This window comes from Phyllobates terribilis, unplaced genomic scaffold, assembly GCF_046119375.1.
Source record: "Phyllobates terribilis strain yellow unplaced genomic scaffold, ASM4611937v1 Scaffold_7__3_contigs__length_470593459, whole genome shotgun sequence".
Taxonomy (NCBI): Eukaryota; Metazoa; Chordata; class Amphibia; order Anura; family Dendrobatidae; genus Phyllobates; species Phyllobates terribilis.
In genome coordinates, this window is record NW_027362767.1 from 207,705,924 (window position 1) to 207,776,888 (window position 70,965).

Genomic DNA, 70,965 nt, shown 5'->3' on the forward strand with positions numbered 1-70,965 from the left:
TTGCCATTTGGCGAGGAACTTGCTCTCGACGGTAGGGATCAGCACCAAAACACGGTCCCCGGGCTGGAACTGTCTTAGTCTCGCCGACCGGTTAAAGACCCTCGCCTGGGCTTCCTGCGCCTGGAGGAGATGTTCCTTCACGATGGGCATCACCTTTGACATTCTCTCCTGTAACTGGGCGACATGTTCAATGATACTCCGGTGTGGCGTGACTTCAGCCTCCCAAGTTTCCTTGGCGATGTCTAGGAGACCTCTTGGATGCCGCCCATATAGGAGCTCAAATGGAGAGAAGCCAGTGGAGGCTTGAGGAACTTCTCTGACCGAGAAAAGCAGAAATGGGAGCAGGTAGTCCCAGTCTCGCCCATCCTTTTCAACGACCTTCTTGAGCATCGCCTTTAAGGTCTTGTTGAAGCGTTCTACTAGGCCGTCCGTCTGTGGATGATAAACCGAGGTCCAAAGCTGAGTTATCTGAAGGACTCTGCAAAGCTCCTTCATCACCTTGCTCATGAAGGGGGTTCCTTGGTCTGTCAGAATCTCTTTTGGTAGACCTGTCCGAGCAAAAATATGGACCAGCTCTCGGGCTATACTTTTACTGGACATGTTCCTTAGGGGAACCGCTTCTGGATACCGAGTCGCGTAGTCCATGACGACCAGGATATATTGGTGGCCCCCAGCTGATTTAACTAAGGGGCCCACGAGGTCCATGGCCATCCTCTCAAAGGGAACCTCTATCACAGGTAGTGGGACTAAGGGGCTACGGAAGTGGGAGGAGGGAGCGGTTATTTGGCAGGTGCGGCAGGACCTACAATAGTTTTGAACTTCTCGATAACACCCTGGCCAATAAAACCTTCTCAATTTCCTCTCCTGAGTTTTCTCGACCCCTAGGTGTCCCCCCAGAACATGTGAATGGGCCATATCTAGCACCCGCCGTCTGTATGGCCCCGGCACTAACAGCTGTTCCACTATCTCACCGCCCCTCAGTTTGGCCACCCGATATAGCAACTCCCCCTGCACTGCAAAGTGGGGGGAATCTGGTGTCGGCCCCCGGCTCTTGGGCAACCCCATTACATACAGTAACCTGGTCGAACGCCCCTTTTAAGGTCAGGTCTCGAACTTGAGCAGTCCCAAAGTTCTCTCTGGACATATCTAACGCAGGGAGGTCGGCCTCCTCGGTCACCGTCTCACCCTCGTTACCGACAAGGACGCACAGTGGGAACTCCTCCATCTGCGACTTCGTCGGGGGTTCTTCTTCAAGGACCTGGCTTTTCCCCATGCTACTTAGTCCAGTTCCCTTCCCCCACAAGTCCCAGAATAAGGAAAAATCACGGCCCAATATGACGGGATGTATCAGGTCCTTTACTACCCCGACTTCATGGGACTGAGCACCACAGTCTGTCCCCACTGTTACTGTGGCCACGGGATAGTCCTTGGCGTCACCATGGATGCATCGAACGCCCAGGGTTTTGGAAGGGATCAACTGGTGGGGAAGGGATGCTCTGATCAAGGTCACCAGACTCCCGGAGTCCAACAGCCCAAGCACTTTTACTCCATTAATGGACACTGCACACGCCTGCGGCCCCTCACCGGGTCGACAGTCCACGCTACAGGCTGGATAGGCATAATAGGAGACCCGTCTGCCTAGGCTGCAGTCCATGGGCTCAGGGGATATTTGACACCTGGCGGCTACATGTCCAGGGTTGTGACACCGCCAGCAAACTATATCTTTACCAACTGTTCTAACGGCACCTTCAGTGGGAGTGGGATGCCCCCCAGTGGTGGCTCTAGACCCCTTCCGTGGTGAACCCGCCCCCCTTTGGGTATCCCAGTAGGGAGAAGTGACTGCATCCGGTTTTCCAAGAGATCTCTCGACTACCTGGTACCTCTCTACCAGGCCGATGAAGTCATCTGCATTCTGGGGATCACCCTGGGCAACCCAGGTCTGTACTGGCTTGGGAAGGGAATGCATGAATCTGTCAATCACCACCCGCTCAACCATCTGGGCTGGAGTGGAGGACTCTGGTTGTAGCCACTTCTGAACCAGATGCAGGAGGTCAAACATCTGCGAGCGAGGGGGTTTGTCGCTAGCATACGTCCAGTGATGAACTCGTTGGGCTCTCACAGCCATATTTACTCCCAGACGTGCTAAGATCTCTGTCTTTAGTTTGGGATATTCCTTAGCATCTTGCAGCGCCAAGTCAAAATACGCCTTCTGGGGTTCACCCGATAAATATGGGGCCAGAAACTCTGCCCACTGTGCTGGTGGAAGTCTCTCCCGATCAGCCACCCTCTCAAAAACAGTCAGAAATGCTTCTACATCATCCCCAGGGGTCATCTTCTGCATGGCCCGCCTTACCGCCTTCCTGACGTGAGAATAATCAGTCGGTCCTGGGGGTGGGGCGGCCGCCCTGCTCTGGATGGCGTCCGCCAAAAGCTGCATCTGCTGTTGCGCCTTTTGCTGCAACTGGATTTGCTGAAGCAACAATTTGGTCGTCTCCTGGTGCTGCTGCTGTATGCTCTGCTGGGCCTGGACCAGGTGCTTAACGAGTTCCTCCATGCTGCTGGACTTCTCTGGCAGGCTGGCAGCCTTCACCCAGGACATCCACCGGTCTTTGTGGCAGGTACACGTGTTCCTGGAATCCTGCACGCACTCTCACACCAACTGTGGCAAGACGACTCGCTCGGCTCTCCCGGAGGTAGACTCAGGACACACGTTCTCAGGTTACGTTCCTGCTGGTTTATTATCTGGCATAAAACCAGCAGGGTTTCGCAGGAAAAAAAAACAATACACAAAGTCTAGCTCACTCCATAGATGAGCGGGTTCCGCCCGCTCTCGGTAGCATAAACTGCACAGTCCAAGTAACAAGCTCAGCAGCTTCCACAATACTGTCTGGAGACTTCCCTCTCCAGACCACACTCCAGAGATAAAAAAAACAGGACTGAGCTTTTACACATTGCTCAGCCACACCCTGAGGGGAGGTAGGGGGAATGGCGTCCCGCCCTCTTTGCCATTCCCATAAAACCGCACACTCTTTAAAAGAGTAAATCTACCAGCATATAACACGCTGGCAGAAAAATAAAGTAGATCTTAGTTCACACAGGAGAGCATCCTGAGTGACACATACCTCCCCTCACATATAAAACCAGTGACACTGTCACACTGGTTTACACACAACAGTATCACTGTGCTTGATTGGCAGCAAACTCGCCTGACCTTAACCCCATAGAGAAACTATTATAGAGAATCTATGGGGTATTGTCAAGAGGAAGATGAGAGACCCCAGACCCAACAATGCAGATGAGCTGAAGGCTGCCATCAAAGCCACCTGGGCTTCCATAACCCCTCAGCAGGGCTACAGGCTGATCGGCTCCATGCCACATTGCCTCTTTGATGCAGTAATTGATGCAAAAGGAGCCGGACCAAGTATTGAGGGCATTTACTGAACAGACATTTCAGTAGGACATTTCGGATTTTAAAATAATTTTTCAAGCTGTTGTTATAAAGTATTCTAATTTACTGAGATAATGACTTTAGTGTTTTCATTGGCTGTAAGCCATAATCATCAACATTAACAGAAATAACCACGTGAAATAGATCCCTCTGTGTGTAATGACTCTATATAATAGATCCCTCTGTGTGTAATGACTCTATATAATAGATCACTCTGTGTGTAATGACTCTATATAATAGACCCCTCTGTGTGTAATGACTCTATATAATAGATCCCTCTGCGTGTAATGACTCTATATAATAGATCACTCTGTGTGTAATGACTCTATATAATAGATCCCTCTGTGTGTAATGACTCTATATAATAGATCACTCTGTGTGTAATGACTCTATATAATAGACCCCTCTGTGTGTAATGACTCTATATAATATAGGAGTTTCACTTTTTGGATTGAAGAACTGAAATAAATTAACTTTTGATGATATTCTAATTTAGTGAGATGCACCTGTACAGTACATGCTCGAGCTCACACACTGAGTTCAGAGCATGTAATGTGCTTGAAACGCATCTAGTGTGCTGCGTTTTCCTACCCCCCACACCTCCCTCAGTGGTTGTACCCTTGTTTTTGCTTTTTTAGTGGACTAAATAAAGTAAGAAGATTTTATACCGTGGACGCTGGATTTTCCTTTCTTTCCGCTGTGTGCTGTGTCTGGCAGGGACACTATCCGTGCTTCATACCATGAACCTGGGACTCCAATTAAGGGTGAGCTGATTACTCCTTCATGTTTAAACATTATATTACCACATTAGAAAGCATTACTGTGGCTTCATTTGAACTACACAGTTCACTTCTACAGTCATGGCCAAAAGTTTTGAGAATGACACCAAAATTATATTTTCACATGATCTGCTGGCCTCTGGTTTTTATTAGTGTTTGTCTGATGTTTATATCACATACAGAAATATAATTGCAATCATATTATGAGTACCAATAGGTTATATTGACAGTTAGAATGAGTTAATGCAGCAAGTCAATATTTGCAGTGTTGCCCCTTCTTCTTCAAGACCTCTGTAATTCTCCCTGGCATGCTCTCAATCAACTTTTGGACCAAATCCTGACTGATAGCAGTCCATTCTTGCATAATCAATGCTTGCATTTTGCCAGAATATGTTGTTTTTTTTTTGTCCACCCGTCTCTTGATGATTGACCACAAGTTCTCAATGGGATTAAGATCTGGGGAGTTTCCAGGCCATGGACCCAAAATCTCTATGTTTTGTTCAATGAGCCATTTAGTTATCACCTTTGCTTTATGGCAAGGTGCTCCATCATGCTGGAAAAGGTATTGTTGGGCGCCAAACTGCTCTTGGACGGTTGGGAGAAGTTGCTCTTGGAGGACATTCTGGTACCATTCTTTATTCATGGCTGTGTTTTTAGGCAAGACTGTGAGTGAGCCGATTCCCTTGGCTGAGAAGCAACCCCACACATGAATGGTTTCAGGATGCTTTACAGTTGGCATGAGACAAGACTGGTAGTAGCGCTCACCTCTTCTTCTCCGAATAAGCTGTTTTCCAGATGTCCCAAACAATCGAAAAGGGGATTCATCAGAGAAAATGACTTTGCCCCAGTCCTCAGCAGTCCACTCCCTGTACCTTTTGCAGAATATCAGTCAGTCCCTGATGTTTTTTCTGGAGAGAAGTGGCTTCTTTGCTGCCCTCCTTGAAACCAGCCCTTGCTCAAAGAGTCTCCGCCTCACAGTGCGTGCAGAAGCACTCACACCAGCCTGCTGCCATTCCTGAGCAAGCTCGGCACTGCTGGTAGTCCCATCCCGCAGCTGAAACAGTTTTAAGATACGGTCCTGGCGCTTGCTGGTCTTTCTTGGGCGCCCTGGAGCCTTTTTGACAACAATGGAAGCTCTCTCCTTGAAGTTCTTGATGATGCGATAGATTGTTGACTGAGGTGCAATCTTTGTAGCTGCGATACTCTTCCCTGTTAGGCCATTTTTGTGCAGTGCAATGATGGCTGCACGTGTTTCTTTAGAGATAACCATGGTTAACTGAAGAGAAACAATGATACCAAGAACCAACCTCCTTTTAAAGTGTCCAGTGATGTCATTCTTACTTAATCATGACTGATTGATCGCCAGCCCTGTCCTCATCAACACCCACACCTGTGTTAATGGATCAATCACTAAAACGATGTTAGCTGCTCCTTTTAAGGCAGGACTGCAATGATGTTGAAATGTGTTTTGGGGGTTAAAGTTCATTTTCTGGGCAAATATTGACTTTGCAAGTACAGTAATTGCTGTTAAGCTGATCACTCTTTGACATTCAGGAGTATATGCAAATTGCCATTACAAAAAATGAAGCAGTAAACTTTGGAAAAATTACTATTTGTCTCATTCTCAATACTTTTGGCCATGACTGTATAGACAGAGCTCAGTGTAAGTGAGTACACCCCTGTATTATCAGTACATTATATATACAGCGCTCAGTGTAAGTGAGTACACCCCTGTATTGTCAGTACATTATATATACAGGGCTCAGTATAAGTGAGTACATCCCTGTATTATCAGTACATTATACATACAGCGGTCAGCAAAAGTGAGTACACCCCCTGTATTATCAGTACATTATATAAACAGCGCTCAGTGTAAGTGAGTACACCCCTGTATTGTCAGTACATTATATATACAGCGCTCAGCAAAAGTGAGTACACCCCCTGTATTATCAGTACATTATATATACAGCGCTCAGTGTAAGTGAGTACACCCCTGTATTGTCAGTACATTATATATACAGGGCTCAGTATAAGTGAGTACATCCCTTTATTATCAGTACATTATACATACAGCGGTCAGCAAAAGTGAGTACACCCCCCTATATTATCAGTACATTATATATACAGCGCGCAGTATAAGTGAGTACACCCCTGTATTATCAGTACATTATATATACAGCGCTCAGTATAAGTGAGTACACCCCTGTATTATCAGTACATTATATATACAGGGCTCAGTACAAGTGAGTACACCCCTGTATTATCAGTACATTATATATACAGTGCTCAGTATAAGTGAGTACACCCCCCTGTATTATCAGTACATTATATATACAGGGCTCAGTATAAGTGAGTACACCTCTGTATTATCAGTACAATATATACAGTCATGGCCAAAAGTTTTGAGAATGACACCAAAATTATCTTTTCCCATGATCTGCTGGCCTCTGGTTTTTATTAGTGTTTGTCTGATGTTTATATCACATACAGAAATATAATTGCAATCATATTATGAGTACCAATAGGTTATATTGACAGTTAGAATGAGTTAATGCAGCAAGTCAATATTTGCAGTGTTGCCCCTTCTTCTTCAAGACCTCTGTAATTCTCCCTGGCATGCTCTCAATCAACTTTTGGACCAAATCCTGACTGATAGCAGTCCATTCTTGCATAATCAATGCTTGCATTTTGCCAGAATTTGTTGGTTTTTGTTTGTCCACCCGTCTCTTGATGATTGACCACAAGTTCTCAATGGATTAAGATCCGGGGAGTTTCCAGGCCATGGACCCAAAATCTCTATGTTTTGTTCCATGAGCCATTTAGTTATCACCTTTGCTTTATGGCAAGGTGCTCCATCATGCTGGAAAAGGCATTGTTGGGCGCCAAACTGCTCTTGGACGGTTGGGAGAAGTTGCTCTTGGAGGACATTCTGGTACCATTCTTTATTCATGGCTGTGTTTTTAGGCAAGACTGTGAGTGAGCCGATTCCCTTGGCTGAGAAGCAACCCCACACATGAATGGTTTCAGGATGCTTTACAGTTGACATGAGACAAGACTGGTGGTAGCGCTCACCTCTTCTTCTCCGAATAAGCTGTTTTCCAGATGTCCCAAACAATCGAAAAGGGGATTCATCAGAGAAAATGACTTTGCCCCAGTCCTCAGCAGTCCACTCCCTGTACCTTTTGCAGACTATCAGTCGGTCCCTGATGTTTTTTCTGGAGAGAAGTGGCTTCTTTGCTGCCCTCCTTGAAACCAGCCCTTGCTCAAAGAGTCTCCGCCTCACAGTGCGTGCAGAAGCACTCACACCAGCCTGCTGCCATTCCTGAGCAAGCTCGGCACTGCTGGTAGTCCGATCCCGCAGCTGAAACAGTTTTAAGATACGGTCCTGGCGCTTGCTGGTCTTTCTTGGGCGCCCTGGAGCCTTTTTGACAACAATGGAAGCTCTCTCCTTGAAGTTCTTGATGATGCGATAGATTGTTGACTGAGGTGCAATCTTTGTAGCTGCGATACTCTTCCCTGTTAGGCCATTTTTGTGCAGTGCAATGATGGCTGCACGTGTTTCTTTAGAGATAACCATGGTTAGCTGAAGAGAAACAATGATACCAAGAACCAGCCTCCTTTTAAAGTGTCCAGTGATGTCATTCTTACTTAATCATGACTGATTGATCGCCAGCCCGGTCCTCATCAACACCCACACCTGTGTTAATGGATCAATCACTAAAACGATATTAGCTGCTCCTTTTAAGGCAGGACTGCAATGATGTTGAAATGTGTTTTGGGGGTTAAAGTTCATTTTCTGGGCAAATATTGACTTTGCAAGTACAGTAATTGCTGTTAAGCTGATCACTCTTTGACATTCAGGAGTATATGCAAATTGCCATTACAAAAAATGAAGCAGTAAACTTTGGAAAAATTACTATTTGTCTCATTCTCAATACTTTTGGCCATGACTGTAGACTCCTTTTAGCAGGAAGGATGCCCCACTGTTGGAAAAGGTAGGAAGAAGATCAACTAAACTAGTAAGGGAGTGAAGGCCACGTTCACACGTTCAGTATTTGGTCAGTATTTTACCTCAGTATGTGTAAGCCAAAACCAGGAGTGGGTGATAAATACAGAAGTGGTGAAGAGTTTCTATTACACTTTTCCACTGATTGTTCCTCTCCTGATTTTGGTTTACAAATACTGATGTAAAATACTGACCGAATGCTGATTGTGTGAACGTGGCCTTAAGGTGACCATTACATTCAAATGATTTGTGCAGCCCTGGTCTAGCATCTAGTCTGGTCTTCCATGGCAGCCGAACCAGGGCAGCCTTCACTTTTGCTCCAAGCCCAGTATCCTGAGCACCCCTTAGAGATCTTTACTTACTAGACCCCACAATGTCATGGCATTAGGTGAGGCCTCGTCACTAGGTCTCACATAGTGTCATGATGTTTCTGGGCTTAGTAAGAGTAAGAGGCACCCAAGATGCCAGGCCAAGGATTCCGGGTGCAGATGTGACGACCACCCTAATTTGGCTGCTATAGAGGATCAGACTGGATGCTAGACCAGGGCAGAATTTTTTTGCTCATTTATAGAGGCCTATTGTGTGAGTAGTAAATGGCCAAAGTGTGAACACGCTCTTACACATTGCACATATACCAGCTTATGCAGCGGCTCATTTGTTTGGTTTTACTGTAGTTTCTTGTACTTTGTAGAAACGAGTGTGGCTCCCCCTTTTTAGGCTAGGCATTTCATTTATTTAGCTTCTCATGGACAGGTGTCTGACCGGTCCTGTCTGCCCTTATCTACATTGAGATCAGCTGACACAAAGTGAGGTTTTAATACTAGTGATAGGATCATCCCGCTTGGGTACACCTTGTCGTGGTGGGATGGATGGATACGTCCCCTATGTAATTTACATGTACTATTTACTTACTGCAGGGTATATGCTCATTTTGTTTTTTTTCTTGGGTTTTGTCTGTGAAATGACCACAGAGTGATTGATGCTCCAGCTCATTTTTTTTTTTGTTTTATTGGCCAAACCCATTAAAATGGGTTTTCCCTTTCATCTTGGTCATGATAATATTGGGTGTCACCCTCTCAAGATCCAGGTCTCTGTCTCCATCACTGCTCTGGTAAGTGGCTGCAGCATTGATGTCACAGCGCTGCAGCCAATCACTAGGCTTAGCAGTTTGTGCTATCTACCTCTGATTGACTATAGTGCTGTTGAACATGATGTCACCACTGCAGCCTGTATGTAGTCATTGTATAAGTGTCGGAGACGCAGCATTGGACCTGGGGAGAGTACAAGCTGATTTTATCACAGATACACAGGTAACCAGCACTCCAGGTGGCAAGAGGGGAAAATACTTTACGTCCCTTGGTGGGAATAAAAAAAATTATGAAAGATTATATATATAAAAAAAAAAAATTTGCTCTGATTGCCTTCCACAGTGGGTGAGTATCTGACAGACAGTTTGAAGCTCATTTCTTTTCTTCTGAGCTCTTTTCAGCTGATTCAGGTCATAAATCTAAGAAAAGGGAAGACGAAAAAGTTACAAACTCTGCAGTCAGAAGGAGCTCACTGACAAGTTTCTCAGTTATCTTATTCTGCAGCCAGCAATGTGCAGGGAAACAAAAAGCCAGGGAAAGCCATATTCACAAATCATTTTTAGCCTAAAATATATGAATTTAAATAATAATAATAATAATAAAAAGTCTCCAAACGTATACATATCCTTTAATTTGTCCTCTTTAACCCAATAACATACAACCACTTTATTATTCCCTATAAAGTTAAGGACATACAATGTACACTGCTTGGAAACTTACATGTGAGGAACCAAAGGGAAAAAAATGATTAGACCTGGTGTGTCCATTAGGCTAGTTCTACAGATTGACAGCTATGAGTAAAATCAGTCCACAGGCAGCAAAACCACAAAAATAAAGAAATAATCCTATAAGGAGTGTAACTATAATAGGCGCAGGGGTTGCAATCGCACCCAGGGCCTGGAAAAAAAACCTTTGGCCCATATGAAAAGACCATTAATATTAATGGCTTGCAATAATTAGGGGTTCCATAGGACCTTTTGCATTGGGCCCCACAAAATTCAAGTTATGCCACTGCTTGGACTTCACCATAATACAAAGAGCTGGACACACAGGGTCCCCTTGGTTGAGTCTGTGGAGAGGCTGATGGCCAGTGAAGAAGGCCGACAGAGGATGTCAGCAACAAGAGGTCAGGATAGGAGCAGTCATCAGCCAGTATAATAGTCACAACACAGCGGAGGTAACAGGAAGCTGAGCAGGATCTCAGGAACAGGAGTGTACTGTACCAGGGCAAGTAGCACTTATAACTGGCACTGGAAGCAGGGAGGTAAGGGCTTCAAGAGAACCTGACAGCGGATACATGCTGTCCGAACCATGGGCAGCATGCATCATGCATTGACTGTGTGATCTCAGACAGGTATGTCTGACTCTGAAACATTGTGGCATTTCAGAGAAAAACACACTTTAAAAACCACCAAGGACAGAGTTGCACAAATGACTAGTCTACTCCAATGTTGAAACAGGAGACACAATGGAGTGGTGCTGAAGGAAAAGAGACACACTGGAGTGGCACTGAAGGAAGAGAGACACACTGGAGTGGTGCTGAAGGAAGAGAGACACTGGAGTGGTGCTGAAGGAAGAGAGACACTGGAGTGGTGCTGAAGGAAGAGACACACTGGAGTGGTGCTGAAGGAAGAGACACACACTGGAGTGGCGCTGAAGTAAGAGAGACACACTGGAGTGGCGCTGAAGGAAGAGAGACACACTGGAGTGGCACTGAAGTAAGAGAGACACACTGAAGGGGCGCTGAAGGAAGAGAGACACACTGGAGTGGCGCTGAAGGAAGAGAGACACACTGGAGTGGCGCTGAAGGAAGAGAGACACACTGGAGTGGCGCTGAAGGAAGAGAGACACACTGGAGTGGCGCTGAAGGAAGAGAGACACACTGGAGTGGCGCTGAAGGAAGAGAGACACACTGGAGTGTCCAGTACTTTTAAAAATATGCCAATGTGTTTTAATAATAGAAGCTTCTTTCTAATTACCTCCTGGTGCAGTTTCTGCCTGTGAGTGGCGCAATCGGTGGCCGCTCACAGGCAGCATGTGACCCCCCGCTGACATCACGTGAGGCGTGACTCATGCGCTGGGGTCCCTGCGGTGGCTGCTGTGTTGTCGGCGGGGTTACCCCACCGTATCACATCCTGCATCCACCGCGTCACACCCTGAATCCACAATGCGCTTTCCCAATGAATGGGGAGAGGCAGAGCGCGCGGTGGATGCTGGGTGTGACGCGGTGGATGCAGGGTGTGACGCGGTGGATGCAGGGTGTGACGCAGGGGAATAACCCCGCCCACAACCCAGCAGCCACCGCGGGCACCGCGTCACTGATGTCACGACTCACTTGATAGCGCCACTCACAGGCAGTAACTGCAAAGCAAGGTAATTACAAATATACTTATTTTCAACATAAAAATCGATTGGCCTATTATTACTAGTAGTGGACAACCCCTTTAAGGCTATGTGCCCACGATGCAGAAATGAAGCAGAAAATTTCTGCAGCATTTCTGCATCTCCCTGGCAGAAAAAACGCATGCAGATTGTGCATGCGTTTTTCCTGCAGAATACATGCGGATCCACATGCGTTTCCGCATGCAGATTGACAAGTGCTTTCCAGGCGATAGCATCACTTGGAAAGTGCTTGACAACTAGGTCACACTATATAAATCCATGCAAACAGCATATATAGTGTGACCGTAAAACAATGCTTAAAATAAAGCTATACTCACCCCCGATTCCCCGGCGAGTGCTGCAGCGCTCGTTCCTGTCTGGTTCCCGGCTGCCGGCATATCGCGAGACAGAGCGGTGAAGGGCCTGCAGTCACATGACTGTGACGTCACCGCAGGTCCTCAAGCGATGCCGGCAATCAGAGAAAAGCCTTCGGAAAGGTGAGTATAAACTTTATTTCTTATTTTATTCTTTTTTTACAGGTACAATGGTACCCAGGTCTGGATGAGAGTCTCCTCTCCTCCAGAACTGGGTACCATCCGCAGATAGAGACGCATAGAAGCCGCTTGTACAAATGTACAGTCGCGGTTTCTATGCGTTTCAATGCAAGTCAATGGCGGGAGTTCCGCTGCGCTTCCGCAAAATTAAATGACATGCTGCGGATTTTTGTACGCAGCATAAACGCTGCGGAAAAATCCGCAGCATGTGCATAGAACATGCGGAATCCCCTTGGGGACCATGGGGTGCGGATTACCTAGCGTTTCACAAGCGTTTCCGAAGCGGAAATTCCGCAGCATAAACGCTTGAAAAACGCTACCTGGGCACCCAGCCTAAGGGTCTAAGAAATGCCCTAGTGGCCAGCTCAGAGTCTCCCAGACGTGTGTGGATGACTGACGCTGTACAGAGCTGTGCTGCCGAGGAACAGCGCGCAGCACAGTCCTGTACACGGCGGTGATCTGAGCGGCTGCTCTCCGTGCTTCCTCTTCTGTATTCTCTTTCCTGTTCGCCAGTTGTTGAAAATTCGGCAGTAAATTTTCTGCACTGTAATAATCCCCCGCGGTGTGACTGGGCCCCAGCTCTGAGGCTATGTGCCCATGTAGCAGATTTGATGCAGAGCGTTTTTGCCTCTGGCAGAAAAAAACACATGCAGATTTACATGCAGATTTACATACGTTTTTTCTGCCAGAGAGAAGCGTTTTCCCATGCGTTTTTTCAAGCAGTTTTCCAAGCGATTTTAGCATCACTTGAAAAAGTGCTTGACAACTGGGTCACACAATATAAATCCATGCAACCGGCATATAGTGTGACCAAGTAAGAGTTAAAAAAAAAGAATAAGAATGGTAAAAAATAAAAATAAAGTTTATACTCCCCTTCCGATGTCTTCCCGGTGTTTTGTCCACGCCGTCCGGTCTCTTGCACTGCTCGCACTGTTATGAAGGACCTGCGGTGATGTCATTGATCCATGTGATGGGTCACATGACTCAGTGACGTCATGGCAGGTCCTTCACAACAGTGCGAGCAGTGCAAGAGACCGGACGGCGTGGACAAAACACCGGGAAGACATCGGAAGGGGAGTATAAACTTTATTTTTTATCTTATTCTTGTTTTACAGCTTTTTCGGTACCTGGGTGTGGAAGAGAGTCTCCTCTCCTCTCCTGTCCTCCACACCCGGGCACCATCCGCACATTAGAACGCGCCAATTACACAAGCACAGATGCAGTCTTGCGGTATTGGCGCGTTCTAATGCAAGTCAATGGCGGCGATTATGCCGCACTTCAGCAAAATTAATGGACATGCGGATTTTTGAGCGAAGCATAAACGCTGCGGAAAAATACACAGAATGGGCATTGAAAGTGCGGAATTGCATTGGAGACAATGGGGGGCGGATTACCAAGCGTTTCCGCTGCGGAAATTCCACAGCATAAACGAACACTTGAAAAACGCATCGTGGGCACACAGCCTGACTGTGGAGATAGTCACCTCATACGCGGCCGGTAATGGCGCCATCTCCTGTCCCTTTAGCACATATATTAGCGCACTATTCACACGTGCCGACTTTAAACGCAGTACACGGCGCAGCACACCTGGAAGAGGCGGGGCAGAGCGCGCGCCCGTAAGAGGCGGGACCGTGCAGGGGGCGCGCTCGAAAGAGGCGGAGCCAGGCTCGGCCCTCCCTTCTCTATATCACGCTGCCGCGCCTGCGCCTCGTCCTCAGTCACCGCGTGGAGAAGGGCAGAGAGCAGACATGGCGGACGAGGCGGGTAAGCGCGGTATACCAGGGGATAATGCCACATCGCTGGTGGTCTGTACGGCGGCTTATGTCTTGTTCTGTCATTTCAGGGTCCAGGAAGTCCAAGAAACGCAAGAGTCAGACGCAGGGGGAGATCGCGGTGAGTGTGAGCAGGGCCGGCCCGCGAGCGGTTTTTTTTTTTGCTTATATATATTTTTTTAACCCTTGTTTTGCTGGCAGAGCGTTTTCCGGTCGGTTTCCCGCCGCAGCTGTGTCCGGTGTGTGGCCTGTGGCGGGAGGATCGGCGGCGCCTGTGCCCTCCACGTGCCAGCGCTGCACGTGTGCTCCAGTACACAGCGGCCGGGCAGGGTGCTGATAATGGCGTCCTCCCCGGGGGCCGGGCACAGGCACAGACACTCCTAATAAGTCACACAAAACTAGATTTATTTTGTGTTTTTAGATGTAGAGCCCATGTTCTTCTGCCTTTAAAGGGTCGTAGCTCCTCAGGAAACATCTGGCCTCCTGTAAAATGAAAAAGCAATCTCTACCTGTGTGTGCAGTGTAATGTCACCCCCCCTGCCTGTGTGTGTGTGTGTGTGCAGTGTAATGTCACCCCCCCTGCCTGTGTGTGTGTGTGTGTGTGTGTGTGTGCAGTGTAATGTCACCCCCCTGCCTGTGTGTGTGTGCAGTGTAATGTCACCCCCCTGCCTGTGTGTGTGTGCAGTGTAATGTCACCCCCCTGCCTGTGTGTGTGTGCAGTGTAATGTCACCCCCCTGCCTGTGTGTGTGTGTGTGCAGTGTAATGTCACCCCCCTGCCTGTGTGTGTGTGTGTGCAGTGTAATGTCACCCCCCTGCCTGTGTGTGTGTGTGTGCAGTGTAATGTCACCCCCCTGCCTGTGTGTGTGTGTGTGCAGTGTAATGTCACCCCCCTGCCTGTGTGTGTGTGTGTGCAGTGTAATGTCACCCCCCTGCCTGTGTGTGTGTGTGTGCAGTGTAATGTCACCCCCCTGCCTGTGTGTGTGTGTGCAGTGTAATGTCACCCCCTGCCTGTGTGTGTGTGTGTGCAGTGTAATGTCACCCCCTGCCTGTGTGTGTGTGCAGTGTAATGTCACCCCCCTGCCTGTGTGTGTGCAGTGTAATGTCACCCCCCTGCCTGTGTGTGTGTGTGCAGTGTAATTTCACCCCCCTGCCTGTGTGTGTGTGTGCAGTGTAATGTCACCCCCCTGCCTGTGTGTGTGTGTGCAGTGTAATGTCACCCCCCTGCCTGTGTGTGTGCAGTGTAATGTCACCCCCTGCCTGTGTGTGTGTGCAGTGTAATGTCACCCCCCTGCCTGTGTGTGTGCAGTGTAATGTCACCCCCCTGCCTGTGTGTGTGTGTGCAGTGTAATTTCACCCCCCTGCCTGTGTGTGTGTGCAGTGTAATGTCACCCCCCTGCCTGTGTGTGTGCAGTGTAATGTCACCCCCCTGCCTGTGTGTGTGCAGTGTAATGTCACCCCCCTGCCTGTGTGTGTGCAGTGTAATGTCACCCCCCTGCCTGTGTGTGTGTGTGCAGTGTAATGTCACCCCCCTGCCTGTGTGTGTGTGTGCAGTGTAATTTCACCCCCCTGCCTGTGTGTGTGTGTGTGTGCAGTGTAATGTCACCCCCCTGCCTGTGTGTGTGTGTGCAGTGTAATGTCACCCCCCTGCCTGTGTGTGTGTGTGCAGTGTAATGTCACCCCCCTGCCTGTGTGTGTGTGTGTGCAGTGTAATGTCACCCCCCTGCCTGTGTGTGCAGTGTAATGTCACCCCCCTGCCTGTGTGTGTGTGTGTGTGCAGTGTAATGTCACCCCCCTGCCTGTGTGTGTGTGTGTGCAGTGTAATGTCACCCCCCTGCCTGTGTGTGTGTGTGTGCAGTGTAATGTCACCCCCCTGCCTGTGTGTGTGTGTGTGCAGTGTAATGTCACCCCCCTGCCTGTGTGTGTGTGTGCAGTGTAATGTCACCCCCCTGCCTGTGTGTGTGTGTGCAGTGTAATGTCACCCCCCTGCCTGTGTGTGTGCAGTGTAATGTCACCCCCTGCCTGTGTGTGTGTGTGTGTGCAGTGTAATGTCACCCCCCTGCCTGTGTGTGTGCAGTGTAATGTCACCCCCCTGCCTGTGTGTGTGTGTGCAGTGTAATGTCACCCCCCTGCCTGTGTGTGTGTGTGTGCAGTGTAATGTCACCCCCCTGCCTGTGTGTGCAGTGTAATGTCACCCCCCTGCCTGTGTGTGTGTGTGTGTGCAGTGTAATGTCACCCCCCTGCCTGTGTGTGTGTGTGTGCAGTGTAATGTCACCCCCCTGCCTGTGTGTGTGTGTGCAGTGTAATGTCACCCCCCTGCCTGTGTGTGTGTGTGTGCAGTGTAATGTCACCCCCCTGCCTGTGTGTGTGTGTGCAGTGTAATGTCACCCCCCTGCCTGTGTGTGTGTGTGCAGTGTAATGTCACCCCCCTGCCTGTGTGTGTGTGTGCAGTGTAATGTCACCCCCCTGCCTGTGTGTGTGCAGTGTAATGTCACCCCCTGCCTGTGTGTGTGTGTGTGTGCAGTGTAATGTCACCCCCCTGCCTGTGTGTGTGCAGTGTAATGTCACCCCCCTGCCTGTGTGTGTGTGTGCAGTGTAATTTCACCCCCCTGCCTGTGTGTGTGTGCAGTGTAATGTCACCCCCCTGCCTGTGTGTGTGCAGTGTAATGTCACCCCCCTGCCTGTGTGTGTGTGTGCAGTGTAATGTCACCCCCCTGCCTGTGTGTGTGTGTGCAGTGTAATGTCACCCCCCTGCCTGTGTGTGTGTGTGCAGTGTAATGTCACCCCCCTGCCTGTGTGTGTGTGTGCAGTGTAATGTCACCCCCCTGCCTGTGTGTGTGCAGTGTAATGTCACCCCCCTGCCTGTGTGTGTGTGTGTGCAGTGTAATGTCACCCCCCTGCCTGTGTGTGTGTGTGTGCAGTGTAATGTCACCCCCCTGCCTGTGTGTGTGTGTGTGCGCAGTGTAATGTCACCCCCCTGCCTGTGTGTGTGTGTGTGCAGTGTAATGTCACCCCCCTGCCTGTGTGTGTGTGTGTGCAGTGTAATGTCACCCCCCTGCCTGTGTGTGCAGTGTAATGTCACCCCCCTGCCTGTGTGTGCAGTGTAATGTCACCCCCCTGCCTGTGTGTGCAGTGTAATGTCACCCCCCTGCCTGTGTGTGCAGTGTAATGTCACCCCCCTGCCTGTGTGTGTGTGTGTGTGCAGTGTAATGTCACCCCCCTGCCTGTGTGTGTGCAGTGTAATGTCACCCCCCTGCCTGTGTGTGTGTGTGCAGTGTAATGTCACCCCCCTGCCTGTGTGTGTGTGTGTGCAGTGTAATGTCACCCCCCTGCCTGTGTGTGTGTGTGTGTGCAGTGTAATGTCACCCCCCTGCCTGTGTGTGTGTGTGTGTGCAGTGTAATGTCACCCCCCTGCCTGTGTGTGTGTGTGTGCAGTGTAATGTCACCCCCCTGCCTGTGTGTGTGCAGTGTAATGTCACCCCCCTGCCTGTGTGTGTGTGTGCAGTGTAATGTCACCCCCCTGCCTGTGTGTGTGTGTGCAGTGTAATGTCACCCCCCTGCCTGTGTGTGTGTGCAGTGTAATGTCACCCCCCTGCCTGCCTGTGTGTGTGTGCAGTGTAATGTCACCCCCCTGCCTGTGTGTGTGTGCAGTGTAATGTAACCCCCCTGCCTGTGTGTGTGTGCAGTGTAATGTAACCCCCCTGCCTGTGTGTGTGCAGTGTAATGTCACCCCCCTGCCTGTGTGTGTGCAGTGTAATGTCACCCCCCTGCCTGTGTGTGCGCAGTGTAATGTCACCCCCCTGCCTGTGTGTGTGTGTGCGCAGTGTAATGTCACCCCCCTGCCTGTGTGTGTGTGTGCGCAGTGTAATGTCACCCCCCTGCCTGTGTGTGTGTGTGCACAGTGTAATGTCACCCCCCTGCCTGTGTGTGTGTGTGCGCAGTGTAATGTCACCCCCCTGCCTGTGTGTGCGCAGTGTAATGTCACCCCCCTGCCTGTGTGTGCGCAGTGTAATGTCACCCCCCTGCCTGTGTGTGCGCAGTGTAATGTCACCCCCCTGCCTGTGTGTGTGTGTGCAGTGTAATGTCACCCCCCCTGCCTGTGTGTGTGCAGTGTAATGTCACCCCCCTGCCTGTGTGTGTGTGTGTGCAGTGTAATGTCACCCCCCTGCCTGTGTGTGTGTGTGCAGTGTAATGTCACCCCCCTGCCTGTGTGTGTGTGTGCAGTGTAATGTCACCCCCCTGCCTGTGTGTGCAGTGTAATGTCACCCCCCTGCCTGTGTGTGTGTGTGCAGTGTAATGTCACCCCCTGCCTGTGTGTGTGTGCAGTGTAATGTCACCCCCCTGCCTGTGTGTGTGTGTGCAGTGTAATGTCACCCCCCTGCCTGTGTGTGTGTGTGCAGTGTAATGTCACCCCCCTGCCTGTGTGTGTGTGTGCAGTGTAATGTCACCCCCCTGCCTGTGTGTGTGTGTGCAGTGTAATGTCACCCCCCTGCCTGTGTGTGTGTGTGCAGTGTAATGTCACCCCCCTGCCTGTGTGTGTGTGTGCAGTGTAATGTCACCCCCCTGCCTGTGTGTGTGTGTGCAGTGTAATGTCACCCCCTGCCTGTGTGTGTGTGTGCAGTGTAATGTCACCCCCCTGCCTGTGTGTGTGTGTGCAGTGTAATGTCACCCCCCTGCCTGTGTGTGTGTGTGCAGTGTAATGTCACCCCCCTGCCTGTGTGTGTGTGTGCAGTGTAATGTCACCCCCCTGCCTGTGTGTGTGTGTGTGCAGTGTAATGTCACCCCCCTGCCTGTGTGTGTGTGTGTGTGCAGTGTAATGTCACCCCCCTGCCTGTGTGTGTGTGTGTGTGCAGTGTAATGTCACCCCCCTGCCTGTGTGTGTGTGTGCGCAGTGTAATGTCACCCCCCTGCCTGTGTGTGTGTGTGCGCAGTGTAATGTCACCCCCCTGCCTGTGTGTGTGTGTGCAGTGTAATGTCACCCCCCTGCCTGTGTGTGCAGTGTAATGTCACCCCCCTGCCTGTGTGTGTGCAGTGTAATGTCACCCCCCTGCCTGTGTGTGTGCAGTGTAATGTCACCCCCCTGCCTGTGTGTGTGTGCAGTGTAATGTCACCCCCCTGCCTGTGTGTGTGTGCAGTGTAATGTCACCCCCCTGCCTGTGTGTGTGTGCAGTGTAATGTCACCCCCCTGCCTGTGTGTGTGTGTGCAGTGTAATGTCACCCCCCTGCCTGTGTGTGTGTGTGCAGTGTAATGTCACCCCCCTGCCTGTGTGTGTGTGTGCAGTGTAATGTCACCCCCCTGCCTGTGTGTGTGTGTGCAGTGTAATGTCACCCCCCTGCCTGTGTGTGTGTGTGCAGTGTAATGTCACCCCCCTGCCTGTGTGTGTGTGTGCAGTGTAATGTCACCCCCCTGCCTGTGTGTGTGTGTGCAGTGTAATGTCACCCCCCTGCCTGTGTGTGTGTGTGCAGTGTAATGTCACCCCCCTGCCTGTGTGTGTGTGTGCAGTGTAATGTCACCCCCCTGCCTGTGTGTGTGTGCAGTGTAATGTCACCCCCCTGCCTGTGTGTGCAGTGTAATGTCACCCCCCTGCCTGTGTGTGTGTGTGCAGTGTAATGTCACCCCCCTGCCTGTGTGTGTGTGCGCAGTGTAATGTCACCCCCCTGCCTGTGTGTGTGTGTGCGCAGTGTAATGTCACCCCCCTGCCTGTGTGTGTGTGTGTGTGCAGTGTAATGTCACCCCCCTGCCTGTGTGTGTGTGTGTGTGCAGTGTAATGTCACCCCCCTGCCTGTGTGTGTGTGTGCGCAGTGTAATGTCACCCCCCTGCCTGTGTGTGTGTGTGCGCAGTGTAATGTCACCCCCCTGCCTGTGTGTGTGTGTGCGCAGTGTAATGTCACCCCCCTGCCTGTGTGTGTGTGTGTGCAGTGTAATGTCACCCCCCTGCCTGTGTGTGCAGTGTAATGTCACCCCCCTGCCTGTGTGTGTGCAGTGTAATGTCACCCCCCTGCCTGTGTGTGTGTGCAGTGTAATGTCACCCCCCTGCCTGTGTGTGTGTGTGCAGTGTAATGTCACCCCCCTGCCTGTGTGTGTGTGCAGTGTAATGTCACCCCCCTGCCTGTGTGTGCAGTGTAATGTCACCCCCCTGCCTGTGTGTGTGTGTGTGTGCAGTGTAATGTCACCCCCCCGCCTGTGTGTGTGTGCAGTGTAATGTCACCCCCCTGCCTGTGTGTGTGTGTGCAGTGTAATGTCACCCCCCTGCCTGTGTGTGTGTGTGCAGTGTAATGTCACCCCCCTGCCTGTGTGTGTGTGTGTGCAGTGTAATGTCACCCCCCTGCCTGTGTGTGTGCAGTGTAATGTCACCCCCCTGCCTGTGTGTGTGTGTGTGCAGTGTAATGTCACCCCCCTGCCTGTGTGTGTGTGTGCAGTGTAATGTCACCCCCCTGCCTGTGTGTGTGTGTGCAGTGTAATGTCACCCCCCTGCCTGTGTGTGTGTGTGTGCAGTGTAATGTCACCCCCCTGCCTGTGTGTGTGTGTGCAGTGTAATGTCACCCCCCTGCCTGTGTGTGTGTGTGTGCGCAGTGTAATGTCACCCCCCTGCCTGTGTGTGTGTGTGTGCGCAGTGTAATGTCACCCCCCTGCCTGTGTGTGTGTGTGTGCGCAGTGTAATGTCACCCCCCTGCCTGTGTGTGTGTGTGTGCAGTGTAATGTCACCCCCCTGCCTGTGTGTGTGTGTGTGCAGTGTAATGTCACCCCCCTGCCTGTGTGTGCAGTGTAATGTCACCCCCCTGCCTGTGTGTGCAGTGTAATGTCACCCCCCTGCCTGTGTGTGTGTGTGTGTGCAGTGTAATGTCACCCCCCTGCCTGTGTGTGTGTGTGTGCAGTGTAATGTCACCCCCCTGCCTGTGTGTGTGTGTGTGCAGTGTAATGTCACCCCCCTGCCTGTGTGTGTGCAGTGTAATGTCACCCCCCTGCCTGTGTGTGTGCAGTGTAATGTCACCCCCCTGCCTGTGTGTGCGCAGTGTAATGTCACCCCCCTGCCTGTGTGTGTGTGTGCGCAGTGTAATGTCACCCCCCTGCCTGTGTGTGTGTGTGCGCAGTGTAATGTCACCCCCCTGCCTGTGTGTGTGTGTGCGCAGTGTAATGTCACCCCCCTGCCTGTGTGTGCGCAGTGTAATGTCACCCCCCTGCCTGTGTGTGCGCAGTGTAATGTCACCCCCCTGCCTGTGTGTGTGTGTGCAGTGTAATGTCACCCCCCTGCCTGTGTGTGTGTGTGTGCAGTGTAATGTCACCCCCCTGCCTGTGTGTGTGTGTGTGCAGTGTAATGTCACCCCCCTGCCTGTGTGTGTGTGTGCAGTGTAATGTCACCCCCCTGCCTGTGTGTGTGTGTGCAGTGTAATGTCACCCCCCTGCCTGTGTGTGCAGTGTAATGTCACCCCCCTGCCTGTGTGTGCAGTGTAATGTCACCCCCCTGCCTGTGTGTGTGTGTGCAGTGTAATGTCACCCCCCTGCCTGTGTGTGTGTGTGCAGTGTAATGTCACCCCCCTGCCTGTGTGTGTGTGTGCAGTGTAATGTCACCCCCCTGCCTGTGTGTGTGTGTGCAGTGTAATGTCACCCCCCTGCCTGTGTGTGTGTGTGTGTGCAGTGTAATGTCACCCCCCTGCCTGTGTGTGTGTGCAGTGTAATGTCACCCCCCTGCCTGTGTGTGTGTGTGTGCAGTGTAATGTCACCCCCCTGCCTGTGTGTGTGTGTGCAGTGTAATGTCACCCCCCTGCCTGTGTGTGTGTGTGCAGTGTAATGTCACCCCCCTGCCTGTGTGTGTGTGTGCAGTGTAATGTCACCCCCCTGCCTGTGTGTGTGTGTGCAGTGTAATGTCACCCCCCTGCCTGTGTGTGTGTGTGCAGTGTAATGTCACCCCCCTGCCTGTGTGTGTGTGCAGTGTAATGTCACCCCCCTGCCTGCCTGTGTGTGTGTGCAGTGTAATGTCACCCCCCTGCCTGTGTGTGTGTGCAGTGTAATGTAACCCCCCTGCCTGTGTGTGTGTGCAGTGTAATGTAACCCCCCTGCCTGTGTGTGTGCAGTGTAATGTCACCCCCCTGCCTGTGTGTGTGCAGTGTAATGTCACCCCCCTGCCTGTGTGTGCGCAGTGTAATGTCACCCCCCTGCCTGTGTGTGTGTGTGCGCAGTGTAATGTCACCCCCCTGCCTGTGTGTGTGTGTGCGCAGTGTAATGTCACCCCCCTGCCTGTGTGTGTGTGTGCGCAGTGTAATGTCACCCCCCTGCCTGTGTGTGCGCAGTGTAATGTCACCCCCCTGCCTGTGTGTGCGCAGTGTAATGTCACCCCCCTGCCTGTGTGTGTGTGTGCAGTGTAATGTCACCCCCCTGCCTGTGTGTGTGTGTGTGCAGTGTAATGTCACCCCCCTGCCTGTGTGTGTGTGTGTGCAGTGTAATGTCACCCCCCTGCCTGTGTGTGTGTGTGCAGTGTAATGTCACCCCCCTGCCTGTGTGTGTGTGTGCAGTGTAATGTCACCCCCCTGCCTGTGTGTGCAGTGTAATGTCACCCCCCTGCCTGTGTGTGCAGTGTAATGTCACCCCCCTGCCTGTGTGTGTGTGTGCAGTGTAATGTCACCCCCCTGCCTGTGTGTGTGTGTGCAGTGTAATGTCACCCCCCTGCCTGTGTGTGTGTGTGCAGTGTAATGTCACCCCCCTGCCTGTGTGTGTGTGTGCAGTGTAATGTCACCCCCCTGCCTGTGTGTGTGTGTGCAGTGTAATGTCACCCCCCTGCCTGTGTGTGTGTGTGCAGTGTAATGTCACCCCCCTGCCTGTGTGTGTGTGTGCAGTGTAATGTCACCCCCCTGCCTGTGTGTGTGTGTGCAGTGTAATGTCACCCCCCTGCCTGTGTGTGTGTGTGCAGTGTAATGTCACCCCCCTGCCTGTGTGTGTGTGTGCAGTGTAATGTCACCCCCCTGCCTGTGTGTGTGTGTGCAGTGTAATGTCACCCCCCTGCCTGTGTGTGTGTGTGCAGTGTAATGTCACCCCCCTGCCTGTGTGTGTGTGTGCAGTGTAATGTCACCCCCCTGCCTGTGTGTGTGTGTGCAGTGTAATGTCACCCCCCTGCCTGTGTGTGTGTGTGCAGTGTAATGTCACCCCCCTGCCTGTGTGTGTGTGTGCAGTGTAATGTCACCCCCCTGCCTGTGTGTGTGTGTGTGTGTGCAGTGTAATGTCACCCCCCTGCCTGTGTGTGTGTGTGTGTGCAGTGTAATGTCACCCCCCTGCCTGTGTGTGTGTGTGCAGTGTAATGTCACCCCCCTGCCTGTGTGTGTGTGCAGTGTAATGTCACCCCCCTGCCTGTGTGTGTGTGTGTGCAGTGTAATGTCACCCCCCTGCCTGTGTGTGTGTGTGCGCAGTGTAATGTCACCCCCCTGCCTGTGTGTGTGTGTGCGCAGTGTAATGTCACCCCCCTGCCTGTGTGTGTGTGTGCGCAGTGTAATGTCACCCCCCTGCCTGTGTGTGTGTGTGCAGTGTAATGTCACCCCCCTGCCTGTGTGTGCAGTGTAATGTCACCCCCCTGCCTGTGTGTGTGTGTGTGCAGTGTAATGTCACCCCCCTGCCTGTGTGTGTGTGTGTGTGCGCAGTGTAATGTCACCCCCCTGCCTGTGTGTGTGCAGTGTAATGTCACCCCCCTGCCTGTGTGTGTGTGCAGTGTAATGTCACCCCCCTGCCTGTGTGTGTGTGTGCAGTGTAATGTCACCCCCTGCCTGTGTGTGTGTGTGCAGTGTAATGTCACCCCCCTGCCTGTGTGTGTGTGTGCAGTGTAATGTCACCCCCCTGCCTGTGTGTGTGTGTGCAGTGTAATGTCACCCCCCTGCCTGTGTGTGTGTGTGCAGTGTAATGTCACCCCCCTGCCTGTGTGTGTGTGTGCAGTGTAATGTCACCCCCCTGCCTGTGTGTGTGTGTGCAGTGTAATGTCACCCCCCTGCCTGTGTGTGTGTGTGCAGTGTAATGTCACCCCCCTGCCTGTGTGTGTGTGTGCAGTGTAATGTCACCCCCCTGCCTGTGTGTGTGTGTGCAGTGTAATGTCACCCCCCTGCCTGTGTGTGTGTGTGCAGTGTAATGTCACCCCCCTGCCTGTGTGTGTGTGTGCAGTGTAATGTCACCCCCCTGCCTGTGTGTGTGTGTGCAGTGTAATGTCACCCCCCTGCCTGTGTGTGTGTGTGCAGTGTAATGTCACCCCCCTGCCTGTGTGTGTGTGTGCAGTGTAATGTCACCCCCCTGCCTGTGTGTGTGTGTGCAGTGTAATGTCACCCCCCTGCCTGTGTGTGTGTGTGTGTGCAGTGTAATGTCACCCCCCTGCCTGTGTGTGTGTGTGTGTGCAGTGTAATGTCACCCCCCTGCCTGTGTGTGTGTGCAGTGTAATGTCACCCCCCTGCCTGTGTGTGTGTGTGCAGTGTAATGTCACCCCCCTGCCTGTGTGTGTGTGTGCGCAGTGTAATGTCACCCCCCTGCCTGTGTGTGTGTGTGCGCAGTGTAATGTCACCCCCCTGCCTGTGTGTGTGTGTGTGCAGTGTAATGTCACCCCCCTGCCTGTGTGTGCAGTGTAATGTCACCCCCCTGCCTGTGTGTGTGTGCAGTGTAATGTCACCCCCCTGCCTGTGTGTGTGTGCAGTGTAATGTCACCCCCCTGCCTGTGTGTGTGTGCAGTGTAATGTCACCCCCCTGCCTGTGTGTGTGTGCAGTGTAATGTCACCCCCCTGCCTGTGTGTGTGTGCAGTGTAATGTCACCCCCCTGCCTGTGTGTGTGTGCAGTGTAATGTCACCCCCCTGCCTGTGTGTGTGTGTGCAGTGTAATGTCACCCCCCTGCCTGTGTGTGTGTGCGCAGTGTAATGTCACCCCCCTGCCTGTGTGTGTGTGTGTGCGCAGTGTAATGTCACCCCCCTGTGTGTGTGTGTGTGTGCAGTGTAATGTCACCCCCCTGCCTGTGTGTGTGTGTGCGCAGTGTAATGTCACCCCCCTGCCTGTGTGTGTGTGTGCGCAGTGTAATGTCACCCCCCTGCCTGTGTGTGCAGTGTAATGTCACCCCCCTGCCTGTCTGTGCAGTGTAATGTCACCCCCCTGCCTGTGTGTGTGCAGTGTAATGTCACCCCCCTGCCTGTGTGTGTGTGCAGTGTAATGTCACCCCCCTGCCTGTGTGTGTGTGCAGTGTAATGTCACCCCCCTGCCTGTGTGTGTGTGCAGTGTAATGTCACCCCCCTGCCTGTGTGTGTGTGCAGTGTAATGTCACCCCCCTGCCTGTGTGTGTGTGCAGTGTAATGTCACCCCCCTGCCTGTGTGTGCAGTGTAATGTCACCCCCCTGCCTGTGTGTGCAGTGTAATGTCACCCCCCTGCCTGTGTGTGTGTGTGCGCAGTGTAATGTCACCCCCCCTGCCTGCCTGTGTGTGTGTGCAGTGTAATGTCACCCCCCCCTGCCTGTGTGTGTGCAGTGTAATGTCACCCCCCCGCCTGTGTGTGTGTGCAGTGTAATGTCACCCCCCTGCCTGTGTGTGTGTGTGCAGTGTAATGTCACCCCCCTGCCTGTGTGTGTGTGTGCAGTGTAATGTCACCCCCCTGCCTGTGTGTGTGTGTGTGCAGTGTAATGTCACCCCCCTGCCTGTGTGTGTGCAGTGTAATGTCACCCCCCTGCCTGTGTGTGTGTGTGTGCAGTGTAATGTCACCCCCCTGCCTGTGTGTGTGTGTGTGCAGTGTAATGTCACCCCCCTGCCTGTGTGTGTGTGTGTGCAGTGTAATGTCACCCCCCCTGCCTGTGTGTGTGCAGTGTAATGTCACCCCCCCTGCCTGTGTGTGTGCAGTGTAATGTCACCCCCCCTGCCTGTGTGTGTGCAGTGTAATGTCACCCCCCCTGCCTGTGTGTGCAGTGTAATGTCACCCCCCCTGCCTGTGTGTGTGCAGTGTAATGTCACCCCCTGCCTGTGTGTGTGTGCAGTGTAATGTCACCCCCCTGCCTGTGTGTGTGTGTGTGTGCAGTGTAATGTCACCCCCCTGCCTGTGTGTGTGTGTGTGTGTGTGCAGTGTAATGTCACCCCCCTGCCTGTGTGTGTGTGCAGTGTAATGTCACCCCCCCTGCCTGTGTGTGTGTGCAGTGTAATGTCACCCCCCTGCCTGCCTGTGTGTGTGTGCAGTGTAATGTCACCCCCCTGCCTGCCTGTGTGTGTGTGCAGTGTAATGTCACCCCCCCTGCCTGTGTGTGTGTGGTGTAATGTCACCCCCCTGCCTGTGTGTGTGTGTGCGCAGTGTAATGTCACCCCCCTGCCTGTGTGTGTGTGTGCGCAGTGTAATGTCACCCCCCTGCCTGTGTGTGTGTGTGCAGTGTAATGTCACCCCCCCTGCCTGCCTGTGTGTGTGTGTGCGCAGTGTAATGTCACCCCCCTGCCTGTGTGTGTGTGCAGTGTAATGTCACCCCCCTGCCTGTGTGTGTGTGTGCAGTGTAATGTCACCCCCTGCCTGTGTGTGTGCAGTGTAATGTCACCCCCCTGCCTGTGTGTGTGTGTGTGCAGTGTAATGTCACCCCCCTGCCTGTGTGTGTGTGCAGTGTAATGTCACCCCCCCTGCCTGTGTGTGTGCAGTGTAATGTCACCCCCCCTGCCTGTGTGTGTGCAGTGTAATGTCACCCCCCCTGCCTGTGTGTGTGCAGTGTAATGTCACCCCCCCTGCCTGTGTGTGTGCAGTGTAATGTCACCCCCCCCTGCCTGTGTGTGTGCAGTGTAATGTCACCCCCCCTGCCTGTGTGTGTGTGCAGTGTAATGTCACCCCCCTGCCTGTGTGTGTGTGCAGTGTAATGTCACCCCCCTGCCTGTGTGTGTGCAGTGTAATGTCACCCCCCTGCCTGTGTGTGTGTGCAGTGTAATGTCACCCCCCCTGCCTGTGTGTGTGTGCAGTGTAATGTCACCCCCCTGCCTGTGTGTGTGCAGTGTAATGTCACCCCCCTGCCTGTGTGTGTGTGCAGTGTAATGTCACCCCCCTGCCTGTGTGTGTGCAGTGTAATGTCACCCCCCCTGCCTGTGTGTGTGTGCAGTGTAATGTCACCCCCCTGCCTGTGTGTGTGTGTGCAGTGTAATGTCACCCCCCCTGCCTGTGTGTGTGTGTGCAGTGTAATGTCACCCCGCCTGCCTGCCTGTGTGTGTGTGTGTGTGTGTGCAGTGTAATGTCACCCCCCTGCCTGTGTGTGTGCAGTGTAATGTCACCCCCCCTGCCTGTGTGTGTGTGCAGTGTAATGTCACCCCCCCTGCCTGTGTGTGTGTGCAGTGTAATGTCACCCCCCCTGCCTGTGTGTGTGTGTGCAGTGTAATGTCACCCCCCCTGCCTGTGTGTGTGTGTGCAGTGTAATGTCACCCCCCCTGCCTGTGTGTGTGTGTGTGCAGTGTAATGTCACCCCCCCTGCCTGTGTGTGTGCAGTGTAATGTCACCCCCCCTGCCTGTGTGTGTGTGCAGTGTAATGTCACCCCCCCTGCCTGTGTGTGTGTGCAGTGTAATGTCACCCCCCCTGCCTGTGTGTGTGTGCAGTGTAATGTCACCCCCCCTGCCTGTGTGTGTGTGCAGTGTAATGTCACCCCCCTGCCTGTGTGTGTGTGCAGTGTAATGTCACCCCCCCTGCCTGTGTGTGTGTGTGTGCAGTGTAATGTCACCCCCCCTGCCTGTGTGTGTGTGCAGTGTAATGTCACCCCCCCTGCCTGTGTGTGTGTGCAGTGTAATGTCACCCCCCCTGCCTGTGTGTGTGTGTGTGCAGTGTAATGTCACCCCCCCTGCCTGTGTGTGTGTGCGCAGTGTAATGTCGCCCCCCTGCCTGTGTGTGTGTGTGTGCAGTGTAATGTCGCCCCCCTGCCTGTGTGTGTGTGTGTGCAGTGTAATGTCGCCCCCCTGCCTGTGTGTGTGTGTGCAGTGTAATGTCACCCCCCTGCCTGTGTGTGTGCAGTGTAATGTCACCCCCCTGCCTGTGTGTGTGTGTGCAGTGTAATGTCACCCCCCTGCCTGTGTGTGTGTGTGGCGTAATGTAACCTGCCAACATCCGCCATGCACGGGGGAGGTGATTGCTGTGTGTTACAGCCTGGACCTGCCTCTAACAAGTCACCGCCCTTGTTAAGCTCTGACAGCATACCGGTACACGCTGTTATGGGTGAGCGTCTGAAGACCTCTGTGCTTGTCCCTCCGGAGCCCCCAAGAAGCCCTCTCTATAGCATCGCAGTATATAGCACAAGCGATCATACAGTCGCCGCTTCAATTCCCCTAAGGGGACTAACGAGTACGATGAAAAGTGAAAGAAAAAAAAAAAAAAATTTTTAAAGAATATGCAAAGAAATAATATCAGTTCAAATCACCCGGTTTCCCCTATTAAAAATAAAGTTAATAAAAAAAACATGAGGTGTCGTCACATTCAGGGAAGTCCGATATATAATAACTATCCCGATCAGTAGATCAAAATAATCAAGAATGTCAAAATTGTATTTGGTTGCTGTAGTTTCACAAGAATGTTATCATAAGTGATAAAAACATCACAGCTATCCCAAAATGGTGTCAATAAAGACCTCGCCCCACAATCAATCATCACACAGCCCCAGCGACCGAAGAATAAATGTTACAGGTCTGTGAAAATGGCGACACAACCCAAAACACCACTAATATAATATAGCTATACACAAAACAGCCATGTGTGGTATCTCTGTAATAGGCATGGCGTCATTCACAAGTCCAACTCATCCCAGAAAAAACAAGCCGCCATATGTATGGACAGAAAAATAAAGTTCTGGCTCTGGGAAGAAGGGGAGGAAAATATAGGGAAATTGGCCATGTCATGAAGAGGTCGATCACTGACTTATTGACCCGTGGGGCGACTGGCTGCCGTGATCTGCACCGATCTGCAGAAATGGGGAGCTCTTGTCCCCATTAGGATGGCGCTTGCAGCTGCTGCTTCTATTCTCTATGCGGCTGCACGCTGATTTTTCTGGCGGCCCCATGAATAGTGAAGCGTCAGGGCGGCTGAGTCCCCATTATTTCATAACTGCGATCTAAAGCCCCTATTTTGACGTTCGGTTAGGGTCCCGGCGGTTGGACCCCTAGATCTAGTGCAGACTTCCTGTGGCTGGTCGGATCTGTGTGTTGGGGTTATTTGGGGTATGTACAAGCTCTGTGTTGGGAGGGTGCTCCATTTTTAATATAAAAGACCATTTGGGGGTTGGTTTTCCTTAATGCCAACCACACCTTTTAAATGTGCAACTTCAGCACCTTCCACATTAAGCTAAAAAAAAGTAAATCCGCAGTAATCCACCCATAATGTGAGTTATTCAGTGCCTGGTCCAGATACATTGTATAGAACGGTGTCTCCTCTGTTACAGGATATACAGCATGAAGGAAACTTTATGATACAGCCAGAATCCAAAATTGCCCAACTGGATACATCTCAGTGGCCGCTGCTGCTAAAGGTGGGTGCTTACATCAGTGGGGGGCTGCTATGCGTAGATGACCCACTTGGGGTGCAGGGCTTGCTGGGCCTCTTAAGCTTTCTTATAGCAGCAGCTTGATCTTTCATACTGTCGGGTGACTTGAGCTCGCACCAATGGTGCAATTCAATCTGCATGAAAGTTCAAGATGCTGCTGTAACTTGCATCAAGTTCCTGACTGTATAGAATTGTGGTGGTTGCTTAGTAACTTATTTTTTATGTATTAATTTGGCAGAACTTTGATAAGCTAAATGTGCGGACAACACACTACACTCCAATCCCGTCCGGCTCAAACCCCTTGAAGAGGGACATCACGGAGTATATTAAGTAAGTGATCAGGTATGTACGCTCTGAGCACCACTCTTTCCCATGGACTGTCTTGTATATGGAGGTGAGCCGCAGATCCAGGCAAAGCCCATGGACAACAGTGGTGTCTATTTATGGGGGGGACGGGTGAGGGTTTTCCTCCACTCCTTACTTATGGACCAATAACATGAGTTAATGCATAAGAGGTGCCTTGAGTTTTTTTGCATTGCTCTGAAGCACCTGCTTGCCCTGGCAAACAATGGGCGTCTGCATTACGGGATATTACTTGTCTCTTTATGACAAAGCTTCTCTTACTGGTGGAATAATCTTTGGTTTCTCATCAGAACAGGTTTTATTAATCTGGATAAACCCGCCAACCCGTCCTCCCATGAGGTGGTCGCATGGATCCGTCGTATTTTAAGGGTAGAGAAAACCGGTCACAGCGGCACGTTGGATCCTAAAGTCACAGGTTGTCTCATTGTTTGCATCGACCGCGCCACTCGTCTTGTGAAGTCGCAGCAGAGTGCAGGTGGGTTACTCTCGCCTCGCTTACCTATGCGTGTGCTTTACTGTGTAACCTGCTGACATTCGTTCTTTGCTTTTTCTTGTAGGGAAAGAATATGTTGGTATTGTGCGTCTTCATAATGCGATAGAGAACGAGCAGGTTCTGTCCAGGGTAAGGGCTCTGTCTGGGGTTAGAGTTCTGTCCAGCGCACTTCTGGCTGGGTGCATGGGTCTTCCAGTTTACATGATGACACAGTTTATCCATTCTCTGATCCTTCGTCTGTCTCTAAAGCACTTGCTTTCCTTCACTGGAGTCTTGTGTGCTGGCAGCGCTGTTGGGGCCGGTGGCCTGCGTTCTGCAGCGTGACCAGCCCCCGGTGCCAACAGCAGGAGGCAACAGATTAAGGTCAAGAAGATGCTTTGCTGTCTGATAAACTTGGCTTCTTTTCTTATTCTGTAGAAGGCAAAGCAATATAAATAGATTAAGGTTTCTTGTTTCTTCCCTCTTTCAGGCTCTTGAGACCCTCACTGGTGCACTGTTTCAGAGACCACCATTAATAGCTGCTGTAAAGAGACAACTTCGTGTTAGAACAATCTATGAAAGCAAACTGGTAGAATACGATCCTGAACGGAGGCTGGGTGAGTCCGCTGTGCCAACATCAATTTGGGGAATTTTGAGCCCCTGTCCGTCATTCTAGTTGTTCCTTATTGGGCTAGTTCCCGGACGTCATTCTAGTTGTTCCTTATTGGGCTAGTTCCCGGACGTCATTCTAGTTGTTCCTTATTGGGCTAGTCCCCGGACGTCATTCTAGTTGTTCCTTATTGGGCTAGTTCCCGGACGTCATTCTAGTTGTTCCTTATTGGGCTAGTCCCCGGACGTCATTCTAGTTGTTCCTTATTGGGCTAGTCCCCGGACGTCACTCTAGTAGTTCCTTATTGGGCTAGTCCCCGGACGTCACTCTAGTAGTTCCTTATTGGGCTAGTCCCCGGACGTCACTCTAGTTGTTTCTTATTGGGCTAGTCCCCGTCCATCACTAGTTGTTCCTTATTGGGCTAGTCCCCGTCCGTCACTAGTTGTTCCTTATTGGGCTAGTCCCCATCCATCACTAGTTGTTCCTTATTGGGCTAGTTCGCGGACGTCACTAATTGTTCCTTATTGGGCTAGTCCCCGTCCGTCACTAGTTGTTCCTTATTGGGCTAGTTCGCGGACGTCACTCTAGTTCCTTATTGGGCTGCCAGAAAATGGCAAGTGCATCAATCACAACCCCACTGGGAATGAGTTGATCAGTGGTCGAGTGTCTGGACTGCCCCTTCTGGGAGTAAAGGGTCCTGGTTTTGATTGGACCCCCCAGAGAAGTTTGGTTGGGTTGATGGCTTTTGAGTTGATACGTCTCTCAAGAATGTTTGATGGCCTATGATCAGTGGCAGCTTTTCTCACCACCCCGTCAGCAGTGCTGATTTCCGATCAACCTCCGCTTTTGTTTTGTTACACGCTGAGTCTTCAGGTCTGTTTCCGTGAGCAGCTGATCGGCCGGTTGTCAGACCCTGACTGATCAGACGTTGATGACCTATCCCAAGGATCGGCCATTGATGGTGATGGGCGAGTGCTCAGCCCTGCTCGATACTCTTTACACAACCTGTTTAAAGGACCGCGCACAGTATTGAGCCATATGATGTATGTGAACTCTCAAGAACCTTGTGTGATGCTGACATGTATCTATCACCCAATAACTGATGGCTCTTGTAAATAAAAAATATATATATATATTTCAATATGAAATGCTATAACTTTCTCCCCCCGGTTTTCCAACAGGAATATTTTGGGTGAGCTGTGAAGCTGGTACGTACATCCGAACATTATGCGTCCATATTGGTTTGCTTCTTGGGGTTGGCGGCCAGATGCAGGAGCTTCGCCGGGTTCGTTCGGGTGTTATGGGAGAGAAGGTAAGTGACTTGGTATTTCAGTATTTTGCCCCCAAATGCGTTGAGTTCAACCACAGGCTTCTCCCTGCGGTCTGTTAGTTAGCTTTGGGACATTATTAAGCTCACGGGACTTAAAGGCCAATGCAAATTGTGTCTTGTCCTTCAGCTGACAATTGATTGTGTAAGATCTTGCCTATATTTGATTATTTTATATATTTTCACATAGATTTTCCTTCCCTTTAGGACCATCTTGTCACAATGCACGATGTACTGGACGCTCAATGGCAATATGATAACTATAAAGATGAAAGCTATCTGCGTAGGGTTATCTTCCCATTGGAAAAGCTGCTGGTATCTCATAAAAGATTGGTGATGAAGGACAGCGCAGTAAGTCGGCTTCTCACTTTGTACCTGGCAATGCTTTTCTACAGTCAATGATGTAATCCGTAGCTAATTGCTCAACATTTTTTAATTTATTTTTTTTTTCCCTTTTTTTATTAAAGGTTAATGCTATATGTTATGGGGCAAAGATCATGCTCCCTGGTCTTCTGAGGTACGAGGATGGCATCGAAATAAACCAGGATATTGTGGTCATCACAACCAAAGGAGAAGCCATCTGCATTGGTAAGATGGTACTGGCCACTACCAATAATCTATAGTCGTGCCCAAAAGTCTTGAGACTGATACAGATTTTATAAAGTTTCTTCCTTACATCTGCAAGGAAAAAATAAGCAATGTGTGTGTGTGAGATTTCAGGATTCTTTTACCTTGCTGGCATCAGGAAGCCTTTCAGGTGTTACAAATCTGCACAGAAAAAAAACTGCAATGTGTGCACAGGCTCTTATACAGGCTTGGGCCCAATGTATTAACAATTGTATTTTCCCCTTTTCAGCCACTGCCCTTATGACTACAGCTGTGATATCTACATGTGACCACGGCGTTGTGGCAAAGATTAAACGTGTTATTATGGAGAGGGACACCTACCCCCGCAAGTGGGGCCTGGGCCCTAAGGTAAGACTGCACCCTGAATGGTGGGCTGATGGACGTCAATGAGCCATGTGATGTGTGCATGATTTGTGAACGTCGTGATGATGACGCTACATCTATCACCCTATGGCTGATGGCTTATTGTTACCTTTCATATTGACCAGCCAACTTCCAAGCTGCCACCGCAAATGGCTGGATAATATGGCAGCAGCTATCTTTGTTGAAAAAAAAGTTGACTTTTTTTTTTTTTTTTTTCAACTTTCCAGGCAAGTCAGAAAAAAATGATGATTCAGAAAGGGATGCTAGACAAGCATGGGAAGCCCAACGAGAGCACGCCAGCAGGCTGGAGCCAAGGCTATGTGGATTACAGGTAACGGCAGTCCCTTCTTACACTTGTCCTGTCTCCCATCCACCATACATGTAGTGTATTAATCAGAGGTTTCTTGTAGTTCTGCACAGAAGAAAGTGACGGCTGCCGAAGTGGAGACTCCAGTGAAGGTTGGTTCCTGCGTTATTCTCATGCGCAGGCAGTTATCCCCTTCTTGCCGGCCTGTGGTGTTATAGGGGAGTCGTCCTGCAAAATAAACCTGCTATTCCTCATCAGAGATGCCCTGTGCGTCTTCTGTTCGGGTATATGGCGGACACACGTGAACACTTCTATTGCTCTGAGTTTTTGGAACTTTAGATTTAAAACTTTTTTTTTTTTGTGTATAGAGGAAGCATGTGAGCGAGTCAGAAAGCGACACGGCAACACCCGTTTCCACAAAAAAGATTAAGGTAAGAATGTGCTATCGCTTTATGGTTTGCTCCAAATATCGTGTTTACCTGACATTCGTCCAGAGCCCCCTCTTTAACACCTGCTACAACAAAACTGGGGCTTCCCTTGGGTTTGGGCCTGTAACTTGACTGGTATAATTGGGTGCAGTTTTATTTTCTCTACTGACTGTAACACTATAGAAGTAGTTGCTATAATCCAAGTAGAGGAAGCGGCAATTAAGGAACACACGACTGTGTAAGAATGCCTGTGTTCTCCAGAGTAAACCGGAGAGTGGTAGTGACGGTGAAAGTGCCTTAAAGCCGAAGAAAAAGAAGAAAAAGAAACATCAAGAGGAAGAGGAGAACGTGACCGAAGATTCGCCAGAAGTGAGTACTACTCGGCCTAAAGGACCCTGCGATGCACCAAACATTGGGCAATATTGACTGATTCGGCCAACACTATTTTTTTTTTTGTAAACTGCAACATGTCAATTCTTTAAGCGTTTTTGCAGTGTTTTCACCCATAGAAAGTAATGAGTAAGGGAAAACGTTGCCATCAGTTTTTGCAGCGTTTTTGGTAAAGAAAAATGCAGGTACAGCAGGATTTCAAACTTTTTTTTTTTTTTTTTTTTTTTTTTTAGGGGGGTGGGGGGATTTTTCCCAACTTTAAACCATAATGCCGTGGAGTCCTCACATGAGCCTGGATGTTAGTATTACTACAGTTTAATTAAATTAGTGATGTGTTAAAGTAAACAAATCTTCACCAATTCTGCCCAACCAGTCTTTTAGGTAAACCATGCCTGACCAACTCGATGACCCTACCAATGTGTGAGAGTGTCCGACCTACTCCATGCACTGCCAATGTCATTCATAAGCAATGACCGATTAATTCAACTCCCTTACCCACCCACTGTTTTTACACTTGCAGTTGTTTGCGTATTTCGTGAACTTTTTTTTTTTGTTCAGTATAGTCACTATTTTTTTTTTTTTTTTTTTTTTTTCAGCCGTCAAACTTTATCCACTAAATTTGCACCTTCCCTTAGGTTTGGGACTGTGATGTCTTAATTGGGCACAACTTTATTTGCTGTACTGACTGACAATATATGAGTAGTTGGTAACTGTTATAATCCAAGTAGAGGAATCTGCAATTAAGGATCACATTGATGTGTAACCGTGCCGGTGTTCTCCACAGAGTAAACCGGAGAGTGGTAGTGACAGTGAAAGTGCCTTAAAACCAAAGAAAAAGAAGAAGAAAAAGAAACCTCAAGAGGAAGAGGAGAACGTGACAGAAGTAAGTTCATAGGCAAAAAAAAAAAAAATTTTGACTCCATAGATATCTTGGCCGTGTATGGGGGGGGAAGTCAGATTTAATTTTTATTTATTTTAAATTGGATTATCTTTTTCAGTTGACAAAAAGCATGAAAAAGAAGAAAAAGAAACACAAAGAAGTTTCTGAATAAAAATCGTCCACGCCTCTGCTCGTCAGTGGAGGAATGTGCTCGGGCGCCCGGCCTGGGCTAATGATATGCTTTGTCCTGTTTTAAGGATTGTATAGATTTATTTTTTTTTTTTTTTTTTTTACATAACTCAATAAATGGTGATTTTTTTTTTTTTGGTTGCTACCAAAAATATGGACTATTTCATGGATGTTTTTGGGAGGTATCATTTGGCTCAACTTTCTTTTTTTCCTTAATAAACATTCATTTTTACAACGTGTCTTGTGGCTTCTTTGCTTTATGCTGTTCCCAGCATAGGTGCTCTGTAGACATTGAATAGGAAAGACATTTTGAGTGGTGGGAGGGTGAAGATGAGATCATTGGACAGTTTTTTGCCGGAATTGTCATAAAACGGGATGAAATTGCAAATTTCATTCACCTTTTATTTATGTCTCTGAGCGCCCCTGTAGAGGAGGATGTTACGACCATGTTCTGGTACTCCATTTTTTGACCTTAATGAATATGGTGCATCTTGCGCCACTGCACCCTCCACCGAGACGTGTTCAAAATGCCAGCCGTGATGAATCAATGCCTTACTTTCCAAACTCAATGCTATTTTTACATCTGTATAATGTACTTTACAATGACCTACAGGTAAGGCACTATGTTTTAGGAGTGTATCCTAGAGAGCCTCAAATCCATTTGCACATCCCTAGGTCCAGCAGCCAAGTCTGTTGCAGAACTGAAGCCTTACAAAGCGTCTACCTACCAGAATTCCTAGTGTCTCCCTCGATTTGTAGGTTGAAAGTCATTGTGTGATGCATGATGTTACATTCTTTCTAATGAGGGGTGCAGGGGATTCTGGCATGTGAGGCAGTATTTAAGGGTGGCCGCAGACCACGCTGGTCCAGAATCTGATCAACTTTATTAATCTAGAAAATCTAGTGCCAATTTATCACAAAAGGTGCATGTATAAAGGCTCAACTTGTCTTGTGCTGCCCTGAATGGGAGAACAGAAGTGCTGCAATAATACTCTTCCAGGACAACATTGATGTAAAATGAGACTTGTCCCCATGAAACCTGGGCAGTTTTGTGTTTTCTTTTCTTTTTTTTTTTTTTTTCTTTTTTCTCTATTGTGCTTATATCCTCCTTCCCACCCCCAGAGCCCTAACCTTATTTTCCAGTACATCCCCATGACTGCACCATAGGAGGAGTAATCCCATATCCTGTGTAAGGACAGAAAGCATAAGAGGTTAAAAGCCCTCCCACACAGGACAGGGAGTACAGGAGGAGTGCTGGCGCAGGAGCACTGGTGTGTGAAGAAAAAGATACCTCGGGGGGGGGGGGGGGCCACGGCTCTCCTTCCCGCCGCCAAGCGGGTCCTGGGCCGACACTCCCTGACGGGAGTCCCTCAGCCCTCTGGTGTGCTGGAGCCTCCGGATGCTGCTTCCCCATCGCTGGGGCTCTTGGCGTCCTGCTCTGGGCGAGTCCGGCTTCTCCTGGCTCCAGGACTGCCCGGTGTCGAAACCGGAAGTTTGGGATGGCCACTTCCGGTGGCGGTCTCGTGGGAAATTCAAACCGCGGTTAAGACCAGATGCCAGGAAGCAGGGAAAATGACTGGATGACCAGGTAAGGTATAAGAAGGGGGTCTGGGGGGCACAAAGACAGGCTTAGAGCTTGGGCACCCCTGACAGCAAAATGGCAGAGCTGTCTCACCCTGATACCCTCCCTGGATTGCCCCAGTCTTGTGAGTGTACCATTACCTCCTTTATATGGTTAATGGAGCTTACTCTTACCAGGCCCTCCATATTTTTTTATAGGATCTATCTGGGCAGTTACCACCTCCTTCTGAGAAAAAGAAGGATACAGGGAAAAAGGCCACAGTAAAATCCAAGAGGTGCCTGGATTGTAACATCAGACTTCCCGACTCGTATACAAAGCGTCTATGTGCGGAGTCTAGAGCCTCCATGCTAAAGGAGGAGCGCGAGATGCGTAATACAATCAAAGAAGAGGTTCAGGCTTCTATTACGTCTGCAGCCCCCAGGATCAGGATGTCCAGGGACCCAAAAGACTCAGAGAAGATATAGCACCATCGTCTGAGGGTGAAATTGACCCATCTGGTGACTGACAGACCATTAGTCCACCTCAGGGCGTGGAACGGAAAAGATACATGTTCCACTCAGATGGTATGGATATTCTTCTGCAAGCAGTCCGAAACACGATGCAGGTAGAGGAAGCGGAGAAGAGCAGTAACATTCAGGATGAGATGTTTGGTGGTCTTGGAACCCAGAGATCCATGTTTTTTCCTGTTAATGCCCATTTGAAGGACGTGATACTAGATGAATGGGGGGTTCTTCCTCTGCTTCTCTGGGCAAGTGGCGCTGAGATGACCAGCCTGGTTGCAGAAATAACACTTGCGGGCATTAGATGCAGGCCAGGCGTTGGTAAAGGGGACAATGCCTCCGGAAGGTCAGCGGGCAGGGATGGTGGTTGATGGCTTACCCCCTTTCCAGCTGGTGACGACCGGCTTTCGCACCTCCGGCCTCCGGTTGGCCTCGTAGGTGTCTGCGATCTGCGCTGTTTTATTGGCATCGGGTGGCTCCCGATCCATCACGAACTGCCGTACCTCAGTCGGACACAGATGCAGGAACTGGTCTTTCACCATCAGGTCCTTTAGCTGCTCAAAGGTGGTCGCTGACACTCCTTGGATCCACTGCTCAAAGTTGGTTCTGAGCCCATGCACCACATCGCTGTAACTGTCGTGCGGTCCACGCTGGAGGCTCCGGAACTTTTTTCGGTACACCTCAGGAGTCAGTTGGAACCTCTGGATTAGGGCCTGCTTAATGGCATCATAGTTCCCATCGAGGCTCGGAGGAAGAGCCACAAACACATCCAGAGCTTTGCCTCGCAGCCCTGCAGTTAAGTATCGGGCCCACTGGCCCTCAGGCAGCTGGTATTGTCTGCAAGTCTTTTCAAAACCCCTCAGAAAGGTGTCAAGGTCGCCGTCCTTTTCCATCACAGGAAAATGCTCTGGACGGGGTTTAAACAGGGTCGCATTGTTGGTCTCACCGTTCCGTGAGGTGGATGGTGAGATCCCGAGTTGGACCATCTGCAGTTCATGGGCCCTCTGAGCTTGGGCCTCCGCTCGCCGCTCGGCAGCCTCTCGCTGGGCTCGGGCCTCCGCTCGCCGCTCGGCAGCCTCCTGGTGCTGCTGAATTACTTTCAGCCGTCCTTCATGATCCTCTGCAGGAAGTTGCTGTAGAGCCATCTGCAGATAGGGGTCCACGCTGCCCTGGTCGCTGACGCGGCGTGTGTCTACAGGTGGGACCCCTGCAGAGTATCAGATCAGTGATCAGGGCATACTGGGACAATGTAAAAAAGTAATAAAAAAAAGAATAAAAATTATAAAAATATTGAAAAAAAATATCACTAACAAATATTAATCTAATAAATACATTTATCTGTGTAAAAAAATAATAAAAACAAAGAAACTACACATATTTGGTATTGCCACATCTGGAACGACCCGACCTATAAAACTGTCCCACTAGTTAACCCCTTCAGTGAACACCGTAAAAAAAATAAATGTAAAACAAGGTAAAACAATATAGTTTATCATCATACCGCCAAACAAAAAGTGCAATAAAACACGATCAAAAAGCAAATGTAAATAAAAATGGTATAGCTGAAAACGTCATCTTGTCCTGCAAAAAACAAGCCGCCATACTTCTCCATAAAGTTACAGTTAATAAAAAAGTTACAGATCTCAGAATAAAGCGGTGCAAAAATAATTATTTTTTCTATAAAATAGTTTTTATTGTGTAAAAGTGCTAAAACATAAAAAACTATGTAAATGTGCTACCGCTGTAATTATACTGACCCAAAGAATAATGCTGCCTTATCAATTTTACCACACGCGAGACGGCATAAAAAAAATCCCCAAAAAGCAATTCCTGAATTGCTGTTTTTTGTTCATTCTGCCTCCCAAAAACGGAATAGAAAGCGATCAAAAAATGTCACATGCCCGAAAATGGTACCAATAAAAACGTCATCTTGTCCCACAAAAAACAAGCCGTCACATGACTCTGTCAGCCAAAATATGGAAAAATTATAGCTATCAAAATATGGCGATGCAAAAACTTGTTTTTACAATAAAAAGCATCTTATAGTGTGTGACAGCTGTCAATCATAAAAACCTGATATGAATCTGGTATCGCTGTAATTGCACCGACCCAATGATAAAGTCGTCTAATCACTTATACCACATGAGTAACGGCGTAAAAAAAAAATAAAACAAATTTTTCACCTTCTATTGATTTGTTCATTCTGCCTCCCAAATATCACAGTAAGGCAAATTTATCCTGCGCTCTGCGCTGAGCGCTTGCAATGGGGTTTCCATGTAAATCTCTGAAATACGTGATTCAGACAGAACCCCCGTCTGAAGATTCCCTATAATGAGGCAGATGCACGCACTGTGGACGCCGTCTGGCCTATGATTTGGCGGTGTCCGTCTTTTTATTAGGTGTGCATAAAAGTGCAGTTGGCCACAGTTTTGTCCACTTCTGAAAAGGTCACCGCTGAAGAGAGGCCAGACGGAGTCCAGAGTAACTCAGCTGCCTCATTATAATGAATGGATCCCTTGGCGAGTTCATCAGAATCACATCACTCGGAGATTTAGATGGAAACCCCGATGTAAGTGCTAAGCGTAAAGGACAGGATAAATGTGATCCCAAATGTTATGTAAAATGTTCCCAATAAAAGCTTTAACTCCATTCACAAAAAAAAAAATTAAATACCCCCCCTCTCTTCAGAGCTCCACAGTGTGCCTAAACTGCAGTTAGCGTCCACATGTTTGGCATTCCTATAGCGATGAGAGCCCGCCTAATTTACAGGTCTCCAGAAGCACGAGCTGGGTATAACGTACTGGTTACTACAACGTTTTGGTCACTACAACGGCAGTTTGCAATCTTCACTTAGCAACATCCACTGCTGCTTGTTTCTGGAAAACACCCATGGAGTCAAAATCACCACTACACCTGTAGATAAATTCACAAAGGGGTTTAATTTCCAAAATTGGGTTACTTGAGGGGGAATTCTGCTCTTCTAACACATAGGGGCTCTGTATATTGAGTCCGCAAACTATTCTAGAAAAATCTGCGCTCCATTAGGCAAAAAGCGCTCTGTCCATCTCAAGTCTCGCTGTATGACTAATCAGTACTCCACAGCCACATATGGGGTATTTCTAAATTCAGCAGAATTGTGGGACAAACTTTGGTGCTATTTTTACCCATTTCCCAGTATGAAAATCTCTCCTTCCCGCCGCCAAGCGGGTCCTGGGCCGACACTCCCTGACGGGAGTCCCTCAGCCCTCTGGTGTGCTGGAGCCTCCGGATGCTGCTTCCCCATCGCTGGGGCTCTTGGCGTCCTGCTCTGGGCGAGTCCGGCTTCTCCTGGCTCCAGGACTGCCCGGTGTCGAAACCGGAAGTTTGGGATGGCCACTTCCGGTGGCGGTCTCGTGGGAAATTCAAACCGCGGTTAAGACCAGATGCCAGGAAGCAGGGAAAATGACTGGATGACCAGGTAAGGTATAAGAAGGGGGTCTGGGGGGCACAAAGACAGGCTTAGAGCTTGGGCACCCCTGACAGCAAAATGGCAGAGCTGTCTCACCCTGATACCCTCCCTGGATTGCCCCAGTCTTGTGAGTGTACCATTACCTCCTTTATATGGTTAATGGAGCTTACTCTTACCAGGCCCTCCATATTTTTTTATAGGATCTATCTGGGCAGTTACCACCTCCTTCTGAGAAAAAGAAGGATACAGGGAAAAAGGCCACAGTAAAATCCAAGAGGTGCCTGGATTGTAACATCAGACTTCCCGACTCGTATACAAAGCGTCTATGTGCGGAGTCTAGAGCCTCCATGCTAAAGGAGGAGCGCGAGATGCGTAATACAATCAAAGAAGAGGTTCAGGCTTCTATTACGTCTGCAGCCCCCAGGATCAGGAGTCCAGGATGTCCAGGGACCCAAAAGACTCAGAGAAGATATAGCACCATCGTCTGAGGGTGAAATTGACCCATCTGGTGACTGACAGACCATTAGTCCACCTCAGGGCGTGGAACGGAAAAGATACATGTTCCACTCAGATGGTATGGATATTCTTCTGCAAGCAGTCCGAAACACGATGCAGGTAGAGGAAGCGGAGAAGAGCAGTAACATTCAGGATGAGATGTTTGGTGGTCTTGGAACCCAGAGATCCATGTTTTTTCCTGTTAATGCCCATTTGAAAGACGTGATACTAGATGAATGGGGGGTTCTTCCTCTGCTTCTCTGGGCAAGTGGCGCTGAGATGACCAGCCTGGTTGCAGAAATAACACTTGCGGGCATTAGATGCAGGCCAGGCGTTGGTAAAGGGGACAATGCCTCCGGAAGGTCAGCGGGCAGGGATGGTGGTTGATGGCTTACCCCCTTTCCAGCTGGTGACGACCGGCTTTCGCACCTCCGGCCTCCGGTTGGCCTCGTAGGTGTCTGCGATCTGCGCTGTTTTATTGGCATCGGGTGGCTCCCGATCCATCACGAACTGCCGTACCTCAGTCGGACACAGATGCAGGAACTGGTCTTTCACCATCAGGTCCTTTAGCTGCTCAAAGGTGGTCGCTGACACTCCTTGGATCCACTGCTCAAAGTTGGTTCTGAGCCCATGCACCACATCGCTGTAACTGTCGTGCGGTCCACGCTGGAGGCTCCGGAACTTTTTTCGGTACACCTCAGGAGTCAGTTGGAACCTCTGGATTAGGGCCTGCTTAATGGCATCATAGTTCCCATCGAGGCTCGGAGGAAGAGCCACAAACACATCCAGAGCTTTGCCTCGCAGCCCTGCAGTTAAGTATCGGGCCCACTGGCCCTCAGGCAGCTGGTATTGTCTGCAAGTCTTTTCAAAACCCCTCAGAAAGGTGTCAAGGTCGCCGTCCTTTTCCATCACAGGAAAATGCTCTGGACGGGGTTTAAACAGGGTCGCATTGTTGGTCTCACCGTTCCGTGAGGTGGATGGTGAGATCCCGAGTTGGACCATCTGCAGTTCATGGGCCCTCTGAGCTTGGGCCTCCGCTCGCCGCTCGGCAGCCTCTCGCTGGGCTCGGGCCTCCGCTCGCCGCTCGGCAGCCTCCTGGTGCTGCTGAATTACTTTCAGCCGTCCTTCATGATCCTCTGCAGGAAGTTGCTGTAGAGCCATCTGCAGATAGGGGTCCACGCTGCCCTGGTCGCTGACGCGGCGTGTGTCTACAGGTGGGACCCCTGCAGAGTATCAGATCAGTGATCAGGGCATACTGGGACAATGTAAAAAAGTAATAAAAAAAAGAATAAAAATTATAAAAATATTGAAAAAAAATATCACTAACAAATATTAATCTAATAAATACATTTATCTGTGTAAAAAAATAATAAAAACAAAGAAACTACACATATTTGGTATTGCCACATCTGGAACGACCCGACCTATAAAACTGTCCCACTAGTTAACCCCTTCAGTGAACACCGTAAAAAAAATAAATGTAAAACAAGGTAAAACAATATAGTTTATCATCATACCGCCAAACAAAAAGTGCAATAAAACACGATCAAAAAGCAAATGTAAATAAAAATGGTATAGCTGAAAACGTCATCTTGTCCTGCAAAAAACAAGCCGCCATACTTCTCCATAAAGTTACAGTTAATAAAAAAGTTACAGATCTCAGAATAAAGCGGTGCAAAAATAATTATTTTTTCTATAAAATAGTTTTTATTGTGTAAAAGTGCTAAAACATAAAAAACTATGTAAATGTGCTACCGCTGTAATTATACTGACCCAAAGAATAATGCTGCCTTATCAATTTTACCACACGCGAGACGGCATAAAAAAAATCCCCAAAAAGCAATTCCTGAATTGCTGTTTTTTGTTCATTCTGCCTCCCAAAAACGGAATAGAAAGCGATCAAAAAATGTCACATGCCCGAAAATGGTACCAATAAAAACGTCATCTTGTCCCACAAAAAACAAGCCGTCACATGACTCTGTCAGTCAAAATATGGAAAAATTATAGCTATCAAAATATGGCGATGCAAAAACTTGTTTTTACAATAAAAAGCATCTTATAGTGTGTGACAGCTGTCAATCATAAAAACCTGATATGAATCTGGTATCGCTGTAATTGCACCGACCCAATGATAAAGTCGTCTAATCACTTATACCACATGAGTAACGGCGTAAAAAAAAAATAAAACAAATTTTTCACCTTCTATTGATTTGTTCATTCTGCCTCCCAAATATCACAGTAAGGCAAATTTATCCTGCGCTCTGCGCTGAGCGCTTGCAATGGGGTTTCCATGTAAATCTCTGAAATACGTGATTCAGACAGAACCCCCGTCTGAAGATTCCCTATAATGAGGCAGATGCACGCACTGTGGACGCCGTCTGGCCTATGATTTGGCGGTGTCCGTCTTTTTATTAGGTGTGCATAAAAGTGCAGTTGGCCACAGTTTTGTCCACTTCTGAAAAGGTCACCGCTGAAGAGAGGCCAGACGGAGTCCAGAGTAACTCAGCTGCCTCATTATAATGAATGGATCCCTTGGCGAGTTCATCAGAATCACATCACTCGGAGATTTAGATGGAAACCCCGATGTAAGTGCTAAGCGTAAAGGACAGGATAAATGTGATCCCAAATGTTATGTAAAATGTTCCCAATAAAAGCTTTAACTCCATTCACAAAAAAAAAAATTAAATACCCCCCCTCTCTTCAGAGCTCCACAGTGTGCCTAAACTGCAGTTAGCGTCCACATGTTTGGCATTCCTATAGCGATGAGAGCCCGCCTAATTTACAGGTCTCCAGAAGCACGAGCTGGGTATAACGTACTGGTTACTACAACGTTTTGGTCACTACAACGGCAGTTTGCAATCTTCACTTAGCAACATCCACTGCTGCTTGTTTCTGGAAAACACCCATGGAGTCAAAATCACCACTACACCTGTAGATAAATTCACAAAGGGGTTTAATTTCCAAAATTGGGCTACTTGAGGGGGAATTCTGCTCTTCTAACACATAGGGGCTCTGTATATTGAGTCCGCAAACTATTCTAGAAAAATCTGCGCTCCATTAGGCAAAAAGCGCTCTGTCCATCTCAAGTCTCGCTGTATGACTAATCAGTACTCCACAGCCACATATGGGGTATTTCTAAATTCAGCAGAATTGTGGGACAAACTTTGGTGCTATTTTTACCCATTTCCCAGTATGAAAATCTCTCCTTCCCGCCGCCAAGCGGGTCCTGGGCCGACACTCCCTGACGGGAGTCCCTCAGCCCTCTGGTGTGCTGGAGCCTCCGGATGCTGCTTCCCCATCGCTGGGGCTCTTGGCGTCCTGCTCTGGGCGAGTCCGGCTTCTCCTGGCTCCAGGACTGCCCGGTGTCGAAACCGGAAGTTTGGGATGGCCACTTCCGGTGGCGGTCTCGTGGGAAATTCAAACCGCGGTTAAGACCAGATGCCAGGAAGCAGGGAAAATGACTGGATGACCAGGTAAGGTATAAGAAGGGGGTCTGGGGGGCACAAAGACAGGCTTAGAGCTTGGGCACCCCTGACAGCAAAATGGCAGAGCTGTCTCACCCTGATACCCTCCCTGGATTGCCCCAGTCTTGTGAGTGTACCATTACCTCCTTTATATGGTTAATGGAGCTTACTCTTACCAGGCCCTCCATATTTTTTTATAGGATCTATCTGGGCAGTTACCACCTCCTTCTGAGAAAAAGAAGGATACAGGGAAAAAGGCCACAGTAAAATCCAAGAGGTGCCTGGATTGTAACATCAGACTTCCCGACTCGTATACAAAGCGTCTATGTGCGGAGTCTAGAGCCTCCATGCTAAAGGAGGAGCGCGAGATGCGTAATACAATCAAAGAAGAGGTTCAGGCTTCTATTACGTCTGCAGCCCCCAGGATCAGGAGTCCAGGATGTCCAGGGACCCAAAAGACTCAGAGAAGATATAGCACCATCGTCTGAGGGTGAAATTGACCCATCTGGTGACTGACAGACCATTAGTCCACCTCAGGGCGTGGAACGGAAAAGATACATGTTCCACTCAGATGGTATGGATATTCTTCTGCAAGCAGTCCGAAACACGATGCAGGTAGAGGAAGCGGAGAAGAGCAGTAACATTCAGGATGAGATGTTTGGTGGTCTTGGAACCCAGAGATCCATGTTTTTTCCTGTTAATGCCCATTTGAAGGACGTGATACTAGATGAATGGGGGGTTCTTCCTCTGCTTCTCTGGGCAAGTGGCGCTGAGATGACCAGCCTGGTTGCAGAAATAACACTTGCGGGCATTAGATGCAGGCCAGGCGTTGGTAAAGGGGACAATGCCTCCGGAAGGTCAGCGGGCAGGGATGGTGGTTGATGGCTTACCCCCTTTCCAGCTGGTGACGACCGGCTTTCGCACCTCCGGCCTCCGGTTGGCCTCGTAGGTGTCTGCGATCTGCGCTGTTTTATTGGCATCGGGTGGCTCCCGATCCATCACGAACTGCCGTACCTCAGTCGGACACAGATGCAGGAACTGGTCTTTCACCATCAGGTCCTTTAGCTGCTCAAAGGTGGTCGCTGACACTCCTTGGATCCACTGCTCAAAGTTGGTTCTGAGCCCATGCACCACATCGCTGTAACTGTCGTGCGGTCCACGCTGGAGGCTCCGGAACTTTTTTCGGTACACCTCAGGAGTCAGTTGGAACCTCTGGATTAGGGCCTGCTTAATGGCATCATAGTTCCCATCGAGGCTCGGAGGAAGAGCCACAAACACATCCAGAGCTTTGCCTCGCAGCCCTGCAGTTAAGTATCGGGCCCACTGGCCCTCAGGCAGCTGGTATTGTCTGCAAGTCTTTTCAAAACCCCTCAGAAAGGTGTCAAGGTCGCCGTCCTTTTCCATCACAGGAAAATGCTCTGGACGGGGTTTAAACAGGGTCGCATTGTTGGTCTCACCGTTCCGTGAGGTGGATGGTGAGATCCCGAGTTGGACCATCTGCAGTTCATGGGCCCTCTGAGCTTGGGCCTCCGCTCGCCGCTCGGCAGCCTCTCGCTGGGCTCGGGCCTCCGCTCGCCGCTCGGCAGCCTCCTGGTGCTGCTGAATTACTTTCAGCCGTCCTTCATGATCCTCTGCAGGAAGTTGCTGTAGAGCCATCTGCAGATAGGGGTCCACGCTGCCCTGGTCGCTGACGCGGCGTGTGTCTACAGGTGGGACCCCTGCAGAGTATCAGATCAGTGATCAGGGCATACTGGGACAATGTAAAAAAGTAATAAAAAAAAGAATAAAAATTATAAAAATATTGAAAAAAAATATCACTAACAAATATTAATCTAATAAATACATTTATCTGTGTAAAAAAATAATAAAAACAAAGAAACTACACATATTTGGTATTGCCACATCTGGAACGACCCGACCTATAAAACTGTCCCACTAGTTAACCCCTTCAGTGAACACCGTAAAAAAAATAAATGTAAAACAAGGTAAAACAATATAGTTTATCATCATACCGCCAAACAAAAAGTGCAATAAAACACGATCAAAAAGCAAATGTAAATAAAAATGGTATAGCTGAAAACGTCATCTTGTCCTGCAAAAAACAAGCCGCCATACTTCTCCATAAAGTTACAGTTAATAAAAAAGTTACAGATCTCAGAATAAAGCGGTGCAAAAATAATTATTTTTTCTATAAAATAGTTTTTATTGTGTAAAAGTGCTAAAACATAAAAAACTATGTAAATGTGCTACCGCTGTAATTATACTGACCCAAAGAATAATGCTGCCTTATCAATTTTACCACACGCGAGACGGCATAAAAAAAATCCCCAAAAAGCAATTCCTGAATTGCTGTTTTTTGTTCATTCTGCCTCCCAAAAACGGAATAGAAAGCGATCAAAAAATGTCACATGCCCGAAAATGGTACCAATAAAAACGTCATCTTGTCCCACAAAAAACAAGCCGTCACATGACTCTGTCAGCCAAAATATGGAAAAATTATAGCTATCAAAATATGGCGATGCAAAAACTTGTTTTTACAATAAAAAGCATCTTATAGTGTGTGACAGCTGTCAATCATAAAAACCTGATATGAATCTGGTATCGCTGTAATTGCACCGACCCAATGATAAAGTCGTCTAATCACTTATACCACATGAGTAACGGCGTAAAAAAAAAATAAAACAAATTTTTCACCTTCTATTGATTTGTTCATTCTGCCTCCCAAATATCACAGTAAGGCAAATTTATCCTGCGCTCTGCGCTGAGCGCTTGCAATGGGGTTTCCATGTAAATCTCTGAAATACGTGATTCAGACAGAACCCCCGTCTGAAGATTCCCTATAATGAGGCAGATGCACGCACTGTGGACGCCGTCTGGCCTATGATTTGGCGGTGTCCGTCTTTTTATTAGGTGTGCATAAAAGTGCAGTTGGCCACAGTTTTGTCCACTTCTGAAAAGGTCACCGCTGAAGAGAGGCCAGACGGAGTCCAGAGTAACTCAGCTGCCTCATTATAATGAATGGATCCCTTGGCGAGTTCATCAGAATCACATCACTCGGAGATTTAGATGGAAACCCCGATGTAAGTGCTAAGCGTAAATGACAGGATAAATGTGATCCCAAATGTTATGTAAAATGTTCCCAATAAAAGCTTTAACTCCATTCACAAAAAAAAAAATTAAATACCCCCCCTCTCTTCAGAGCTCCACAGTGTGCCTAAACTGCAGTTAGCGTCCACATGTTTGGCATTCCTATAGCGATGAGAGCCCGCCTAATTTACAGGTCTCCAGAAGCACGAGCTGGGTATAACGTACTGGTTACTACAACGTTTTGGTCACTACAACGGCAGTTTGCAATCTTCACTTAGCAACATCCACTGCTGCTTGTTTCTGGAAAACACCCATGGAGTCAAAATCACCACTACACCTGTAGATAAATTCACAAAGGGGTTTAATTTCCAAAATTGGGTTACTTGAGGGGGAATTCTGCTCTTCTAACACATAGGGGCTCTGTATATTGAGTCCGCAAACTATTCTAGAAAAATCTGCGCTCCATTAGGCAAAAAGCGCTCTGTCCATCTCAAGTCTCGCTGTATGACTAATCAGTACTCCACAGCCACATATGGGGTATTTCTAAATTCAGCAGAATTGTGGGACAAACTTTGGTGCTATTTTTACCCATTTCCCAGTATGAAAATCTCTCCTTCCCGCCGCCAAGCGGGTCCTGGGCCGACACTCCCTGACGGGAGTCCCTCAGCCCTCTGGTGTGCTGGAGCCTCCGGATGCTGCTTCCCCATCGCTGGGGCTCTTGGCGTCCTGCTCTGGGCGAGTCCGGCTTCTCCTGGCTCCAGGACTGCCCGGTGTCGAAACCGGAAGTTTGGGATGGCCACTTCCGGTGGCGGTCTCGTGGGAAATTCAAACCGCGGTTAAGACCAGATGCCAGGAAGCAGGGAAAATGACTGGATGACCAGGTAAGGTATAAGAAGGGGGTCTGGGGGGCACAAAGACAGGCTTAGAGCTTGGGCACCCCTGACAGCAAAATGGCAGAGCTGTCTCACCCTGATACCCTCCCTGGATTGCCCCAGTCTTGTGAGTGTACCATTACCTCCTTTATATGGTTAATGGAGCTTACTCTTACCAGGCCCTCCATATTTTTTTATAGGATCTATCTGGGCAGTTACCACCTCCTTCTGAGAAAAAGAAGGATACAGGGAAAAAGGCCACAGTAAAATCCAAGAGGTGCCTGGATTGTAACATCAGACTTCCCGACTCGTATACAAAGCGTCTATGTGCGGAGTCTAGAGCCTCCATGCTAAAGGAGGAGCGCGAGATGCGTAATACAATCAAAGAAGAGGTTCAGGCTTCTATTACGTCTGCAGCCCCCAGGATCAGGAGTCCAGGATGTCCAGGGACCCAAAAGACTCAGAGAAGATATAGCACCATCGTCTGAGGGTGAAATTGACCCATCTGGTGACTGACAGACCATTAGTCCACCTCAGGGCGTGGAACGGAAAAGATACATGTTCCACTCAGATGGTATGGATATTCTTCTGCAAGCAGTCCGAAACACGATGCAGGTAGAGGAAGCGGAGAAGAGCAGTAACATTCAGGATGAGATGTTTGGTGGTCTTGGAACCCAGAGATCCATGTTTTTTCCTGTTAATGCCCATTTGAAGGACGTGATACTAGATGAATGGGGGGTTCTTCCTCTGCTTCTCTGGGCAAGTGGCGCTGAGATGACCAGCCTGGTTGCAGAAATAACACTTGCGGGCATTAGATGCAGGCCAGGCGTTGGTAAAGGGGACAATGCCTCCGGAAGGTCAGCGGGCAGGGATGGTGGTTGATGGCTTACCCCCTTTCCAGCTGGTGACGACCGGCTTTCGCACCTCCGGCCTCCGGTTGGCCTCGTAGGTGTCTGCGATCTGCGCTGTTTTATTGGCATCGGGTGGCTCCCGATCCATCACGAACTGCCGTACCTCAGTCGGACACAGATGCAGGAACTGGTCTTTCACCATCAGGTCCTTTAGCTGCTCAAAGGTGGTCGCTGACACTCCTTGGATCCACTGCTCAAAGTTGGTTCTGAGCCCATGCACCACATCGCTGTAACTGTCGTGCGGTCCACGCTGGAGGCTCCGGAACTTTTTTCGGTACACCTCAGGAGTCAGTTGGAACCTCTGGATTAGGGCCTGCTTAATGGCATCATAGTTCCCATCGAGGCTCGGAGGAAGAGCCACAAACACATCCAGAGCTTTGCCTCGCAGCCCTGCAGTTAAGTATCGGGCCCACTGGCCCTCAGGCAGCTGGTATTGTCTGCAAGTCTTTTCAAAACCCCTCAGAAAGGTGTCAAGGTCGCCGTCCTTTTCCATCACAGGAAAATGCTCTGGACGGGGTTTAAACAGGGTCGCATTGTTGGTCTCACCGTTCCGTGAGGTGGATGGTGAGATCCCGAGTTGGACCATCTGCAGTTCATGGGCCCTCTGAGCTTGGGCCTCCGCTCGCCGCTCGGCAGCCTCTCGCTGGGCTCGGGCCTCCGCTCGCCGCTCGGCAGCCTCCTGGTGCTGCTGAATTACTTTCAGCCGTCCTTCATGATCCTCTGCAGGAAGTTGCTGTAGAGCCATCTGCAGATAGGGGTCCACGCTGCCCTGGTCGCTGACGCGGCGTGTGTCTACAGGTGGGACCCCTGCAGAGTATCAGATCAGTGATCAGGGCATACTGGGACAATGTAAAAAAGTAATAAAAAAAAGAATAAAAATTATAAAAATATTGAAAAAAAATATCACTAACAAATATTAATCTAATAAATACATTTATCTGTGTAAAAAAATAATAAAAACAAAGAAACTACACATATTTGGTATTGCCACATCTGGAACGACCCGACCTATAAAACTGTCCCACTAGTTAACCCCTTCAGTGAACACCGTAAAAAAAATAAATGTAAAACAAGGTAAAACAATATAGTTTATCATCATACCGCCAAACAAAAAGTGCAATAAAACACGATCAAAAAGCAAATGTAAATAAAAATGGTATAGCTGAAAACGTCATCTTGTCCTGCAAAAAACAAGCCGCCATACTTCTCCATAAAGTTACAGTTAATAAAAAAGTTACAGATCTCAGAATAAAGCGGTGCAAAAATAATTATTTTTTCTATAAAATAGTTTTTATTGTGTAAAAGTGCTAAAACATAAAAAACTATGTAAATGTGCTACCGCTGTAATTATACTGACCCAAAGAATAATGCTGCCTTATCAATTTTACCACACGCGAGACGGCATAAAAAAAATCCCCAAAAAGCAATTCCTGAATTGCTGTTTTTTGTTCATTCTGCCTCCCAAAAACGGAATAGAAAGCGATCAAAAAATGTCACATGCCCGAAAATGGTACCAATAAAAACGTCATCTTGTCCCACAAAAAACAAGCCGTCACATGACTCTGTCAGCCAAAATATGGAAAAATTATAGCTATCAAAATATGGCGATGCAAAAACTTGTTTTTACAATAAAAAGCATCTTATAGTGTGTGACAGCTGTCAATCATAAAAACCTGATATGAATCTGGTATCGCTGTAATTGCACCGACCCAATGATAAAGTCGTCTAATCACTTATACCACATGAGTAACGGCGTAAAAAAAAAATAAAACAAATTTTTCACCTTCTATTGATTTGTTCATTCTGCCTCCCAAATATCACAGTAAGGCAAATTTATCCTGCGCTCTGCGCTGAGCGCTTGCAATGGGGTTTCCATGTAAATCTCTGAAATACGTGATTCAGACAGAACCCCCGTCTGAAGATTCCCTATAATGAGGCAGATGCACGCACTGTGGACGCCGTCTGGCCTATGATTTGGCGGTGTCCGTCTTTTTATTAGGTGTGCATAAAAGTGCAGTTGGCCACAGTTTTGTCCACTTCTGAAAAGGTCACCGCTGAAGAGAGGCCAGACGGAGTCCAGAGTAACTCAGCTGCCTCATTATAATGAATGGATCCCTTGGCGAGTTCATCAGAATCACATCACTCGGAGATTTAGATGGAAACCCCGATGTAAGTGCTAAGCGTAAAGGACAGGATAAATGTGATCCCAAATGTTATGTAAAATGTTCCCAATAAAAGCTTTAACTCCATTCACAAAAAAAAAAATTAAATACCCCCCCTCTCTTCAGAGCTCCACAGTGTGCCTAAACTGCAGTTAGCGTCCACATGTTTGGCATTCCTATAGCGATGAGAGCCCGCCTAATTTACAGGTCTCCAGAAGCACGAGCTGGGTATAACGTACTGGTTACTACAACGTTTTGGTCACTACAACGGCAGTTTGCAATCTTCACTTAGCAACATCCACTGCTGCTTGTTTCTGGAAAACACCCATGGAGTCAAAATCACCACTACACCTGTAGATAAATTCACAAAGGGGTTTAATTTCCAAAATTGGGTTACTTGAGGGGGAATTCTGCTCTTCTAACACATAGGGGCTCTGTATATTGAGTCCGCAAACTATTCTAGAAAAATCTGCGCTCCATTAGGCAAAAAGCGCTCTGTCCATCTCAAGTCTCGCTGTATGACTAATCAGTACTCCACAGCCACATATGGGGTATTTCTAAATTCAGCAGAATTGTGGGACAAACTTTGGTGCTATTTTTACCCATTTCCCAGTATGAAAATGTAAAATCTGTGGCTAAAACAAAATTTTGGTGGTAAAAATGTAATTCATTTTTCTTCACTGCCCAATGGTATAAAATGCTGTGACACACCTGTGGTGTCAATATGATCCCTTAGATGAATTGAGAGGTGTAGTTTGTAAAATGGGGTCACTTATGGGGGGGTTCGGCTGATCTGGCAACTCAGGGGCTCTACCAATGTGACATGGCAACCTCTAACCAGTCCAGCAAAATCTGAACTCCAAATGGCGCTTCTTCCTTTCTGAGCTGTGCACTATGCCTCAAAAGTAGTTTTCGACCACATATGGGGTATCTACGTACTCAGGAGTAATTGCACAACAAATTTTGGAGTCCATTTTCTCCTGTTACCCTTGTGAAAATGCAAAATTTGGGGCTAAAAAATATTCTTGCGGGAAAAAAGTGATTTTTTTTTTTATTTTCAAGGCTCAATGTTATAAATTTCTGTGAAGCACCTGGGGGTTCAAGGTGCTCACCACACATCTAGATAAGTTCCCTGAGGGGTCTAGTTTCCAGAATGGGGTCACTTGTGGGGGGTTTCCACTGTTTAGGCACATCAGGGGCTCTCCAAACGCAACATGGCGTCCGCTAATCATGCCAGCAAATTTTACATTTAAAAAGCCAAATGGCGCTTATTCCCTTCCAAGCCTTGCCTTGCGCCCAAACAGTGGTTTTCCCCCACATACTGGGTATCAGTGTGCTCAGGAGAAATTGCACAAAATATATTGGCATCCATTTTCTCCTTTTACCCTTGTGAAAGTAAAAAAAATTGGGTCTAAAGTAAAATTTTTCTGAAAAAAGTTAAATGTTTATTTTTTCCTTCCACATTCCATTTATTCCTGTGAAGCACCTGAAGGGTTAATAAACTTCTTGAATGTGGTTTTGAGCAACTTGAGGGGTGCAGTTCTTAGAATGGTGTCACTTTTGGGTATTTTCTGTCATAAAGACCCCTCAAAGTCACTTCAGATATGATGTGGTCCCTAAAATAAATGGTTTTGTAAATTTTGTTGGAAAAATGAGAAATCGCTGGTCAACTTTTAACCCTTATAACTTCCTAACAAAAAAAAATGTTGTTCCCAAAATTGTGCTGATGTAAAGTAGACATGTGGGAAATGTTATTGTGGCTCCCCAGGGGTCCGCTTGCCACAGTGGCATTGCCTCCCTCACAAGAGGTGATGCCATGCCTGGAAGCAAGGAGGGGTCCCCTAATCAGGTATAGTAGCATACAACACTTTCCTGGCTCCAGACCAGCAAGGGGAGCTCCTCCCCTTAGCAACTGGGATCTGGAGGCGGGGTTAGTTAGAGTTAGTGAGAGGAGTTGAAGTCAGGATAGCGAAGAGGAAAGACCTGGGGAGTGGAGCTGCACGGCAGCTCACCCCAGAGAGAAGCGGAGAAGAACCGGACACCGGAGTCCGAGGTTGTGGGGCACTGAAGGCCCAGCAGCAGAAACCGGAGGTCAGGAGACCGCATTACACATAAGGACGCCTACCTATTACCCAGAATTGAGGAATCATTAGCAGCATTGAGATCAGCTAACTATTTCTCCACTTTGGATCTCACCAGTGGGTACTGGCAGGTTCCTGTGGCAGAGGCGGACAGAGAAAAGACAGCGTTTACAACACCAATGGGCCTCAGCGAGTTCAACTGCATGCCATTCGGGCTCTGCATCGCCACAGGAACCTTCCAGCGGTTAATGGAGTGTTGCCTAGGACACAAAAGCTTCGAAACCGTCCTGCTGTACCTAGACGACGTAATTGTCTACTCGAAGACATATGAAGACCACCTGGAACACCTGGCCGAGGTGTTCGAAGCCCTATCTGGTTTTGGCCTGAAGGTAAAGCCGTCCAAGTGCCACCTGTTGAAGCCCAAGGTGCAGTACCTAGGTCATGTGGTAAGCGCCAAAGGTGTAGCACCAGACCCTGAAAATGTCACTGTGATCAAGGACTGGCCAAGACCCTCCACTTTCAAGGAAGTGCGGCATTTCCTTGGGCTGGTAGGCTACTACAGGAGATTCATCAAGAGTTTCACCAAGATAGCGGCACCCATGCAGGACCTCTTAGTGGGCAGTTCAAGAAGGCCAAGAACCCGAAACCTCCGTTCAAATGGGGCAAACCAGAAGACGAATCTTTCAGTCGACTGAAAATGGCTCTTACTGGAGACGAAGTCCTGGCCTACCCCGACTATGGCCAACCCTTTGTACTCCATACGGATGCCAGCAACGTGGGATTGGGAGCGGTGCTGTCCCAGGTACAGCAGGGCAGAGAGAGAGTGATTGCTTACGCCAGCAGGAAGCTCCTTCCTACGGAAAGGAACCCCGACAACTATAGTTCCTTCAAGTTGGAGTTTTTAGCCATAGTCTGGGCTGTAACAGAGCGCTTCAAACACTACCTCACCTCCTCCAGATTTACAGTCTTCACAGACAAAAACCCGCTGACGCACCTGGAGACTGCGAAGCTTGGTGCCCTAGAGCAACGATGGATGGCCCGACTGTCTAACTACGAGTTTACCATCAAGTATCAGGCGGGGCATAAAACACTAATGCTGATGCGCTGTCCAGGATGCCCAGCTTGCCAGATGGGGGAGAAGACCCGGAAGAGCTGGAGGAGATAGAGCTACCCGCTTTCCATCGTTACGGGGTGACCCAGTGCTTCCACTGTGTAAGGGACAAGCGCTCCACCAACAGAGAGGCCATGTTCAACCCATTGCCCCACCATGGATGGGCAGAGACGCAGGATAGCGACCCGGCTGTCCACCTGGTAAAGGAGTTGCTGACACAAGCTGACTCGCACTCTGATCCAGATGCTCCACAGGAGACCCAACAGTTGTGGAAGGAGAAGGGCAAACTGTTCATCTACTGTCGGGGAAAAAGAGAATATATATATTTGTAACTTTTATATTCTTGTAACTTTTATACGCTTTTTTGCTAATGTACTAACCACCATTTTGTGTCATATAACAATAAGCTTTCCTTGCTACGTAATACTCAAATCGAAACTTAAACTAAGACATTTCCAGTGTTGCCAAGACTTATTTCAGAGAAACGAAACAAGATTATAAGCTGACGGCTGCAATATCTGCCCAGGGACTGAGATAAGGAGATGTGGACCAATCAGGAGTGGCCAGACACTGGACTTTCATGGTTTACCCCGCCCCGGACAACCCCTTTTCCCTCCCATTATGTAGTGTATTTAGATTTGTGTATGTAAAAATAAACGCAGAACATTGCTGAGGACGTTGACTGTAGTAGTCTTCTGAGCGTGCTCTGAGCTTGAACCAGCTTGTTGTCTGACTCATTCTTTGAATGGTTGACCCATGCTCATAGTTTGAATTTGGAGTGACTGGAGGACGAGTGGAATGTCATCACGACCCCCACAAATGGCGCTCAACGTGCGGCGTGGCTAGCGGTACGCCGCCCTCCCGGACCCATATTGCTGATTTCCCTGGTGGTGACCGCGGTGGCTGAATTTGAGGCCTGATCAACCTCCATCGAACACGGTAAGTTGAGATGTATTTTATATGTCTCACTTGCCTGTGTGTCAGCCGCAGCGGTTTCTGTGGGATTGTCAGGTTGGATCTGGGTGGGTGACCGGTCGAGTGGTGAGACCTTGGGCGTCCCGCACCACGTCCTGAACCAGCAAGTGTTAAACCGAGTGACGTCGCATGCCTGCGCGTGCTCGTGTGCACACCACCTCCTCCTCCCCCGGTCACTGTACTTTTCTTAGATAGCTGCCTCCCGTAACTGATAGTCGAAGTTTCAAAGCATTCCTGAATTGTAGTGTAAGGTGTTGTGCTGTCAGAATCTGTGACGAATTGAGGAGTATTCTTCGTCTAATACAGAGACTGCTGTAAAGTCAAGGTTAGGAAACAGTGTATTGAGAGGTGACTCTACACTGACGGGTGATGCCGTGTTAGGAAAGGAGACAGATTGAGAGGTTACTCTCTGTCTTGTCAGTGTATTGAGAGGTGTACTCTACACTGACGGGTGGTGCCGTAGTAGGAAAGAAGACGAATTGAGAGGTGCTCTTCGTCTTATACAGAGAAACCTCATAAGGAGGGGTTCTGCTGTCAGGGTGCCGTGGTGAGTCGTACTGTAAAGTCGCCATTCAAGGTTAGGGAAGGGACAGATTGAGAGGTTACTCTCTGTCTTATCGGTGTATTGAGAGGTGCCTCTACACTGAGGAGTGGCGACCTGTCGGCTGCACCAGTGATCTGAGTCGCGACAGATCATTGCATTCTATAAGAAAATGTTGTGTATATTCAAATTTGAAAGATCTCGTAAGTTGCGGAATGCTGCTGTAGGAGTTAAGCCAATTAGTGGAGTTACGGGAAGGCAAGAAGAATGTTAGGAATTTGTATAACATGATAAGCTTATCCAGTACAGGCAGGCTTTAGTCTTCAGTTTGGAAAGAATGTGTTACACAGAAGTTGGGAAAGTTGGGTGACGACTTTTGCATCAGGCTCAGGCACATCTTAGAGTAGATGGTGCAGGGGGGAACAGAGAATGCCGAGCCTTTGTTCGGATACATGAAAGCTGCAGATTGTGATTTGTTATGTGCCCTCAAATTGGCCGTAACCCCGTTGATGCCTGTTACTACACCTTTCCCTGCCCCCAAGAACAATCCCACCCCCACTCCCACCTCCTCCCTCCAACGGCCATCTTACTACACCTTTTCCTGCCTCCAAGAATAATCCCACTTCCATTTTAACTCCTCCCTCCCACGGCCATCTTGCTACACCTCTTACTTGTTGTGGGAGGCCCGGAAAGCCCCAATCCAGCCTATATCCACTACTAGATCCGTCCGGTGCATATTACCAGCCACCAGCACAGGTGGAAAAGCCCGTAGTCCCAGAGTACCCATCTGAAACTAATGTGATACCCTCTGCTCCAGTCCACGATGCTGAGACGCTTCCCCTGTTTCCTATGGGAGTCACCCACAACCCTGGGGATATCCTCCTCAACCCCCCCAGAATTTCAGGCCAGACTGCTCTCCCTCCGCCAACATACTGTTACTCAAGACGATACGGAGCCAGATGAGGGATGGGCTCAAGATACTCCAGCCCCCCCCCCTTTACCCCATACGTTTCCTATGGCATCCTCCGCCCCACATTCATTGCCCATACTCCGGCCCTTGCTCCAAGCAACTGCTGAAAGAGCACCACCCCCCCAGCCCCTCAGAAGTCTGGGACCCCTGCCACTCCCGGAACCTAGTAGACCCATCAGGACGCCCTGTCACTCTGTCAATAGGCTATGGTGACATCCTTACACATCGGGTGGGGGCCATAGTCAACCCTGCAAACACCTGTATGAGCCATGCTGGAGGATTGGTTCGTAAAATTGCCCTTGCTGCTGGTTCTACTCTGGCTGCAGAATGCCAGGCTCACTTAGCCGAAAACGGAGAGCTTTCAAAAGGCTATGGATTCCACAAAAGCAGGACCCCTTAGTACGTATGAATCCGGCCTAGAATATATGAAACAGTTAAAAGTCTGGGCTCAGGATCGCTTGTCAGATCAAGCTGGGTCTGTACAAGATGTTCAACAAAACCCTGATGAATCTGTGGAAAGATATGCTGCAAGACTCAGCATGCATTTTGAGCATCTTGGATACAGTCCTCACGTCAAGACGCAGGCCGCCCTGTTGGTTCAGGCCCTAATAGATGGCCTACAAGACGCTCTCAGAGATGAAGTCCTGAGAGTACGGCCCGAGATTCGTTCTTCTTCTTTCAACGACGCGGTGGATATCGTTAAAGCTTTCCAAAAATCAATGCTAAAAATGGAAAAGGATACTAAGCCAAAGAAGAAAACCGCTCCTGCCATGGTATATCAAGCTCAAGAAAGCTACCCACCCCCTCCCTGGCAACCAACATAGAATCAAGTGGGTAATGGTTAAAGGCACAGGTGATGATACTCCTCCCACATATAGAAGACAAGACAGAAGAGATGACAAGGGATCATCTAGAAACAGAAGACAATCTCGTGATTCTGAAGGACGAATGTTATGTTGGGAGTGTGGTAGCCTTGACCACATCCTCAGAGACTGTCACTTTACAGGTGGACCATCAACCACTGGAGTTTCTGGTGGACACTGGGGCGGCCACATCTGTCATTTCCTCTGCACAGCTCCCTCCTTCTGTATCCCTATCACCGGATACCCTCACCTGTGTTGGGGTGGAAGGCCAACATATTTCCTCTCCACTCACAGTCCCTGTGTCTGCAGGACCGTTCACCGGAGTACTCACAAGATTCTTGGTCTCTGAAACTTGTCCTGTCAATCTGTTGGGAACCAATCTCTTAGAGCGGATGAAGGCAATAATTACCTTCGGAAACTATGGTATGGAGCTTCTTTTGCGGGACCCTCATTCCGAACAAGGGACTGAAGACCGCTGTGTTCTTAAAGCCTTCCCTCTCATGATGATGACCATACAACCTAACTCTCTGTGGTCCAGTGGGCCAGAGGACGTCGGCCTCCTGCAGGTTCCCCCGGTCCGAGTACACCTCAAGCCTGGACACAGGTATCCACGGTTGCCACAATACCCCCTCAAGGCTGCACAAGAACAACACTTGGGTACCCAAATCGTTTCCCTCCTGGAATCAGGAGTCCTTGTCAGATGTGTATCTCCATGCAATACACCCCTCTTTCCTGTAAAAAGGAAAACCGCTCCAGGAGAGCCTCCAAAATACCGGTTGGTTCAGGATCTCAGAGCCGTCAATGCAGCTACCATTTTAGAAACTCCAGTGGTACCCAACCCAAACACCCTCTTGTCTCAGCTGCCTCCAACGGCCACTTTGTTTACGGTGTTAGATCTGGCCAACGCCTTCTTCAGTATACCCTTACATGAAGATTCGTGGTTTCTTTTTGTTTTCACCTTTCAAAGAGCCCAGAACTCTCCTAACCAATTCACTCATTCTATAAAGTCTATTCTGGAGCCATGGGTTCAAGAGAACCCTCAGGTCACCCTTCTACAGTATGTGGATGATCTTTTACTCTGTGGCACTGAAGAAAATTTGCCAGAGATGTCAGTATCCCTTCTCTGGTTTCTTCACTCAGCTAACTGTAAAGTCTCGAAAGGCGAAGTCCAATGGTGTCTGCCCAAGGTCATTTTCCTCGGACATTGTATATCACAAGGTGCTAGACATCTGACTGAAGAAAGAAAACAAGCCATCATGGATATCACTTTCCCAACCACCTACTCCGCTATGCAGACTTTCCTTGGCCTCATCACTTACTGCAGGCAATGGATCCCTGATGCCTCAAAGCTCATGCAACCTCTGTACGACTGTCTCAAGAATGAAGGCTCAGTTTGGTTTCATGCTGAAGATCCACGTGTTTCTCATCAACACAGACTATGTTTTGACCGCCTTAAACAGGCTGTTGTCTCTGCCCCGGCCTTGGGCTTACCGGACTATACTCAGCCATTTCACCTTTTTGTCTCGGAATCGGAAGGTCATGCCTCTGGAATTCTAGCACAACGCTATGATCATAAGTATCAGCCTTTGGGCTACTACTCAGCCCGCCTGGACCCTGTCGCCCGAACTGCCCCCACGTGCCTTAAGGCGGTCCACGCTGCTCACATCCTTTTTGACAAGTCAGCTGATATCGTCCTTGGACATGATCTAGTTATACAGGCCGGCCATGATCTCTCAGCTGTTCTGCAACAAACATCTCCGAAACATCTAACCAACGAAAGACACCTGCGGCTGCAGTGTTCCCTATTGTTGCCCTCCAATATAACATTTACCAGATGTCTGACTATCAATCCTGCCACTTTGCTTCCACCTTCTAGGGGGGAAGGTGAAGAGGGTGAAGGTCCATTGGTGGAACCTCATGATTGTATAAAAATTTTGCAGGAAGAGACTTCTGCTCCAGAGAATATGGTGGCACATCCGCTCGCAGACCCTGCCTTGCACCTATGGACTGATGGATCCCGTTTCGCAGACCCTCAAGGGAAGTTCCACACGGGATATGCTGTCACAACAGACCTAACAGTTCTGAAGGCTGAAGCTCTACCACCATACATGTCTGCACAAGAAGCTGAACTTGTGGCTCTCACAGAGGCCTGCCACCTGGCAGCAGGAACAAAGGCGAATATATATATATACCGATTCCAGGTATGGATATGGAATTTGCAATGATTCTGGACTCTTGTGGAAGTCTAGAGGATTCATCACAGCTGCAGGTACACCAGTGAAACATGTCTCATGGATTAAGGCCCTAATGAAGGCCCTGGAACTACCCATTCAGGTTGCTGTTATGAAGGTCAAGGCTCATGGAAGACTAGAATCCAGAGAAGCCAGGGGCAACCACCTAGCTGACCAAGCAGCCAAGACTGCGGCAGTGGAGAATGTGTCATCAAAGTGGCAGGAAAAGGAAGAAGAGATGGGAGAGACTCTGCAAACCGTAGCTGTGGCGCTCACTAGAGCAAGAGCCAAGGAACAGCCGGCGGAAGACCATACAAGTCCAGCGGAGACACGGGTGGAATCCAGAGGGGTCAGGATGCCTGAAGAAAAATTGTGTGAGGAACAAAGGAAAACCCCCACTGAAGAAGTCAAGCAATGGAAAGCGGCAGGAGCCGTGCTGGCAGGTCGCAAAGATTCAAAGGTCAACTCGACTCTTTACCAAGTGGATGGGAAGCCTTGCTTGCCTAGACGCATGTACTCAGCTGCGGCAGCATGGGCTCACGGGCCTACACACAGAGGAAAGAATCAAGCCTTGGCATGTATCAAAAAACTGTACTTTGCACCCGGAATCTCTTCCACTGTGACTGCATACTCAAAATCCTGCTCTGTCTGCGCTACCTGCAACCCAACGTGTACGGCACGGGTCCCTCTCCAACATCTGGCTAAACCAGACTACCCTTGGCAGAGAATACAAGTCGACCATATCCAAATGTCTAAAGCAAGAAAATAGGAGTACGTTTTGGTAGCCGTGGATATGTTCTCAGCCTGGCCCGAGGCCTACCCGGTTGTCAACATGACTGCTAAAGTCACAGCCAAGAAACTGATCACCGAAATTGCCTGCAGATTTGGAGTTCCCCAAATCATAGAATCGGATCAAGGACCAGCTTTCACAACAAATATCTATGAAGAACTCTGGAACATGTTGGGAACAGATTTGGGCCTCCACACTCCATACAATCCTGCCAGTTCAGGCAAAGTGGAAAGAATGAATTCCACACTCAAGACCCAGCTCTTGAAAATGACCTAAGATCATCCCCTCCCCTGGCCCGACCTACTCCCCATAGTATTGTATCATATCACACACACTCCTCAGGCCAAACATGGGCTGACTCCCTATAAAATTTTGTTTAGGACCCCACCCAAGATAGGAGAGATTAGGCCCCAAGAGTTGTCTGAAACACATGATAGAGTGGTAAAATTTGTAATTGTTTTGTCTAAAGAATTGACTAACACCCGCTCTCCAGTATCTGCTTCTCTCCCAGAATCTACAGGTGATGCAGTACATGATTTCACCCCAGGCGATCTAGTGTATGTGAAGAAGTTTGTCCGGAAAGACTGCCTCCAGCCGCGGTTCGAGGGACCGTACACTGTGCTTCTCACCACCCCGACGGCTCTGAAGCTTGAGGGCAAGAGCACCTGGATTCACGTCTCCCACTGCAAGAGAGACAGAACGAGTCTATAAAAGATGACTACCTTCTTCTATATCCTTTCCATATGCTTACTGTCTGTCCCAGGGTGGACAGCTACCACACAGGGGTAGATACCTCCTTCTTCTCAGGTTGGTTGGGAGGGCTCAAGGGATTCTTCCAACAAGTTTGTCTAGTAATGGGAGGTCTACTAGTATTGGGCCTGGTGGTCCTGTGCTGCATAGTCCCCTTATATAGAGAAATACACTCCTTTGAACAAGTCTGACCAGACCCCCCCATAACAAAGTCCAATTGAAAGATTCAGTTTAGGATCAGTTGGGAGAACTCCATGTGTCATCCAGGATAGGGCTCAATTGTCTGGGGGCGTCCCATAAGGGGGCAGCTTCTAGGATGATTGGGTGAAGAAATCCACCTCCCCTCTCCCCACACATGGACAGTCTCAAAGGCCCCGAAGCAAGGGAAAGCTTAGTGTTTAGGGGGGAATGTCGGGGAAAAAGAGAATATATATATTTGTAACTTTTATATTCTTGTAACTTTTATACGCTTTTTTGCTAATGTACTAACCACCATTTTGTGTCATATAACAATAAGCTTTCCTTGCTACGTAATACTCAAATCGAAACTTAAACTAAGACATTTCCAGTGTTGCCAAGACTTATTTCAGAGAAACGAAACAAGATTATAAGCTGACGGCTGCAATATCTGCCCAGGGACTGAGATAAGGAGATGTGGACCAATCAGGAGTGGCCAGACACTGGACTTTCATGGTTTACCCCGCCCCGGACAACCCCTTTTCCCTCCCATTATGTAGTGTATTTAGATTTGTGTATGTAAAAATAAACGCAGAACATTGCTGAGGACGTTGACTGTAGTAGTCTTCTGAGCGTGCTCTGAGCTTGAACCAGCTTGTTGTCTGACTCATTCTTTGAATGGTTGACCCATGCTCATAGTTTGAATTTGGAGTGACTGGAGGACGAGTGGAATGTCATCACGACCCCCACACTACGAGGGAAAGCTGTGTCGAAGAAGTATCAATTCCCGGACACACAAACTGGAATGGCAGGTGATAGTCCCGAGGCGGGATGCGCCAATGGTCTTAGAAGCGTACCATGATGGAGCAGGACACTTCGGGTGGAAGAAGTTGGAAGTCCTGCTACGTGAGCGATTCTACTGGGTTGGTATGAGGAAAGCAATCGAGAGATGGTGTCGAGAATGTGGTATATGCAACCTGAGACGGAAAGACCGTGATAGCCAGAGGGCTCCCCTGCAGTCCATAATCACCAAACAACCACTTGAACTGGTAGCCTTGGACCACGTGAACCTAGCCCCAAGCTATGTCTACGCTCTCACCATAGTAGACCACTACTCCCGGTTCTTGGTAGTAGTGCCAGTGAAAGATCAGACGGCTCATACGGCAGCCAAAGCGTTTCAACAACACTTTTGTCGCCCGCACGGTTACCCTGAACGAGTGCTCACCGACCAAGGTCCAGCCTTTGAAGCAGAAGTGTTCCAGGAATTCTGTAACTTGTGTGAGGGTCGTGATGACATTCCACTCGTCCTCCAGTCACTCCAAATTCAAACTATGAGCATGGGTCAACCATTCAAAGAATGAGTCAGACAACAAGCTGGTTCAAACTCAGAGCACGCTCAAAAGACTACTACAGACAACGTTCTCAGCAATGTTCTGCGTTTATTCCTACATACACAAACCTAAATACACTACATAATGGGGAGGGGAAAGGGGTTGTCCGGGGCGGGGTAAGCCATGAAAGTCCAGTGTCTGACCACTCCTGATTGGTCCACATCTCCTTATCTCAGTCTCTGGGCAGATATTGCAGCCGTCAGCTTATAATCTTGTTTCGTTTCTCTGAAAGTCTTGGCAACACTGGAACTGTCTTAGTTTAAGTTTCGATTTGAGTATTACGTAGCAAGGAAAGCTTATTGTTATATGACACAAAATGGTGGTTAGTACATTAGCAAAAAAGCGTATAAAAGTTACAAAAGTATAAAAGTTACAAATATATATATTCTCTTTTACCCTGACATTCCCCCCTAAACACTAAGCTTTCCTTTGCTTCGGGGCCTTTGAGACTGTCCATGTGTGGGGAGAGGGGAGGTGGATTTCTTCACCCAATCATCTTAGAAGCTGCCCCCTTATGGGACGCCCCCAGACAATCGAGCCCTATCCTTAATGACACATGGAGTTCTCCCAACTGATCCTAAACTGAATCTTTCAATTAAACTTTATCATGGGGGGGCTGGTCAGGCTTGTTCAAAGGAATGTATTTCTCCATATCTTCTCTTGATTCAGAAAGGTCCCGGAGGTTGGGACAGCATTGGTTATAGCTTTCCTGTATAAGGGGACTATGCAGCACAGGACCACCAGGCCCAATACTAATAGACCTCCCATTACTAGACAAACTTGTTGGAGGAATCCCTTGAGCCCTCCCAACCAACTTGAGAAAAAGGAGGTATCTACCCCTGTGTGGTAGCTGTCCACCCTGGGACAGACAGTAAGCATATGGAAAGGATATAGAAGAAGGTAGTCATCTTTTATAGACTCGTTCTGTCTCTCTTGCAGTGGGAGGCGTGAATCCAGGTGCTCTTGCCCTCAAGCTTCAGAGCCGTCGGGGTGGTGAGAAGCACAGTGTACGGTCCCTCGAACCGCGGCTGGAGGCAGTCTTTCCGGACAAACTTCTTCACATACACCAGGTCGCCTGGGATGAAATCATGTACTGCATCACCTGTAGATTCTGGGAGAGAAGCAGATACTGGAGAGCGGGTGTTAATCAATTCTCTAGACAAGGCAATCACAAATTTTACCACTCTATCATGTGTTTCAGACAACTCTTGGGGCCTAATCTCTCCTATCTTGGGTGGGGGTCCCAAACAAAATTTTATAGGGAGTCAGCCCATGTTTGGCCTGAGGAGTGTGTGTGATATGATACAATACTATGGGGAGTAGGTCGGGCCAGGGGAGGGGATGATCTTGGGTCATTTTCAAGAGCTGGGTCTTGAGGGTGGAATTCATTCTCTCCACTTTGCCTGAACTGGCAGGATGGTATGGAGTGTGGAGGCCCAAATCTGTTCCCAACATGTTCCAGAGTTCTTCGTAGATATTTGCTGTGAAAGCTGGTCCTTGATCCGATTCTATGACTTGGGGAACTCCAAATCTGCAGGCAATTTCGGTGATCAGTTTCTTGGCTGTGACTTTAGCAGTCATGTTGACAACCGGGTAGGCCTCGGGCCAGGCTGAGAACATATCCACGGCTACCAAAACGTACTCCTATTTTCCTGCTTTAGGCATTTGGATATGGTCGACTTGTATTCTCTGCCAAGAGTAGTCTGGTTTAGCCAGGTGTTGGAGAGGGACCCGTGCCGTACACGTTGGGTTGCAGGTAGCGCAGACAGAGCAGGATTTTGAGTACGCAGTCACGGTGGAAGAGATTCCGGGTGCAAAGTACAGTTTCTTGATACATGCCAAGGCTTGATTCTTTCCTCTGTGTGTAGGCCCGTGAGCCCATGCTGCCACAGCTGAGTACATGCGTTTAGGCAAGCAAGGCTTCCCATCCACTTGGTAAAGAGTCGAGTTGACCTTTGAATCTTTGCGACCTGCCAGCACGGCTCCTGCCGATTTCCATTGCTTGACTTCTTCAGTGGGGGGTCTTCCTTTGTTCCTCACACAATTTTTCTTCAGGCATCTTGACCCCCCTGGATTCCACTCGTGTCTCCGCTGGACTTGTATGGTCTTCCGCCGGCTGTTCTTTGGCTCTTGCTCTAGTGAGCGCCACAGCTACGGTTTGCAGGGTTTCTCCCATCTCTTCTTCCTTTTCCTGCCACTTTGATGACACATTCTCCACTGCTGCAGTCTTGGCTGCTTGGTCAGCTAGGTGGTTGCCCCTGGCTTCTCTGGATTCTAGTCTTCCATGAGCCTTGACCTTCATAACAGCAACCTGAATGGGTAGTTCCAGGGCCTTCATTAGGGCCTTAATCCATGAGGCATGTTTCACTGGTGTACCTGCAGCTGTGATGAATCCTCTAGACTTCCACAAGAGTCCAAAATCATTGCAAATTCCATGTCCATACCTGGAATCGGTATATATATATATTCGCCTTTGTTCCTGCTGCCAGGTGGCAGGCCTCTGTGAGAGCCACAAGTTCAGCCTCTTGTGCAGACATGTATGGTGGTAGAGCTTCAGCCTTGAGGACTGTTAGGTCTGTTGTGACAGCATATCCCGTGTGGAACTTCCCTTGAGGGTCTGCGAAACGGGATCCATCAGTCCATAGGTGCAAGGCAGGGTCTGCGAGCGGATGTGCCACCATATTCTCTGGAGCAGAAGTCTCTTCCTGCAAAATTTTTATACAATCATGAGGTTCCACCAATGGACCTTCACCCTCTTCACCTTCCCCCCTAGAAGGTGGAAGCAAAGTGGCAGGATTGGTAGTCAGACATCTGGTAAATGTTATATTGGAGGGCAACAATAGGGAACACTGCAGCCGCAGGTGTCTTTGGTTGGTTAGATGTTTCGGAGATGTTTGTTGCAGAACAGCTGAGAGATCATGGTCGGCCTGTATAACTAGATCATGTCCAAGGACGATATCAGCTGACTTGTCAAGGAGGATGTGAGCAGCGTGGACCGCCTTAAGGGATGGTTCACGGGAAGGTCCATGGTTGTGTGGACCGTCATGAAATGAGCGGTCATGGTACTGTCTGCGGGTTGGACAGTCTCTGAGAATGTGATTAGGGTTACCACACTCCCAACACAACATTTGTCCTTCAGAATCACGAGGTTGTCTTCTGTTTCTGGATGGTCCCTTGTCATCTCTTCTGTCTCGTCTTCTATATGTGGGAGGAGTATCATCACCTGTGCCTTTAACCATTACCCACTTGATTCCATGTTGGTTGCCAGAGGGTGGGTAGCTTTCATGAGCTTAATATACCATGGCAGGTGCGGCTTTCTTCTTTGACTTAGTATCTTTTTCCATTTTTAGCATTGATTTTTGGAAAGCTTTAACGAAGTCCACCGCGTCGTTGAAAGAAGAAGAACGAATCTCGGGCCGTACTCTCAGGACTTCATCTCTGAGAGCGTCTTGTAGGCCATCTACTAGGGCCTGAACCTTGACGTGAAAACTGTATCCGAGATCCTCAAAATGCATGCTGAGTCTTGCAGCATATCTTTCCACAGATTCATCAGGGTCTTGTTGAACATCTTGTATAGACCCAGCTTGATCTGACAAGCGATTCTGAGCCCAGGCCTTTAACTGTTTCATGTATTCTAGGCCGGATTCATACGTACTAAGGGATCCTGCTTTTGTGGAATCCATGGCCTTTTGAAAGCTCTCCGTTTTCGGCTAAGTGAGTCTGGCATTCTGCAGCCAGAGTAGAACCAGCAGCAAGGGAAATTTTGCGAGCCAATCCTCCAACATGGCTCATACAGGTGTTTGCAGGGTTGACTATGGCCCCCACCCGATGTGTAAGGATGTCACCATAGCCTATTGACAGAGTGACAGGGCGTCCTGATGGGTCTACTAGATTCCGGGAGCGGCAGGGGTCCCAGACTTCTGAGGGGCTGAGGGGTGGTGCTCTTTCAGCAGTTGCTTGGAGCAAGGGCCGGAGTACGGGTAATGGATGTGGGGTGGAGGATGCCATAGGAGACGTATGGGGTAAAGGAGGGGGGGGAGGGGCTGGAGTATCTTGAGCCCATCCCTCATCTGGCTCCGTATCGTCTTGAGTAACAGTATGTTGGCGGAGGGAGAGCAGTCTGGCCTGAAATTCTGGGGAGTTGAGGAGGATATCCCCAGGGTTGTGGGTGACTCCCATAGGAAACAGGGGAAGCGTCTCAGCATCGTGGACTGGAGCAGAGGGTGTCACATTAACTTCAGATGGGTGCTCTGGGCCTGCGGGCTTTTCCACCTGTGCTGGTGGCTGGTAATATGCACCGGACGGATCTAGTAGTGGATATAGGCCGGATTGGGGCTTTCCGGGCCTCCCACAACAAGTAAGAGGTGTAGCAAGATGGCCGTGGGAGGGAGGAGGTGGGAGTGGGGGTGGGATTGTTCTTGGAGGCAGGAAAAGGTGTAGTAAGATGGCCGTTGGAGGGAGGAGTTAGAGTGGAAGTGGGAATGTTCTTGGAGGCAGGCTGGGCATCGTGCCATGGGCGGCCCCCCCCCCAGACACAGCAGAACTCCGCTCAAAATGGGTTTTGCTCTCCACACACCCGACACATCCACCCCTCCGGTAATTTATTGTTGGCACCATTATAGGGCGGTGGCTGAGGGCTCGGTGTAGTGACAGGCATCAAAGGTGCAACGGCCATTTTGGGGGCACATAACAAATCACATTCTGCAGCTTTCATGTATCCGAACAAAGGCTCGGCATTCTCTGTTCCCCCCTGCACCATCTACTCTAAGATGTGCATGAGCCTGGTGTAGAAATCCTCACCCAACTTTCCCAACTTCTGTGTAACACATTCTTTCTACACTGAAAGCTGGAGCCTGCCTGTACTGGATAAGCTTATCATGTTATACAAATTCCTAACATTCTTCTTGCCTTCCCGTAACTCCACTAATTGGCTTAACTCCTACAGCAGCATTCCGCAACTTACGAAATCTTTCAAATTTGAATATACACAACATTTTCTTATAGAATGCAATGATCTGTCGCGACTCAGATCACTGGTGCAGCCGACAGGTCGCCACCCGTCAGTGTAGAGTACCTCTCAATACACTGATAAGATAGAGAGTACCTCTCAATCTATCCCTTCCCTAACCTTGAATGGCGACTTTACAGTACGACTCACCACGGCACCCTGACTGACAGCAGAACCCCTCCTTATGAGGTTTCTCTGTATAAGACGAAGAGCACCTCTCAATCCGTCTTCTTTCCTACCACGGCACCACCCGTCAGTGTAGAGTACCTCTCAATACACTGATGAGATAGAGAGTACACCTCTCAATCTATCTCCTTTCCTACTACGGCACCACCCGTCAGTGTAGAGTACCTCTCAATACACTGATGAGACAGAGAGTACACCTCTCAATCTATCTCCTTTCCTAACCTTGACTTTACAGCAGTCTCTGTGTTAGACGAACTCAACTTACCGTGTTCGATGGAGGTTGATCAGGCCTCAAATTCAGCCACTGCGGTCACCACCAGGGAAGTCAGCAATATGGGTCCGGGAGGGCGGCGTACCGCTAGCCACGCCCCACGTTGGGCGCCATTTGTGAGGGTCGTGATGACATTCCACTCGTCCTCCAGTCACTCCAAATTCAAACTATGAGCATGGGTCAACCATTCAAAGAATGAGTCAGACAACAAGCTGGTTCAAACTCAGAGCACGCTCAAAAGACTACTACAGACAACGTTCTCAGCAATGTTCTGCGTTTATTCCTACATACACAAACCTAAATACACTACATAATGGGGAGGGGAAAGGGGTTGTCCGGGGCGGGGTAAGCCATGAAAGTCCAGTGTCTGACCACTCCTGATTGGTCCACATCTCCTTATCTCAGTCTCTGGGCAGATATTGCAGCCGTCAGCTTATAATCTTGTTTCGTTTCTCTGAAATAAGTCTTGGCAACACTGGAACTGTCTTAGTTTAAGTTTCGATTTGAGTATTACGTAGCAAGGAAAGCTTATTGTTATATGACACAAAATGGTGGTTAGTACATTAGCAAAAAAGCGTATAAAAGTTACAAAAGTATAAAAGTTACAAATATATATATTCTCTTTTACCCTGACACTTGTACGGCTGCAAGAAAATCAGGACGATGCCGTATCATCCCCAGACCAACGGGTTGTGTAAGAAGATGAACCAGGTGGTAAGAGACCTGTTGAAGACGTTGCCCCTTGAAGAATGTAGCCTGTGGCCAGAGAAGTTACCAGATTTGGTGGACCTATATAACCACATCCCGGTGAACTCCACCAACTGTACACCCGCTTACCTGATGAGAGCAAGACCTGGTAAGCTGACCATCGACTTAGACATGGGAGTCTTAACACCAGAGACGACATCACCAGATGCAGATTGGGATACAGAGCGGCAGCAACAATACCGCAAGGTGCAAGAATGTGTGGAGAGGAGTTTGTCTCAGGCGAGACAGAAGCAGGAGAAAGCTTACAATCAGCACGCACCTGCCGTTCCCTTATCACCTGGAGAACAAGTACTCAATAGGAAGAGACGAGTCCATAAATTAGATGACCAGTGGGAAGTTAAGCCATACACCGTCCTACCCTCAAATTACGATAACACCAAAGTGTGCCTCATCAGCAAAGATGGAGGGGAAACTTCAACGGGAGTTTCAAGAGACCACTTGAAGATATGTCCTGAACAGTTGAAACACAAAGAAGAAGACCAAGACAGCCCTCAGCCCACAGAAGAGGTGGAAGAAATGGTCCTGACAGTCCTTGGAGCATTTCCCCGGTCTTGGACGCAGGTGAACAGAGCAATTGTGGTACCGGTCCTGACTTTTCTCCAAGCAGACTCACCGGAAGCTGCAGAGGCTCCAGAACAGCAGAGAGACCAATTGGCCTCAGAGACAGATGCTTCATCATCATCAGCAGATCAGGAGAATCAACCCTCTGCTAGCAGTGAACCTGTCGTACCCAGGGTGAGTCAAAGAATTCGTAGGAGATTACCCAGCCTACCGGTGTTACCTCAGACTACCCGTAGTGTAGTTCACACTGAACCCACCACACCAGGGGTAGACACAAGGGACCAGGGTAGGTCAGTGACAACAAATGT

The 70,965-nt window shown here is 48.9% G+C and overlaps 1 protein-coding gene and 2 non-coding genes across 4 annotated transcripts; all 3 read left to right on the forward strand.

The window, feature by feature from the left end:
* The first annotated feature begins 13,920 nt into the window (after positions 1-13,920).
* Positions 13,921-35,599, forward strand: DKC1 (dyskerin pseudouridine synthase 1). 2 transcript variants are annotated; one of them, XM_073639707.1, is made up of 17 exons: positions 13,921-14,021; positions 14,101-14,150; positions 29,405-29,491; positions 29,745-29,836; positions 30,160-30,344; positions 30,427-30,491; positions 30,832-30,958; positions 32,133-32,263; positions 32,486-32,629; positions 32,746-32,866; positions 33,135-33,253; positions 33,496-33,599; positions 33,679-33,727; positions 33,944-34,006; positions 34,265-34,372; positions 35,178-35,276; positions 35,392-35,599. In XM_073639707.1, exons 1-17 carry the CDS (start codon positions 14,006-14,008, stop codon positions 35,443-35,445), a joined length of 1,614 nt encoding a protein of 537 aa, XP_073495808.1. In that variant the 5' UTR covers positions 13,921-14,005; the 3' UTR covers positions 35,446-35,599. The 2 variants fall into 2 exon arrangements, with proteins under 2 accessions (XP_073495808.1, XP_073495809.1); XM_073639708.1 differs by lacking the exons at positions 33,679-33,727; positions 33,944-34,006; positions 34,265-34,372; positions 35,178-35,276; positions 35,392-35,599 and having other exon boundaries at positions 33,496-33,603.
* On the forward strand, positions 31,985-32,059 carry LOC141155676 (small nucleolar RNA SNORD83). The gene has a single exon (XR_012247580.1). It is a non-coding gene; the product is annotated as a small nucleolar RNA SNORD83 (small nucleolar RNA).
* LOC141155677 (small nucleolar RNA SNORD83) lies at positions 33,296-33,368 on the forward strand. The gene has a single exon (XR_012247581.1). It is a non-coding gene; the product is annotated as a small nucleolar RNA SNORD83 (small nucleolar RNA).
* Positions 35,600-70,965: the final 35,366 nt, after the last annotated feature.

Bases quoted from the DNA above. Each gene is read 5' to 3' on its own strand.
- DKC1 (XM_073639707.1), top strand. The intron at 33,600-33,678 runs GTAACGGCAGTC...GGTTTCTTGTAG, and splicing joins CAAGGCTATGTGGATTACAG to TTCTGCACAGAAGAAAGTGA. The intron at 33,728-33,943 runs GTTGGTTCCTGC...TTTTGTGTATAG, and splicing joins AAGTGGAGACTCCAGTGAAG to AGGAAGCATGTGAGCGAGTC.